The sequence below is a fragment of the Pteronotus mesoamericanus genome, unplaced genomic scaffold (genome assembly GCF_021234165.1).
Source record: "Pteronotus mesoamericanus isolate MK-2021 breed Mesoamerican mustached bat unplaced genomic scaffold, CSHL_Meso_final scaffold_371, whole genome shotgun sequence".
In the NCBI taxonomy this organism is placed as follows: Eukaryota; Metazoa; Chordata; class Mammalia; order Chiroptera; family Mormoopidae; genus Pteronotus; species Pteronotus mesoamericanus.
In genome coordinates, this window is record NW_026555314.1 from 1 (window position 1) to 71,636 (window position 71,636).

Below are 71,636 nucleotides of genomic sequence, written 5' to 3' on the forward strand. Positions count from 1 at the left end.
GTGACACACCATAAGACAGTGAGATGGTGCAACTGGACACTACGTCATGGACTCACGGATGTTGTAGCCCAGGGTCCATAAAGTGCATCAGCGTGGTCCTTGGGAGGTGACCAGCACAGCCCAGAGGAAAGCTCCCACCAGGGTGAGGCAGCATCACTCGAGCGCCACCAGGGGGCGCTGCGGCCTAGTCCTTCCTGCCTTGGGATGGGCCCCTGGGCCCTGGGTTCTTCTCCCCCACGCATCTGAGCAACCCTCCCTTCAACACTCCCTGCCAATGGCAGCCCAGATCCCGCCCCCGGCAGAGAACTGCTGGGAACCCTCGTGCCCTGAGAATACCTCAGACGATTTTCCAAGGGGGCTCAGGGCTCCTTCCAGTGGTCCGGCATCCTGCTGGCCGCGGTGAGGGCCTCGTTGATTCCTGATGACACTTACAATAAATGCTTCAGTTCCTACACTGTCATATATTTGGTTTATACGTCTTGCTGGTCCAGTCCTCACTTATTTCGGTGACATTAATTTCTCACAACATCTGGGGAAACTGATGTTTGTACTTTGAGATATTTCAATTATTTTTGAATGATTTATTTTTACCTTACGTTTTAGATCCTTCTCATGTCAAGATATAATGTATATAATTATACGTAATTGTCTCTACTGCACCAAATGTACCTTTGGTTACTATACGCACCCAATGCTTGCGTAGGAATCATTCTGTCTGAAGAAAGTTGGGTGTCACAACCACAATGATGAGAATAAAAATCTGTGCCAATTTCATCAATCCAGTTACCGGCAATTTAGAAATGAATATTTCATCATATTTTCATTTCACAGAGTGCTGAAAAGAACTGGGGGCTTTTCTCCACCGCATCCTGGCTGCGTTTTGTCTCCTCTCCCTCCCCTCCGTCCCCTCCCAGTCTCCCCACTTCCCTCCGCTCCTCCTGCCCCACAGGAGAGGGGTCAGGAAACAGGCGGTAAAATGCCCCGGGCGCTCACCCCACTAGGCTAGGTGCCAGGTGACTGTCTTGATCTGATTCTAATTATGAGGCATATTTTTTCTTATTTTGTTGTATCTCTTGTTGGGATAAATCTGATCATTTCAGGGGGTGCTGTGGCCTTTCTCCTCAAAATCTGCAGTGACATGGAAGGTGCTCCGTGTATTTAATGACAATGGAGAGCAAGGGCAGTTGGCCCCCAGGCCTGGCCGCCAGCTCCAGCCTTGGTCCCCCGACTGCTGCACCCGGAGAGTTGACAGGGCTGTGTCCATGGGAGAGTCCTGACCCTTGGCACCGCTGACACCGGCTCTGCGATCCCCTAGTGGTCTCAGTGCCGGAGGGAGGAGGCCCGGTAAGGTCTCCTAGGGAGGCAGGACGGGATTTCACTGGAGAGGTCGGAAACAGTTCGGAAGGACGCGTTTAGGTTCGGGAAATACAAGACCATTGGGGCAGGAGGGCGGGACCTCGCACGGGTCGCCCACCATTCCGATCCCAGCTCCCAGGGGAAGAAATCAGGACTGAGGTCACCTCAGCCCCCTCGCTGTCAGGTGGCTGTGCAGTCAGGGGTCTGTGTGAGGTCACAGCATCTGCCTCATTCCAGACCTCCCCCCAGGGCACACCAGGGTGGCACCCAATCAGGAAGACAGAGGAAGCTGATTTGCATGAAGCACCTTTACATCCTCAAAGGTCTGAGAGGCATGAAAAGGCCCCAAGGTCACCACCCCCAGCCCAGGAGACAGAGGAGGCCGCGTCCTGCAAGGGTCCCCACCATGGCCTGGACGGTGCTTCTGCTCGGGCTCCTCGCTCACAGCTCAGGTCCGACGAGGGGACTCTGCATCCTTGGGGGACACAGAAAAGCAGCACCTCAGGGTGACCTTTTCTATCAAAACAAAACCTGTGTCTTTCCTGTTTATTTCAGGGGTGGATTCCCAGACCGTGGTGACCCAGGAGCCATCACTCTCAGTGCCTTCAGGAGGGACGGTCACACTCACCTGTGGCCTTGGCTCTGGCTCAGTCACTACTAGTAACTACCCCGACTGGTTCCAGCAGACCCCAGGCAAGGCTCCCCGCCTGCTCATCTACAGCACAAACAGCAGGCCCTCTGGGGTCCCTGAGCGCTTCTCCGGGTCCATCTCTGGGAACAAGGCCGCCCTCACCATCTCGGGGGCCCAGCCTGAGGACGAGGCCGACTATTACTGTTCTCTGTATACGGGTAGTGGTACTTACACAGTGATGGGAACCCACGGGGAAGTGCAACCAAAACCTCTTCATGTGCTCAGAAGGGCTCAGCTCTAGTGACCCAAGGAAACAGACAGGGTGGGAATGGTCAACACACCAAGGGGAGGGGCCCCATGGCCTCATCGCCATGTCCGGTGGCTCCATGTCACAGGCCTCCTCCAGTCGCCCCCAGGGTGTGCCCGTCTCTCCCATGTGACACTGGCACAATGGGCTTCCCTTCGTCCCCTCCCTAGAATAGTGATGGGTGAAGGCTCAGCTGCAAACACGTTAACCATCAGGGAGACTCAGAGCCCCCACTGCTCGCTGTGAGACTGTCTGTGTTCCAGGGGCTCTAATAAGATACACGCTCATCTATGGATTTCAGCCTGGGACCCCAGGAATGTTATATTTGGCATGTAATGACAGTGTTACTGGGAGGTTGCAGGTAATGTCGATCCCCTGAGGAGGCCTCCTGAGTCAGGACTGTGTGTCTGTGCGCAAATCCTGAGTTTTAACACGCTCTCTCCTGATGGACTTTAGGAACACTGAACGGTGAAATATACCTCTAGTCTTATTATTATAAAATTATTCCTGAACACTTCTGCTTAAAATTAATCACGTTAACATTCCATTACACAATCTCTCCTCCATCAACTTTCATCAATCCAGGAACATGCAAAACAGATTTCAAGTCTCGGGCCATGGCTGAGAAGTGTGACTTCATTTCTTTTTTACCCTTGTTTTTAAATGAACAAGTGCAACCCTAGGCTGAGAGGATTCCCGTGGCTTCTGTGAATGTTTTGCTCTGAGAGGACATCTGTTTAGAAGTGGCTTCCAGAAACAGGCCGACCGCCCCTGGGCCGACTCCCTGGGGCAGGGACCGGTGAGGGGCTGGGGGCAGCGACCCTACCCCGGCCTCCCTGAGGCGTCCGGCCCTGGGCAGTGAGCAGGGGAAGCAGAGAGTCAAATTTTCCTTTGTCCGCTTTTCTCAACTTTGTTAAAAAATCTTCTTAAAAAACTTTTCCTTCAAGGCCACACAAAATAAATTTAAAAGAAAAAAGCTTTATTTCTAGTGTATTGGAAACATATGTATGTACCTGTGTGCGCTTGTTTTCTGTAATGTGTACTGCAGTATTGGATTCCTGGTTTGGTTTTAGGAGCAGAAAAAGGATCTATTTGGAATTTTATGAAATTTATCTCAAACCTGCAGTTGAGTGAATATTATTTTACCAAAGTTAGACTCCTCGTTTTTAAAGTTAACCCTAGTTTTGTAAGGTTGTAATGTTTGAATTAATGTGGGTGAAAGTCATGGAAAATTTTCTATACTAACTTCTTTTCTGAAAGTACAAAATTATTACAGAATGAAAAGTCTGGTGTCACTCACCCAGGAACCAGCACAAGCCCTCTTCGCTCCTCGGAGGGGCCAGCCCGCGGCCCATCCCTCCCCCGTGCTGTGCGAGGCGCCAGAGACGAGGGTCAGCCTTTCCCACACAAGCCTTGGCCGCGGGCTCGGCATTCAGTGTCATCCACTCTGAAGAGGAAAATACAAGAAAATGTGGATCACATTTACCAGCTACTTATTTAGGTATACATAATCTCTGCAGAACCAGAATAGCAGTCTCATTCATTGAATGGCTGAAATAAACCACCAAGATTGTATTCCAGGAGAATTTCAGGTCTCAGTCCATATGAAGAGTCCCATTGTTCCCAGAATCCCTTTGAAGTAAAAACTCCTGGATGGGCTGACAGTGTGACTCCACCTGGAAGGGAATCTGCCACTCTGACTCCTGTGCCCACCCACTACACACAAAGACTTCCGGCTCCTCCCTTGACTTTATCTGTCTCTTCCTCTGCTTTAAGATTAAAGACACAGTCCTTTCCCAGCAAGTAGTCTCACAGGTTAGGAGATACAGCAGATAGTCCAGGGCGTTGGGGAGGGGGAGGGCACAAAGGAAACTCAAGTGGCCTTTTCCCTGCCCAGGGCGCACCTTGCGTGTGACTTCCCTTAATGAACTCCTAATCAAATCATGGAGTCGACACTGTCCTTCTCTGGTCTCTTGGGCCAAGGAAACTTTACCTGCCGCTGGTCCTAATACAATCAAAGAAAAATTAGCGTTAAATTTGTTAAAAGAAGGAGGCGGACTTCCTGCACACTCAAACTGGAGGAGCTCAGGAGTTTGGAGTCCTCAGGTCCTCATGACCTCCCTGCAGACAGAGCACGTAATACAGAGACATCGAGATTTGAAATAGCTAAGACACAGACAGAATGATAGATAGATAGATAGAGAGATAGATAGATAGATAGATAGAGGCTCCTAGAAAGCCGTTTCTCCTGAGACAAAGAACCTGGGAATCAGATGTCTAAGCAGAGAAAATCTTACCCACCTCCGGGCCTCCTTACCCACATCCACATCCTCTGCCTCCCCTGCTGCCTCCTTCCCAGGCCAGGTTTCCCAGGTGGTGGCATCTCTGCCGTGCAAATGGCCTGAGGAGGCCACACTGTCTGCAGGTCCCAAGACACCATGCTCACGTTCCCCCGTTAGGTTTGTAGAAATCTGCTGGGTGTATCCTGCTCCTAACTCACTACTTACTTGCCTCCCTGTTGTACCAGAGCAGTCTGTCTGCAGGATGGAGCAGAGCAGCCTGGGGCACAGAGAAGGAGGAGACATGCGTGGTGCCCACATCCCTCAGGGATCCTCGGAACAGAGTGTCACAGGGGTGCGGAGCACAGCACAGGGAATATGGACAGTAGTGCAGCCACAGCTACGTATGGGGCCCCAGGGGAACTGGAAATATCACAAGAAACAGATAGGAAAGGATATGATGGTCCGACCACTACGCCGTGCACCTGAAATCATACAAAATAAAATTGAAAGTTACTTGATGAGGGCTAGTGAAGGATGGAGAATACTAAACGAGGGTCTCTAAATCCCCTAATGGAGAAAGAACCTCTAAACAGTGGGGGGGGGGGGATTCTAAATAATGTTCTTTTTATCTCAATTCTTGTACGGAAAAGAAATACAAAAAGAGACAATAATGATCTTAAATAGCGCAAGAGTTAAAAAAAAAAAAAGTATTGTCAGCATTACAGTCAAGGTTCAACGAGAAATTACACAAGAGCCCAAGACGTTTGTCCCCTGACAGGGTTGTGTCCTCAGGGCAAAGGCCGGAACAAAAAGCCAAGGCCTGTCCCTGGGGAGGGGAACCTAACAGGAAACCCTCGTGACAAGAAGAGTAGCAAAGACAGCGACCAAATATATCAACATGTAAGGGCCACCCGAATGGACTTATGACAAGCTATGAGCTAACGGGGCTCTCTGAGGATCTTTAAGAAGTCATAATTGACTCAGAATGGTCATGTACCAGGAATAAACCCTAGGGCCAGGCAGAAGGCAGCTCAACTCTCAAGTTATCCTACAGCATCTGGGAACACAGCATTCCATGTAGCTGCCTGGACATCATTAATAATGGAAAAAGTTAATGGCTCGACCCAGAGTTACAGAGACTGCCTGCTCCTTCTCCTGTCCTGGTAGTGACATGAGAAAGACCCAAAGGCAAAAACCAGAGCCCTTCCTAGAGTTGGGGGTGTGAGGTGAGCTGGAACATGTGCCTTCCCTGACCAGCAGGGGGCGATGGTGGACTGGGCCTGAGACTCAGGGCTCTGGGAAAGGCAGGCTGGGCAAAAAACTCCCCTGGTCCTTGCACAATGGGGCAGACAGTGTCTCCACTGAAGTGTGAGGGTCCTGTGCTGGCCCCCAGGAGCACTCAGCTGTGACTCTCACACAAGTCTCATGCCTCACTCTCCTCCCCTCACCTAATCATTCCCCGTGCCTGATTCAAGAGAAAGGAAAACGAATAATTTCACAACACAAATAAAGTTGCGTGATAAATATGTGCCCTACACTTCTCCCTGGGCGTAGGGTAGGAGATGCCTAGGCAGGGAGAGTCTCGACGTCAACAATGAGGCCTCGGCCAGCAGACTCTGGGGCTTCTCCGCCATGGGCTGGGTTCTCCTGTCACATCCTCACTCATCGCACAAGTGTTTGCTCCGGTCACATCCATGTCTTAAAGGGAACAATTGTCCTTGACACACAGGGAGGATTTGGGCTGAGGCTGGCAGCCTCTGAATGACGACGGACCTGGCATTCTGCGGGGAGCAGATGTGAGGAGGCCGCCGCCAGCCCGCGGCCCTGTGTGTTCTCTCTGACAAAGCTCCCCCGGGGCCCACCCGGCTCCCAAACGCCCGCCTCCAGACATGCGTGGTACTCAGGACCCACCGGGGCGCTGCGCTGTGGCCCTCATGTGTGGGAGCGGCTCCTGGGCCCTGGGCGCGTCTCCCATACCCAGCCTATCAGTCCCTCCACCCCACACGGGCTCCCAGTCCCCACCCAGATCTGCTCCACGGGAAACATTTCTATGACCCGTGGGCCCGGAGAAGCTGAGGCAGGCTGTATGGGTGGCCACCTCAGGGGTCCCCGCTGCTAATATGGCTCCCCACGTGTCCCTGAGGGAGTACACGCCGCCGGCGCAGTGGTCCCTCATCTGCCATCAGGCCAGCGGCTGGTCCACTCCTCTGTCAGTTCTCATTTCTTTCAACCTTTTATACTGACTTATGGAAACACACTTTCAGCTTTCTCGTTCTTTCTTCTTCTTGAGTGTTAATATTCCTCATCTCAAATTTGAGAGATATTCAGTATCTACATTTCTGTACACTCTGTTACATGTTTGTATGATAGAAAAATGTTTACTATGAATCTTTCTGTGACATGAAATCTCAAACACGTATGAGAAGAAAAAATTAATCACATGAGTTATAAAACATAGATGATTTGCTAGTGCTTCCAAAATAAATACCAAACACCACAGTTTTATTTCCCACTCTGAGGAACACCCTGTGTGTGTGTTTACCTTCCCCGATTCCGGGAGCCATTTCATGTCCCTGCTCATCCCCTTACACCCCAACCCTGGCCCCCCTTCCCATTCCTTAGCCCCACGGCAGGATGAGGAGGGAAGGGGAGACTTAAAATCTTCTTTCATGTTCACACCAATGGAGTCACATGCAGTGTTGTTCTCATTTCTGATACCGCGATACATGTTCCCACCTTCTTCTCAGACATTAATAGATATCTCATAAACTCATGGGGACACTTTATACCATAGATAGTGACTGAGAGCAAAGCAGAGCTGCCATCCCTGCCTGACAGGCCGACGTCCCTCTGAGCACCCCCAGCACAGACCCCCCAACACTGCTCTTGGTGGGGGGCGGGTCCAGGCCCGAGTCAGGGCGGCCCCAGTCCCTGCAACACCTCAGACACAGTCTGTGACATCCCAGGTGACTCGCTGCTGAGGGAGGAGCGACTGCTAAGATCCTGTGAGGAAGACAAGGAAGGGTGATTCTGAGGAAGGAAGAAACGTTCCCAGGGATGGGGTTGGATGTGGGATGACGTAGAACAGGTCGCGGGGGCCAGGGGTTGGAGAACACAGCGTTTCATCTTTGAACCCTCGGACTCTCCAGAGAGAAATCTAGGATTAAGGTCACCAGGGACGTGGGGGAAAGGATTTGTGACACACGTCCATCCTCCTCACTCGACATCTCAGTCACTGTGCAGCCTGGCCAATGTGAGATGCCAGCATCTGTCACTTTGAAGATCTCCCCCAGGGCACATCAGGGGGACACAGGGCAGCAAGAGAGGAAGCTGATTTGCATGAAGCAGCTCCTCCTTCTCTCGGGCCTGGGAAGCATGAAAAGGCCCCAAGGTCACCACCCCCAGCCCAGGAGACAGAGGAGGCCGCGTCCTGGGAGCGTCCCCACCATGGCCTGGACGGTGCTTCTGCTCGGGCTCCTCGCCCACAGCTCAGGTCAGACGAGGGGACTCTGCATCCTTGGGGGACACAGAAAACAAGCATCTCAGTGTGACCTGTCGCTCATAACAAAACCTGTGTCTTTCCTGTTTATTTCAGGTGTGGATTCCCAGACCGTGGTGACCCAGGAGCCGTCACTCTCAGTGTCTTCAGGAGGGACGGTCACACTCACCTGTGGCCTTAGCTCTGGCTCAGTCACTAGTAGTTACTACCCCAGCTGGTTCCAGCAGACCCCAGGCAAGGCTCCCCGCACGCTCATCTACAGCACAAACAGCAGGCCCTCTGGGGTCCCTGAGCGCTTCTCGGGGTCCATCTCTGGGAACAAGGCCGCCCTCACCATCTCGGGGGCCCAGCCTGAGGACGAGGCCGACTATTACTGTGCTCTGTATACGGGTAGTTATACTTACACAGTGATGGGAACCCACGGGGAAGTGCAACCAAAACCTCTTCATGTGCTCAGAAGGGCTCAGCTCTAGTGACCCAAGGAAACAGACAGGGTGGGAATGGTCAACACACCAAGGGGAGGGGCCCCATGGCCTCATCGCCATGTCCGGTGGCTCCATGTCACAGGCCTCCTCCAGTCGCCCCCAGGGTGTGCCCATCTCTCCCATGTGACGCTGGCACATGGGCTTCCCCTCATCCCCTCTCCCTAGAATAGTGACGGATGAAGGCTCAGCTGCAAACACATTACCCATCAGGGAGACTCAGAGCCCCCACTGCCCGCTGTGAGACTGTCTGTGTTCCAGGGGCTCTAACAAGATACACGCTCATCTATGGATTTCAGCCTGGGACCCCAGGAATGTTATATTTGGCATGTAATGGCAGTGTTACTGGGAGGTTGCAGGTAAAGCCGTTCCCCTGAGGAGGCCTCCTGAGTCAGGACTGTGTTTGTGCACAAAACCTGAGTTTTAACACTCTCTCTCCTGAAGGACTTTAGGAACAGTAAAGGGTGAAATACACCTCTACGTCTATTATTATAAAATTATTCCTGAACACTTCTGCTTAAAATGTAATCAGGTTAACATTCCAGGGTGCAATTTCTCTTATATCAACACTCATAAGTCGAGAAACATTAGAATCAGCTTAAAACCTCAGGCCATCGCTGAAAACTAATGATTTCTTTTTTCCCTTGTTTTTAAATTGAAAACTGCAACCCCAGGTTGAGCGGATTCCCATGGCTTCTGTGAATGTTTGTGCTCTGAGAAGACAGCTGTTTAGCTGTGGCTCCAGGAACACGCCGACCGCCCCCGGGCCGACACCCGGGGGCAGGGGCCTGCGAGGGGCTGGGGCCAGTTTCCCTCCCCGGCCTCCCTGAGGCGTCTGGCCCTGGGCTGAGAGCTGGGGAAGCAGAGAGTGAAACTGTCCTTTTCTTACACTTTTCTCATCTTTGGTAAAAAATCTTCTTACACAACCTTTCCTTCTAGCCCCACACACAATACATTTAAAAGAAAAAAGCATTGTGTCTAGTATGTGAGAAATATATATGTTTGTGTGTGCTTGTTTTCTATAATGTTTATTGCATTGTAGGATTTGTGGTTGCTTTTATGAAGAGAAAAAGGATATATTGTGAATTTGATGAAATTTATCTCAAACCTGCAGTTGAATGAATTTTATTTACCAAAGTTAGCTTCTGTGTTTTTACAATTGAGCCTAGTTTGCAAGGTTGATATGTTTGAATTAATGTGAGTGAAAGTCATGGGAAAGCTTTCTATACTAAGTTCTTTTCTGAAAGTATGAAATTATTCTAAATTTAAAAGTTTGGTGTCACTCACACAGCAATGAACACACTCGCTCTCCTTCCTGGGAGGGGGAGCCCCCGCCGACCCCCCTGCGCTGCGAGGCACCGGAGCAGCCGGTCGCCTTTCACACGCAGCCCCCGTCACGCGCTCTCTTTCAGGTTCATGCACACGGATGAAAAAAATACATAAAAATATGAATCACGTTCACCAGCCTCCTATTTATGTAGAAATAATCTCTGCAGAACCAGATAAGCACACTCTCTCATTATGCCAATAGCTGAAATAAACCACATGATTCTATTCCACAAGAATGTCAGGTCTGAGTCCATATGAAGAGTCCCATTATTCCCAGAATCCCTTTCAAGTAAAAACTCCTGGGTCAGCCGACAATGTGACTCCACCTAAAAGGGAATCCGCCATTCTGAGCCCTGTCCCCACCCAGTCTGCACAAAGACTGCTGCTCCGTTTAGTTTCTGTGTCTCTGCCCAGCTCTGGTGACAGAGCCTCGGGGCAACTGGGGGCCCCCTACCCTTAGATTAAGACACATTCCTGTCCCAGCAAAGAGGCTCGTTGGTTAGGAGATGCAGCAGATAGTCCGGAGGGTTGGGGAGGGGGAACCCACCTTGTGACTGATTTCCCTTAGGAACCCTAATGTGATGATGGAGTCGTGAGTGTCCTTCTCTGGTCTCTTGGACCAAGAAAGCTTTACCTACCACTGGTCCTAATTCCATCAAAGCATAATGAGCATTAAATTTGTTAAAAGAAGGAGGTGGACTTCCTACACACTCAAACTGGAGGCGCGCAGGAGTGTGGAGTCCTCCGGTCCTCATTACCTCCCCGCAGACAGAGCCGGTAACGCAGAGGCCTCAGGGTTTGAAACAACTAAAGATAGATAGATAGATAGATAGATAGATAGATAGATAGATAGATAGATAGATAGATAGATAGAAGCTCCTAGAAAACACTTTCTCTAGACCAAGAACCTGGGCATTAGATGTCTAACCAGAGAAAATCTTTTGGACTAGACCCGCCCCCCGTCCTCCCTGCGCTGCACCCCCATCAAGTCCTTTCTGCTATAAGGAGCAGGACACTGGTCTCCCTTCTCCCCCAGGACAAGCTGGCAGGGCCCCACTGCCCACCTGGGGCAGCGCCAGTGATTCAGGGAAAAGCTGACTCCGTCCGGGAGTCTCCAGGAGTCTTAGCCGGGTCGGGCCGGGGAGGCTGGTCAGCGCTCCAGTCCTCCCGTCCGGGACGCTGGCTGCCCAGTGGGGACCTGCACTGCAACCTCGCCTTCAGCAATGAGACCGATTGACGGGGTCCACGGAGAGCTAGTCTGCGATCCTGTGTCCTAGGTGGTAACTGTGGGATCCAGGGAGGAGCTAAGCCTGGAACCCCTGAGGCACTGAGGGCTCTGGGTAAAGGGTGGGAGGCAGGGGAGTTGGCCATGCAGGTGCCCTCATGCCCTTTGCTTTCAGTGATGCCGTTGAAACCCAGAGGGGAGCTGGGCACCCAGCCCCCTGAGCACAGCAACTCCCCTCAGCCCTGTGCTTCCCTCCCTGGCTCAGCGGGGCCCAGCAGTGGCCTCGTCTCACTCCCTAACTTGATGGGAACCAGCTGGTGACAATCACTGCCCCCCTGTCCCCAGGAAGGAGTCAGAATCACCAGGCAAGGGAACCAGAGCTCCGCCCTCGATGGAGCCCGTGGGAGCCAAACATACACCCCTGACCTCCGGCTGCAGCCCAGCAGGAAGGGGCCTGGTTAAGACAGGGAAAATGGGACACAGGGGCTCCTAATGTGGTCCCCAAATGTCCAGGGTCCAGTAAAAAGTAACACTTGTATATCGGAACCAGGGAAAAGAAAACTTGAAGAAACCAAGAAATTAACTGAAACCAAAGCAGAGAAGACTGAGATCATTAAATTCTCGGAAGGATGTTTAAGGCACAGTCATAAAATCCATGTAACAAGCAACTACAGACATTTCTCGGAGAAATGAAAAAAGGAGAGAAACTCAAACACAAATAGATGTGATAAAAGACACCGAATGAAAAAGACACCGAATGGAAGTGAAGAGCAAATAAATACCACAGATGAAATTTTAGAAACCTATGGTTAGTTCAAGAATACAAAAGGTCTATTGATTCTTTTCTTTGTTCATATGTGTTTATAGATTGATTGGTTGATTGTTAAAATGAAAGCAGGGCTACCATTCCTACTGCAGACACCTACCAGCCCAAACAGTCTGTGGAGGACGTCACCAGGGGGCGCTGTGCCTCTTCTCACTGCTGCAAGGACTGACACTCACCCACAGGGTTCTAATTCAATGGGCACCTTGTCCCGCTTCATGGCCTGAGTTAGCGGTGACAGCAGGTGCTTCCTCTCAAGGCACAGGCTCAGAGCTCCCAACCAACCCAGCCTCCTCCTGAGAGGAGAACTATAACCTGGGCCCAGGATCCAGAATTCGATGGTCCTGTGGGCTCACTCCAGAAAATAGCCTTTGGAGGGGTCCCTCTGCCTTTATTCTCCATTCCTGACATGCGTCTGTTTTTACATCAGGGTCCGTCTCTCAGGCTGTGATGACTCGGGAGCCCTCACTGACTGTTTTCCCTGGAGGGACAGTCACTCTCCCCTGTGGCTCCAGCCCAGGAGCCGAACCAGCAATAACTATCGACACTGATTCCAGCAGAGGCCTGACCAAGAACCCAGGACACCGACTTATACCACAGACAATACACTCTCCTGGACCCCAGCCCGGTTCTCAGGCTCCATCCACGGGGACAAAGCTGCCCTGACCCTTCGGGGGCCCAGCCCAAGGACCAGTCCGTGCGCTACTGCTGGCTGGGGGACAGCGGGGCACGGCCCAAGGAGACACCCGGACGGGGACCAGACAGAACCCGGGCTGCACCGAGTGGGCCAACTCACACGCCCCCTGTGATGTTGGTGTTAAGTAACCGGGCTCATAGGGAGAGTAAGGGAGGCGTCCGAATGGATTCCAATGCTGTTTGAACCCTAAAGTGGAAGGGATCTATGAGCAGCCAGGTGGTCCACATAAAGCACAATGCACTCCCTTTATTTTACACCAGAAGAATAAAGTCAATCAAGCACAAAGCTGGTTTTCTGGAAAGATCAGTAAACTCCTGGCCAGGCTGACCCAGATTAATGGAGAGAAGGCAGAATGATCAACAGCAGAAATTGCAGAGGGGACATCAGCGCCGATCCCTCAGATATTTAAAGGGAAATAAGGAGGTACTACGTACAATCCAATGGCCATAAATGGGACAACTGAGGTGTAATGTATTAAATCCTCAAAAGTGCAAACTAGAAGAACAAACGCTAAACTGGCTGGAACTTTGATTGAGATCTCGCTGAATACACAGAGGAAGCTGGTCGTCATGGATACCTTAGCAACGCTGCGTCTTTCAGCCCATTACACTCACCTGTCTCCCCTTGCTACCTCTTTGATTTCTTTGATCAGTACTTGTAGATTTCAGCATATGATTCTTGCACATATTTTTGTTAGATTTATGTCTAAGGCCTTCATTTTGGTTGTATTAACAAAGATATTTATTTCTTTACATTTTCTATTACCGACACCAAATTGTTTATTGTCATATGGGTTTTGTAGTTATCAACAACGTAACAGCAAGATTTTATATATATACTTTGTATGATGTAATCGCATGAATCTCATATAAATTCTAAGAATTCTTGCTCCAGATCTGAAGGATTTTTGGGGGAAGCATGTCCCCTTCTAATGCTGATAGGTACTTTTTATTTCTTTCCTGTGCCTTATATCACTAGCCACACTCCCAATGTTGAGTAGGACAGTTGAGAAGGCACATCCTTTCAACTCATTCTCCACCTCAGGGGAAAACACTCAGCGTCTCACCTTAATGCAAGATGCCACCTGTAAGATTAAACGATATCCTTTATTTTATTGAGGAAGTTCCCTTTATTTCTGTGAACTGTGACATTTTTATCATAAATGGATGTTGAATTTTCTAAATTTTTTAATCTAGTGAGATGACCATATGTTTACAAAATGATCTATTAGTCTCATGAATTAGCTGATTTGTTTTTGAATAGTAAATATTATACTGCTCAATAAATGCCAGTTTCTTCGGATGTGTTCAGTTTCATATTATTTCTGTATTTCACTTGGGAATGTTTTGCTTAGAATTTTAGTGTGTATGTTCCTGAAAGGCATTGGTCAGTAGCTTCCTTCACACAATGTCTTTGTCTGCTGCTGTTATTAAACGCTGACTGGGAGACTGTCTCCTCCTTCATTGTCTGCGAGGCATTTTGTAGAATTCCAATCCCCTCTTAAAAAGTCTGGTTGAATTCACCAATAAAACCATCTTAGCATGCAGTTTCCATTTCTGGAAACTTTTGAACTCCAAACTCAGTTTCCTTAATAACGATAAGAATAATGAGATTATCAATTTTTAAGACAGTTTTGAGAATTGTAATATTTACCCTGGGTAAGGAAGTTGTTAATATTAGGGGGAGACTGGGTGAAGGACATAGGCACTTTCTTTGCCACATTTCTGTACCTCTAAAATTATTCTTAAAAAAATTGAAATAAACCTATCTCATTTCCTTCCCCGGACCTCGTTCGTTAACCCCAGTGCTGCACGGGACGCGCCCCGTAGGGACTGTGGGGGCCCCAGGGCTGGTCTTGTCCGTGGGGAGAGGGTGGTCATGCCGGTTTGCAGGGTGTGTTCAGCAATCGGCCTCCATGTGGCTAAAAATAATCTCATTCGTGTGCCGTTGACCTCAACAGGATGTGTAAAAAAATGAACTTACACTCAGAATCCCAGCCTGCTCTGAAGCAGCGATAAGGGCCAACAGGCAGAGATCATGAAATATACAGACACACACTGATGCTGACTCTGGCCCTGACACTGTGCCAAAGGAAACCAGAAGGATGACAGCTCAGTATTGTCAAGGGGTGCGGGGTGGAGAGATGAAGCAAAAATGAAAAAAAAATAGAAGTCAGGGACACCAGGAAGAGTGAGGTGACTGCGGGGGCAGGTGGGGTGGAGGGAGAAGAGGGTGTAGGGTGGATCAATGGTACTGGAAAAAGTGCAATAAAATGAAATTTTGAAGTAGGAGGACTTGGAGGGTATTCAGGGCTTTAGCCCAGGACAAGCTGTCACTGCTCCGTGTGCCCACACTCGGAAGTTCCAGGGGACCCTAGAGATTAGGAGAAAGAGACGAAATGCAAGGTGCCCTCGTGCTCTGGCTCTGGGGATGAGGAAACCGGGGGTCCCTGTCCTGAGGCTCTTCTCCCAGCAGCGGCTCTGCCCAGGACACGCAGTAGCTCTCCAGGTGATTCTTCAATATGTTGATCCCTCAGAATGGGTGACGAGAGGGCTCAGGGTTATTTTCTGGTGAGGTTCATTTTTAAGAACATAATGAAGAAGGACCAGGGCCAAGGCCGGTGTGTCCCCAGAAGGTCGGGAATGGGTCACTCTCTTGCTCCTAAGTGGCCCTGGTGAGGGAAGATAAAACCTGGTGACCCATTTGCTGGCTGTAATTGCTCAAAACGTTTCACCTTGCGTAATGATGTTGTCTCAGTTTCCCTTATTACACTTGTCAAGCAATTTCCCAGCTCCTTGCCATCCTCCCTCAGCACCAACCACCACGCGACACCACCACGGCCGGTGACCCACACCTGCGATGCGTACACGCCTCACCCGTGACCATGACGTGCTGCTCTGTCTGGAACGGGGACACCGTCGGATCCCAGGACCAGGAGGGCGCGTGGGAGAGGCCCCCTTTCCATCACTGCAGGGGAAGCTCCTGGGGCGTCTCTGCCTCCACTTCCCACAATGCTGGTCTCTCTGGATTTGCAGGTTGTTGCAGGTAGTGAGAAGTATTTATTCCAGGGGACACAACAAAAATTCTCACATTCCCCAGGTCAGCTCCACTGGGTCCCTGGACATTTATCATAACAAGAGAACCACATGGCCCATGAAATTCTAATACCCAGCAGCCCTTCCCATCCTGCAGAAATCACAGTGGGACAAGTCTTGAAAGAAACGAAGGTGGGTCTGTGCGCTCTGCACCCACCGTGGAGATGCTTCTGCAAATGGAACTGAGGGCAAGGAAGCCACGTGTGAGGAGGAGAGAATTTATGTCACAGCCAGGACTTTATTCCACTCCATACGTCTTTCCATGGCCCTCCAAGCAGCAACACGTGGACCCAGTGTCCTTCCTTCACTTTTCAAGAAGTACAACAATTAAATTCTCTAAAACATTGAGAAAATGAAAACAAAAGTCAACTGATGTGACACTTGTTGGTTACTGCTTTAACGCACAAGAGTTTGGGAACATTAAAATGTATGCATATACTAAAGAGTATATATATGTAATGTATACATGACTAGGACAATCCTGAAAACTAATATGTCAGAATATTCAGAATACTACAAAGGACAATAGAATCACTTCCAGAAATAAAAGAGTACATATGCTATACACTGGTGAATGTGAAGCACACCAATGTATCAGTTTTCACAAATCACTGGATCTTCTCTGATTCCTATCAAAATTGTAAACCTTTGCCCTGATTGAATTTCCACCGAGCTGAATTTCTGGAAAATTCCCTTCACAATAGCTCAACTGCCCTCCTCTTCTGTGGCACTTGACTTCATGAGATACAAGGGTTGTTAACATTTTCTAAAAATCATTCTGGGGCCGCTCACATCCTAAATAGTTACGTGTACACACTTTTGCTTCCCATACACCAGATCACTTTCTGGAGGTGAAAAGAAATGGGGTTTTTACGCATCACCTGATTGGTCCACGATATCTAAACATCAGACCCTGGATGTGGGAATACAGACCCTCACCTGGAGAGCTGCAGACACCAGCTGGGCACTCAGGACTGCGGGCCATGAGCAGCAGGGGGCGCTGGTGCACCACCCTGGAGCCACTACACAGTTGCTCAGTGAGGATCATTCACTGAAAGGATCTGGGGCTGGGGCTGGGCACTGATGAAGACTCTGCAGCTGTGTCCTGTTGAACAGAGAAGAGTCCCCTGAGCAGGGACCTTTGAGGGGCCTCAGCAGGTGCTTCCCCACAGGACTCTCCCCAGGGAGGAGGCCAGCCTCCACCCCCCAACCCCCGCCCCGCATGTCAGGGGTTTGAGCTGACTTTCAGAACCAGGGAGCAGAAAGAGGCTGGGCAGCCTCTGGATGGACACACATTTGCAAGGTCAGCCCCCACCCTGGCAGAGGGTGGGGAAGAAAAGGAAGCCTGGGCAGCCCAGCCCCACTCTGGCTCAGGGGCTGCGGGCACCGTGGCCTGGACCCCTCTCACCTCAAGCTCCTCCTTTACTGCACAGCTAGGGACAGGCTCAGGGTCCCACGACAGCCACTGAGCTTGCGTCTTTCTTTACTTGCCCAGAGCCTTGAGAAACTTTACCCTGAGGACCTGCTCCATCAGCCACGAGAGTCTGTGTTCACAGCTTCCCTCTCCCAGCCTCTGCTGACTCACCACCTCCCTCTCTGCATTTCTGGGAACATCATTGACATTCACACAGACTCTGAAAGGAGAGCCTAACGGTGGCAGCCAGGACACAGGCCGGTACCAGCAGAAGTCAGGGGGCCCTTCCCGCATCTCCTGTCCTACTGCTCAGGCTCAGGTGAGCGCCCGGGCTCCGGGCTCCCCAGTGTCCTCGGCGTCCATGAGGCCTCGGCCGGCGCAGGGCTGCTGCTCCTCTCTGGGCTGCCGCTGAGGGCCAGGCTGGCCCGTCCTGCTGGAAACCTTGCAGCAGCCCCGCCGCTTGCACAGCTCAGGAGTCACAGGTCAGTGAGACGGAGCCCCCCAGGCTCCCCCTGCCAGGGCACCTCCGCCCTGCTCGGCCCGGGGTCAAGTCCACTCAGGGCTGACACCTGTTGTCACTTCCCAGAAGGACATGAGTTCCCTCCTAACAGCACACCTGACCTTTCCCTCATCTCCCCTTTACACTCACCGTGGCCCCGGTGTCCCACCTGTTCCCGTTCTCAGAGGCAGAGAGCTCTGCTCAGGGAGGACAGTCCCACGGTGGGGACGCTGGAGGTGGGGACAGTGGCCGGTACTGGCCGTGCCCGGCTCTGAGTCCGCGGGGGGCTCAGTGACGCTTCTTCTCTAAATGATTCAGTCAGGTCATTGCGATACAAAAGCAACATGCAGAAATGAACAGCAATGTACACACTAGCAATAAACCATCTATAATTAACTGGAAAACTTAAAAATTAACAGTATATAAAAAAAGTATAATGGCATCAAAAGTAAGAAATACTTAAAGATAAATCTAATAACGGACAGTGCTATAAAATGAGAGGTCCAGTCTATTCCTGAGGTGCACGGCGGACACCGCAGTGCGTGAGCACGTGTCTACTTCAGGGCAGAACGCTCCGTCTCAATCATCCCCAAACTTCCAAGGCTTTTCCCTCGCCAGAGGTTTGGGTGGAAGGATGTCATATAAATCTCAATTCATTTGGGCACGGATCCCATAAACTCAAAACCATATTCCAGAGAGGAACTTGTTTCTCTGTTTTATATTATCCTTAGCACTGAGGAAAAAATTATTTACACTCTAATTTCTTCAACTCACGAGACAATCTGTAGAAAATAAGGCATTACCGAGCTGACAAGAAGGGCAAATGAGAACCCAGAGGGGTAACGAAGAACAGAAGACACCATCCCAGACAACGATGTGTCTCATGGACTGACAGGGACCAAAGCCACAGCCTCTGCAGTGGGGACGGGAGACCTCAAGGAGACCCTCCGCACACCACCAGCAGCAACACAGATAACCTGTAAGAAGGAACAGTGCAGAACTCCTTCCAGCCCTGAAATATCTAGGAACATTCTCTGTGCTACACGTCCTGTATTTAACTCTTTAGAGGTTAAGAGTGATGTGGAAAAATCAGTGTATCTGCCCTAATCCACACAGCAGGGACCTGCATAAAGCACTGTCTCAGTGAGTGACATCAGAAAAGATAAACATGCAAAGTCCTCCCCCCGCCCCAGCAGGAGAGCTGATGGGTGTCAGGGGGACAGCAGGGTGTGGGCTCTGAAGACAGAAGGGGGCGCTGTGGCCTGGTCCTGGGAGGACTCGGTTCTGGGACAGGACGGAAATACTTTACTGACACTTGCCCACAGGGACAAGCAGCGTCCTGTGTGTGACTTGCCATCACCAGGGTCCCCAGGAGCTACACGAGCCCTGAGGTCTGACTCACACCCTTGCTTCATATCTGCCCTTCCCCCTTCAAGGAGCTGTTCCTGCCTGATGTGCGGACAGACAGGGTCAGGGGGACCGTCACACCGCGGGAGAAAGTCCGTCTCAGAAACAGGGCCCACGAGCCTGGCTGCCCACAGGACTAAGGCCACTTGGAGACGGGACAGAATCAGTTCCAACGACTGGGCCTGAGCAGGCAGAGCGCAGGGGCCTCCCCATTGTGACCCAGGTCCCTCAGCTCTTCACCCTCCTCACTCACTGATGTGGGGACAGAAGTAGACTCTCCTCATTCAGTGCCTCAGTCCCTCTGTCCCCACTGGACTGTGTGAGGTGCCAGCATCGGCCTCTTTCAAGGTCTCCCCCAGGGGACATCCGGGGGACACAGGGCAGCAAGAGAGGAAGCTGATTTGCATGAAGCAGCTCCTCCTCCTCATGGGCCTGGGAGGCATGAAAAGGCCCCAAGGTCACCACCCCCAGCCCAGGAGACAGAGGAGGCCGCGTCCTGGGAGCGTCCCCACCATGGCCTGGACGGTGCTTCTGCTCGGGCTCCTCGCCCACAGCTCAGGTCCGACGAGGGGACTCTGCATCCTTGGGGGACGCTGCAAAGCAGGATTTGGATGTGATCGTGTTGCTCATAATAACACTTGTGTCTTTCCTGTTGGTTTTAGGTGTGGATTCCCAGACCGTGGTGACCCAGGAGCCGTCACTCTCAGTGTCTTCAGGAGGGACGGTCACACTCACCTGTGGCCTTAGCTCTGGCTCAGTCACTACTAGTAACTACCCCAACTGGTTCCAGCAGACCCCAGGCAAGGCTCCCCGCATGCTCATCTACAGCACAAACAGCAGGCCCTCTGGGGTCCCTGAGCGCTTCTCCGGGTCCATCTCTGGGAACAAGGCCGCCCTCACCATCTCGGGGGCCCAGCCTGAGGACGAGGCCGACTATTACTGTGCTCTGTATATGGGTAGTGGTACTTACACAGTGATGGGAACCCACGGGGAAGTGCAACCAAAACCTCTTCATGTGCTCAGAAGGGCTCAGCTCTAGTGACCCAAGGAAACAGACAGGGTGGGAATGGTCAACACACCAAGGGGAGGGGCCCCATGGCCCCATCGCCATGTCCGGTGGCTCCATGTCACAGGCCTCCTCCAGTGGCCCCCAGGGTGTGCCCGTCTCTCCCATGTGACACTGGCACATGGGCTTCCCCAAGTCCCCTCTCCCTAGAATAGTGATGGGTGAAGGCTCAGCTGCAAACACATTACCCATCAGGGAGACTCAGAGCCCCCACTGCCCCCTGTGAGACTCTCTGTGTCCAGGAGCTCTAACAAGATACACCCTCATCTATGGATTTCAGCCTGGGACCCCAGGAATGTTTTATTTGGCATGTAATGGCAGTGTTACTGGGAGGTTGCAGGTAATGCCGTTCCCCTGAGGAGGCCTCCTGAGTCAGGACTGTGTGTCTGTGCGCAAATCCTGAGTTTTAACACGCTCTCTCCTGAAGGACTTTAGGAACAGTAAAGGGGAAAATACACCTCTACGTCTATTATTATAAAATTATTCCTAAACACTTCTGCTTAAAATGTAATCAGGTTAACATTCTAGGATGCAATCTCACCTATATCAACATTCATAAACCCAGAAACGTCAGAAGCAGGTTAAAAACCTCAGGCCATAGCTGAAAACTGTGACAATTTCTTTTTTCCCTTCTTTTAAATTGAAAACTGCCACCCCAGGTTGAGCGGATTCCCATGGCTTCTTGAATGTTTATGCTCTGAGAAGACAGCTGTTTAGCTGTGGCTCCAGGAACACGCCGACCGCCCCCGGGCCGACACCTGGGGGCAGGGGCCTTTGAGGGGCTGGGGTCAGTGTCCCTCCCCTACTCCCTGAGGCGTCCGGCCCTGGGCTGAGAGCGGGGGAAGCAGAGAGTGAAACTGTCCTTTTTTTCATTTTCTCAACTTTGTTAAGAAATCTTTTTAAAAAACGTTTCCTTCAAGACAACACAAAATAAATTCAAAACAAAAAAGCATTGTGTCTAGTATGTGAGAAATATATATGTTTGTGTGGGCTTGTTTTCTATAATGTTTATATAGGATTTGCGGTTTGCTTTTACAGAGAAAAAGGATATATTGTGAATTTGATGAAATTTATCTCAAACCTGCCGTTGAATGAATATTATTTACCAAAGTTAGCTCCTGCAATTTTACAATTGGGCTGAGTTTTGCAAGGTTGGTACGTTTGAATTAATGTGGGTTAAAGTCATGGAGCCCCGGCTGGTGTGGCTCAGCGGATAGAGCATTGGTCTGTGACCAAGAGATTGCTGGTTCGATTCCACGTCAGGGCACAGGCCTGAGTTGCAGGCCAGTCCCCAGTTGGGGTGCAAGTGAGAGGCAACTGATTGATGTTTCTCTCCCTGTCTTTGTCCTTCTCTACCCCTCTCTCTATCTCTGTCTTAAAAAAAAAAAAAAAAAAAAAAAAAAAAGGCATGGACAAGTTTTCTATGCTAACTTCTTTTCTGAAAGTATGAAATTATTACAAAATTAAAAGTTTGGTGTCACTCACACAGGAATGTACACACTCTCTCTCACACCTGGGACGGGACCCCCGCCGACCCCCGTGCACTGCGAGGCGCCAGGGCAGCCGGTCACCTTTTACATGCAGCCACGGTCACGTGCTCTGCGTTGAGGTTCATCCACGCTGAAGAGAAAAATACATGAAATCATGAATCACGTTCACCAGCCACTTTTTTATGAATAAATAATCTCTGTCGAACCAGATAAGCACAGTCTCTTTAATCCAATAGCTGAAATAAACCCCAAATATTGTGTTCTACAAGAATATCAGGTTTGAGTCTATATGAAGAGTCCCATTGTTCCCAGAATCCCTTTCAAGTAAAAACTCCTGGGTGGGCTGACAAAGCAACTCCACCAGGAAGGAAATCTGCCATTCTACCCCTGTCCCCACCCAGTACACACAAAGACTCTGCTCCTCCCTTGACTTTATCTGTCTCTGACCAGCTCTGGGGATGCAGCCTCAGGGCAACTGAGGGGCCCCCTACCCTTAGATCAAGACACATTCCTATCCCAGCACAGAGGCTCATTGGTTAGGAGATGATGCAGATAATCCCAGGGGTTGGGGAGGGGGAAGACACAGAGGAAATCCACCTTGTCTTATCCCTGCCCAAGATGCACCTTGTGACTGACTTCCCTTAGGAACCCTAATGTGATGACTGAGTCGTGAGTATCCTTCTCTGGTCCCTTGGGCCCAGAAAATTTACCTACCACTGGTCCTAATACCATCAAAGCATAATGAGCACTAAATTTGTTAAAAGAAGGAGGCGGACTTCCTACACACTCAAACTGGAGGCGCGCAGGAGTTTGGAGTCCTCGGGTCCTCATTACCTCCCTGCAGGCAGAGCAGGTAACGCAGAGGCCTCAGGATTTGAAACAACTAATGATTGAGAGAGAGAGAGAGAGAGAGACATAGATATAGATAAATATAAGCTCCTAGAAAACACTTTGTCTAGACAAAGAACCTGGACAAAGATACCTAACCAGAGAAAACCTTTTGGACTATAACCACCCCTCGCTCCCCCACGTGGTAGAATCCCTGCGCTGCCCCCCCATCCAGTCCTTTCTGCTATAAGGAGCAGGGTGCTGGTTCCCATTCCATTGCAGCACAAGCTGGCAGGGCCCCACTGCCCCCCTGGGACAGCACCAGTGATTCAGGGGAAAGCTGACTCCCTCCCATTAGAGTCTGCAGGAGCCTTAGCCGGGTAGGGCTGGGGAGGCTGGTCAGCGCTCCAGTCCGCCCGTCCATGGCTCTGGCTGCCCTTGGGGACCTGCACTGCAACCTCACCCATCAGGAATGAGACCGAATGAGGGGGTCCAGGGCAGAGGGGGTCTGCCCGCCTGTGTCTCCAACTGGTAACTGTGGGATCCAGGGAAGAAATAAGGCTTGACCCCTGAGGCACTGAGGGCTCTGGGTAAAGGGTGGGAGGCAAGGGAGTTGGCCATGCAGGTGCCCCCACCCCCTTGTTGTCAGTGACGCCCTAGGGACCCAGAGGGGAGCTGGGCACCCAGCCCACTGAGCTCAGCAACTCCCCTCAGCCCTGTGCTTCCCTCCCTGGCTCAGCGGGGCCCAGCAGTGGCCTCGTCTCACTCCCTAACTTGAAGGGAACCAGCTGGTGACAATCACTGCCCCCCTGTCCCCAGGAAGGAGTCAGAAGCACACACCATGGGAACCAGAGCTCCACCCTTGATGGAGCCCGTGGGAGCCGAACATACACCCCTGACCTCCGGCTGCAGCCCAGCAGGAAGGGGCCTGGTTAAGACAGAGAAAATGGGACACAGGGGCTCCTAATGTGGTCCCCAAATGTCCAGGGTCCGGTAAAAAGTAACACTTGTATATCGGAACCAGGGAAAATGAAAACATGAAGAAACCAAGAAATTTACTGAAACCAACGCAGAGAAGCCTGAGATCATTAAATTCAATGAAGGATGTTTAAGGAAAAATCATAAAATCCATGTAACAAGCAACTACAGACATTTCTTGGAGGAATTGAAAAAGGAGAGAAACTCAAACACAAATAGATGTGATAAAAGACACTGAATGGAAGTGAAGGGCTAACAAATACCTTAGATGAAATTTTATAAACTTAAGGAGGGATCAAGAATACATAAGGTTTATGGATTATTTTGTTCATTTGTTGTTATATGTTTATAGATTGTTTGGTTCTTTGTTGAAATGAAGGAAGGGCTATGATTCCTACTGCAGAGCTCCCACTGCCAGGAAGTGTCCGTGGAGGACGCTGGCTTTTCTCACAGCTGCAAGGCCGGAAACTATCCCAGAGGGTTCTAATTCAATGGTCCCCGCACCCCTGTTCATGGCCTGAGTTAGGGGTGACAGCAGGTGCTTCCTCTCAAGGGACAGGCTCAGAGCTCACAACCAGCCCAGGCTTCTCCTGAGAAGAGAACTATAAACTGGGCCCAGGATCCTGCATTCGATGGTCGTGCGGGCTCACGTTTCCATAATACCCCAGCAAACACACCCTCCACTCAGGGAGCTGAGGAAGAGAAAAAGGGGCAACCCAGAGACCTGCACCAGCCTGAGGCCTGGGGATCGTGGAAAGTCTCCGCCATGACCTGGACTCCGCTCTGCCTTTGCCCCCCTCCTCACCCTCTGCCCAGGTCCATGGACACTCCAGAGACCAGCCTTTGGAGGGGTCCCTCTGCCTTTATTCTTCCTTCCTGACATGTGTCTGTTATTATTTCAGGGTCCAGCTCTCAGACTGTGGTGACTCAGGAGCCCTCACTGACAGTGTGCCCAGGCGGGACAGTCACTCTCACCTGCGGCTCCAGCCCAGGAGCCGTGACCAGCAATAACGATCCACACTGGTTCCAGGAGAAACCTGACCAAGTCCCATGACATGGATTTATAACACAGACAATACACTCTCCTGGACCCCAGCCCATTCTCAGGCTACACTCACGGGGACAAAGCTGCCTTGACCCTTCGGGGGCCCAGCCCGAGGACGAGGCCGTGCGCTACTGCTGGCTGGGGCGCAGCGGTGCACGGCCCAGGGAGACACCCGGACGGGGACCAGACAGAACCCGGGCTGCACCGAGTGGGCCAACTCACACGCCCCCTGTGATGTTGGCGTCACGTAACCGGGCTCATAGGGAGAGTAAGGGAGGCGTCCGAATGGATTCCATTATGTTTGATCCCTAACATGGTGGGGATCTATGAGCAGCTGGTCCACATAAAGCACAATCGACTCACTTTATTTCACAGAAGAAAGAAAAAAGTCAATGAGGCTCAAAGCTGGTTTTCTGGAAAGATCAGTAAACCCCTGGCCAGGCTGACCCAGATCAATAGAGAGAAGGCAGAATGATCAACAGCAGAAATTGCAGAGGGGACATCAGCACCGATCCCTCCCACGTTAAAGGGAAATAAGGAAATTCTACCTACAACCCTATGGCCATAAATGGGACAACTGAGATGTAATGTATGAAATCCTCAATGGTGCAAACTACAAAACAAAAGCTAAACTTGGTTGGAATTTTGATGGAAATTTCACTGATTATCAGTGACTGAGTCTTTCGGCCCACTAACACTGCATCTCTCTCCCCTTACTTAGCTTTTTGAATTCTCTGATCAGTATTTGTAGATTTGAGCATATGATTCTTCCACCTATTTTAGTTAGATTTATGTCTAAGGATTTCATTTTGGTGGTATTAGCAAAAGTATTTATTTACTTTACATTTTCTATTATTGACACTTAGTTGTTCATTACCATCATATAGGCTTTGTAGTTTTCATCTACAAAGGTTTCATCAATGGGCCTCTATATAGTTACGTTGTACTCTGTAATTACAAATATCTCATTTATTCTAAGAATTCTTAATCCAGAGTTGAAGGATTTTTTTTTTTTTTTTTTTTTGCAGTACATGTCCCCTTCCAATGCAGATAGGTACTTTTTATTTCTTTCCTTTGCTTATGGCACTAGCCACACTCCCATTACAATGTTGCGCAGGAGAGATGAGAGGGGACATTCATTCATATTATCTCCGTCTCAGGGGAAAACACTCAGTGTCCCAGGGCAGTGCAAGATGCCACCTGTAAGATTTGTAATGATATCCTTTCTTTTATAATGGAAGTTCCCTTTATTTTTGAAAGCTCTGAGGTTTTTATCATACATGGATGTTGAATTTTCTTAATTTGTTAATCTTATGAGACGATTATATGATTACAAAGCAATCTATTAATGTCATAATTACATTGATTTATTTTTGAATTTTAAATATTGCACTGCTGAAAAAATGCCACTTTGCTCTGATGTATCAGCAGTTTCATATATTTCTGCATTTGACTTGGAAATGTTTTGCTTAGAATTTTAATGTGTACACTCATGAAAGGTATTGGTAAGTAGCTTCCTTCACACAATGTCTTTGTCTGCTACTATTATTAAACAGGGGGGTGTGGGCTGCCTTAGCCAGGAGGACTCAGTGGACCCTTCGCCTGCCTGACTTTAATCTCCACCAAACTGGCCAAAAAACATTTAACCCTCCGTCCTCGTTCATTTTCTTTTTTTACCTCCTCTAGGTAACTTACGAAAACGACTCTGACTTAAACCAGCTCAAAGTAAGTCTCAAAATAAACTATTACAATAGAGTCAGTGGGTCCTGACAAAATTCCTTAGTCATTCAAAACCCTCAGATAAGAAACGAGGGCCGTGTGGATTTTACGAAGTCAGGGGAGCTGCCTGCCATTTCCACGGGGAACCCTCAGGCACACTGTCCCTGACGTTAATCTGTGCAGAGCAGGAAAATAGGAAGAGCAGATGCACGTACTCCCTGGAGGTGTAATAGATCATTGAAGGGGACCATTCATTTCCTAACTCCCGCCAGCGCCCTTGAACAAGCACCAGGCTGGCGGCTCTCAAACTCTGATGTGCACACTAACCACCAATGGATCTTGCAAATGTGGCTTCTGATTCAGTGAGTCTGGAGTGAGGGCAGAGATTCTGTACTTCTAAATGCACCCAGCCACACAAAGTCCAAAGTCTCTATGTGCTTGTTTGCGTGTGTGTGTATATATAGATACATATATATGCACATATATATTAATAGCCAATGCATGAAAATAATGTAAAATAAAAAGCAGAATCACTGGCAGACAAGAGCCCAAGAGAAACCTATGACAAGAGAACTAATGAGTTTGGATAGAGAAAAATCTCCCCTGAGCTCCAATGGGGAGCTAACCTGGGAGGACAGATGCACAGCAGGGAGAGGCTCCCTTTGACTAAGAAAAGCAAACAAAAGAACTCCAACATCTCTCCTGGCCCTGAGCTCCCCTATAGTTCTTGCCCCATTTCGCTGATGGTGGCTCCGCCAGTCTTCTCTGAGGGGCGGGCCCTACCTTCTCACTCAGACTTCCCTAAGGAACTCCTGGGTCCGTCTCCCTTTCCCACCTTGCTCCTTCTCCCTTGTCCCTTCCTCAGATAGCTGTTGACATTTTCCCAGGCTTTTACTACTTGGAGTGGACAAATATTTCCTTTCCCTTCCTTGAACTTCCCGAACCCCTTCGCTCTGAAGTCTCCGAAACCCGCTGATTCTCTCTTTGTTTTTGTCCACATCCGAACCTACTTTGTCCACTCCCCGGGTTCTGCCTCATTTCCAGTCAGTCCAGAGAACCACACGAGTGTGCTAATTCATGGTCCCAAACGTGCACCCCTCTGCCCTGCTGCTGTCTAGTGTGGAATAAAACGGAAAGAGGGAAAACTGGGTAGAGAGCAGCCAACAGGGGTTCAAGGCTGACCGCGTAACTGGGAAACCACACACCCATTTCCCCGTGTCTGTTTTGTCCTCCCAAACAGCTGAATCCTACTCCTCTCCCGACTGCTTCTCATCAGTGGCCCTAGACAGGCTCCCATAGAGTCACAGCCGGAGGGGAAGTCAGACACGAACTTGTGGGACCAACCAGCACTGTGACCCTGCAGCCACACCTGACGCCCACGCTGGGGACAGCGTCTATTCACTCGTGTGCTAGGGTGAGCCCTACCTAGGGCCTAGGACTCGAGTCAGCACGGACGTCTCAAGAACGCAGCCTCGTCTTCCCAGGTTGGACCAAAGGGCGCCCTTGTCAGACGGCCTCAAAGGCAGCTCCCGGGTGCCGGGCGCAGCCTGTCCCGGAAACAGAGTCTGTGATGGGCTGGTTCGAACTGGGACACAGCCCACGCGGGTCTGACCTGGGGAAACAATGGATGCAGTGGTCAGCCCATCCTTAATGTTCTCTTGTACGCTTTCTATGTGCCCGTCTTGGGTGTAGAGCGCAGGGTACAATAGTGATGAGACAGACAAGGCCCCATCCTCAGCACAGTGTATAGGGAGGTGAGGGTCAACACGTGGTAAGAGCAAAGCATATCATGGGGTATGACAAGAGGGGACATGAACTAGAAAGGGTGCATAATAGGAAGCAGTTAGAGGTTTCGAAGGAAGGAAGAGACAGAATCTGACTTCCGCTTTAGGTGAAGTCCAGCTTCCCCAAAAAGGTGGAAGGGGAGGCACAGAGGGAAGGCAGGGGCCCAGGTAGGGGACGGTGCCATGTCGCACATCAGAGCACCCTGAGGAACGTTAAGCCTCCAAACTGCCTCGAAAGGGCCATGTACCAGCAATAAAACCAGCGGCCAGACTGAAGGAAACTCAACTCTCACGTAACCTTTAACATCTGGGAACATGGCATCTCGTGTGCTGCCTGGAGGTCATTCAGGAGAAGAAAAAATTAGGGGCTTAATCCGGAGTTTCAGAGGGGACCTGCTCATTCTTCTGCCCTGACTAGTGACATCAGACACACCCAGCTGCAAAAATCAGAGTCCTTCCGGGAGATTGGGGGTGTGGGATGAGCTGGTAGATATGCCTTCGCAGACCAGCGGGGGGCGATAGTGGGCTGGACCTCAGCGCTCAGGGCTCTGGGCCTCACAGGCTGGGACAGACTCTGCTGGCCCTTGCACATGTGGGCATGCGCTGTTCTCAGTGACGTGTGACTGCCCTCACCTGGGGCCCCAGGAGCCACACGAGCACTCAGCTCTGACCCACGCATTGGCCTCTTTTCTCCCCTCCTCCCCTCATGTCGTCATTCTCCGGGAAAGGTTCACAGGCAAATGTACCTGGACAATCACACCACAAAAATAAATTTGCTTGAAAACGAATGCGCCCTACAGTTCTCCCTGGACATAGGGTAGGAGACGCCTAGGCAGGGAAAGTCTCCGTGTCAAAAATTAGGCCTCAGCTGGCAGAGCTCTGCGGCTTCTCCACCGCGGCCGGGATTCTCCCGTCACGTCCTCAGCCACTGCTCAAGAAGTGCGTTCCAGGGGACCACGAAACGAAACGTGGCGGGAGGCATTGGCTCTGCCTTTTCCCCCTGCCCTCTGGGCACAGCTGGGAGGTCTTCCCATTTATTGTGCCACAATCTAGCCCTGCTTACAGTCCCGGATTACGAGGCGCTGTCTCTGCTTGAGACAGAGAGGGAACAAGGGAGGGAGAGAGAGAAAGTAGCCTAGATTAATGTCTTCATTCTAGCAGATGACGGAGCATAATACTAAGGACCTACTGGACAAAGACCAAAAAAATCTCACACTTGATTACAGCTGATAGTTTCCCAAACAGCTGAACATACGAGCAAGAAATATCAATGTCAGAGAGAAAACTTCTTGACCCGCAGAAAGGATGCGGGCAAAGACCAGAATCTGTCAGAGTCTGGGTGGTGATGGACCTGGAATCTGGGGACAGCAGAAGGAAAGAGGCCAAGGTCAACCTGCAGGAGCCTGTTCTCTCGGAGGTACCAGCACTTCCCAGAGAAGCTCCTCCCTGAGTCAGGCCGAGTCCCTCAGGACCCACAGGGGGCGCTGCTGGGTCTCCTTCCTGCAGGGGAGGGGCTCCCGGGGCCCTGGGTCTTTCTCCCATATCCAGCCTATCGACTCCTCCACCCCACACGGACTCCTGATCCTTAATGGGACCCGTGGTGTCAGGGAATTGCCCGAGACAGTCTGCACGAGTCGCAAACTCAGGGTTCCTTGCTGCTGCACTTGCAAATGTGCAATGATGTATTTTGTTGTAAATGCATTCACCCTTTTCTGTCATCATTTCAGTTGGTGTTTCTGACTACTCTGTTCTTCTCATTCATTTCAGTATAAGTAATGATTTATGGAACTGATACTAATTGCACATTCTACTTCCTACTTATTCTTCTTGTGTGTTAACGGTCTTAATCTCAAAAGATAATGGATGTAAACCACTAATTTTTCTGCACTATAATAGACACAGGTGTATAATGGGAAACATAATTTGGTAGGAATATTTGGTCTCATGTGAGTTTGGTTCTCAAACACATGTAAACGGAAAGGAAAAATAATCACTCAAGTTTTCTTCAACATACAATTTACTATTGACCCCAATTTCAAAATGACCCCAAAGCATTTCATTTCACACTAATGCACCCACTGTGCGTGTCATCGTCCCCAATGAGTGCAGATGCTCTGCATCCTGCTCGTCCCCTTCTGTCCGGATCCTGTGTCTGTCCATCCCTCCCTCTGCTCCGTATCGCAATATAAAGGAAGAGCTTTTAAATGTTCCTCCATATTCACACAAACATCTTTACACGGTTATTTTTTTAGTTCTGATGATGGGACACAGTGACCGACTTTCTATTCCAGATGTTGTAAAGTCCCTCAGAATGTCATGGAGACTCTGTGACTTTTCCTACTCAAAACCTTCAGTTAAAATGAAGCTGCTCCCTGAGATCGCCAGCTCCTGAGCACAAAGGGGAGCCGCCCCCGCCTGGCGGTGCGGCCCTGTGTCCCGCTCAGCCCAGCCGTGGTCGGCTCCTCCGCTGGGGCTGCTGGGTCAGGGCTGCGTCGGGGACACCCCGTCCCTTCACTCCCCAGACACGAGCTCCATGGACTCCCCGTAAGAGGAAGGAGGGCCTGTTACGCTCCCACAAATAAGACAAAGAATGGTTGTCCCTGAGGAAGGAAGAAGGTGTCCTCATCTACCAAACGGGTGAGATTTTGTGATGGACTAGATCGCTGGGCCAGGAGGTGAACACAAGTGTCTCATCGCTCAGGCCACAGCCGTTTCACAGAAGACATTTAGGGTTAAGGTCACCAGGGACCTGGGGAAACTCATCCAGTGAGAGATGGACAGAGGTCTAAACCCCTCATTCAGGGCCTCAGTCACCAGGCAGTCATTGGTGTAAGTGAGGTGCCAGCATCGGCCTCTTTCCAGATCTCCCCCAGGGGACATCAGGGGGACAGGGGCCAGCAAGAGAGGAAGCTGATTTGCATGAAGCAGCTCCTCCCCATCACGGGCCTGGGAGGCATGAAAAGGCCCCAAGGGCACCACCCCCAGCCCAGGAGACAGAGGAGGCCGCGTCCTGGGAGCGTCCCCACCATGGCCTGGACGGTGCTTCTGCTCGGGCTCCTCGCTCACAGCTCAGGTCAGACGAGGGGACTCTGCATCCTTGGGGGACACAGCAAAGCAACGTCTCAGGGTGACCTTGTCTCTTATAACAACACCCGTGTCTTTCCTGTTGATTTTAGGTGTGGATTCCCAGACTGCGGTGACCCAGGAGCCATCACTCTCAGTGTCTTCAGGAGGGACAGTCACACTCACCTGTGGGCTTAGCTCTGGCTCAGTCACTAGTAGTAACTACCCCAGATGGTTCCAGCAGACCCCAGGCAAGGCTCCCCGCCTGCTCATCTACAGCACAAACAGCAGGCCCTCTGGGGTCCCTGAGCGCTTCTCGGGGTCCATCTCTGGGAACAAGGCCGCCCTCACCATCTCGGGGGCCCAGCCTGAGGACGAGGCCGACTATTACTGTTTTCTGTATACGGGTAGTTATACTTACACAGTGATGGGAACCCACGGGGAAGTGCAACCAAAACCTCTTCATGTGCTCCGAAGGGCTCGGCTCTAGTGACCCAAGGAAACAGACAGGGTGGGAAAGGTCAACACATCAAGGGGAGGGGCCCCGCGGCCCCATTTCCTTGTCCAGTGACTCCTGTCACAGGCCTCGTACAGATACCCCGAGGGTATGCCCGTCTCTCCATGTGACACTGGCACATGGGCTTCCCCTCGACCCCTCTCCCGAGAATAGTGACGGGTGAAGGCTGAGCTGCAAACACATTACCCATCAGGGAGCCTCAGAGCCCCCACTGCCCCCTGTGAGACTGTCTGTGTTCCAGGGGCTCTAAGAAGATACAGACTCATCTATGGATTTCAGCCTGGGACCCCAGGAATGTTTTATTTGGCATGTAATGACAGTGTTACTGGGAGGTTGCAGGTAATGCCGTTCCCCTGAGGAGGCCTCCTGAGGCAGGACTGTGTGTCTGTGCGCAAAACCTGAATTTCAACGCGCTCTCTCCTGAAGTATTTTAGGAACACTAAAGCTTGAAATGTACACCTACTCCTATTGTATAAAATTATGTGTGTAAAATTTTGTTTGAAGTTTAATCACATTAACATTCCAGGATGCAATGTTTCCTAGATCAACATTCATAAATCCAGGGACATCAGCATCAGAGTTAAAACCCCAGGCCATCGCTAAAAACTGATGACTTCCCTTTTTCCCTTGTTTTTAAATGGAACACTACAGCCACAAGTTGAGAGGATTCCCATGACTTCTGCGAATCTTTATGCTCTGAAAAGACATCTCTTTAGAAGTGGCTTCCGGAAACACACCGACCACCCTCTGGACCGACTCCTTGGGCAGGGATGGGTGGGGGGTGCGGGGCTGGGGCGGAGCCCCTGCATTGGCCTCCCATAGGCGTCCAGCCCTGGGCCGTGATCGGGGAAGCAGAGAGTAAAATTGTCCTTTTTTTCACTTTCCTCAACTTTGTGAAAAAAATCTTAGAAAACCTTTCCTTCAAGGCAACACCAAATAAATTTAAAAGAAAAAAGCATTCTTTCCAGTAGGTGAGAAATATATATTTACATCTCGTTTCTCTAATGTTTATTGCATTATTGGATTCCTGGTTTGGTTTCATGAACAGAAAGAGGATATATTAGGAATTTTATGAAATTGATCTCAAACCTGCAGTTGAATGGATATTATTTTACCAATGTTAGACTCTTCCTTTTCAAAATTGACCCCGGTTTTGTAAGATCGACATGTTTAAAAAATGTGGGTGAAAGTCAGGGAAAACTTTTCTCTAATAACTTCTTTTCTGAAAGTAGAAAATTATTACAAATTGAAAGTTAATGTCACTGACACAGCAATGAACACACTCTGGCTCGCGAGGGGGAGCCCCCGCCGACCCGCGTGCACTGCGAGGCACCAGGCAGCCGGTCGCCTTTCACACGAGCCACGGTCACGTGCTCTGCCTTCAGGTTCATCCGCGCTGAAGAGAAGAACACGTGAACATATGAATCACGTGTACCAGCCACTTATTTATATATAAATGAACTCTGCAGAGCGAGAGGAGCACAGCCTCTCATTAATCCAATAGCGAAATACACCACAAAGATTCTGCTCCTTGAGAATTTCAGGTTAGAGTCCGTGCCAAGAGTCCCATTGTTCCCAGAATCCCTTTCAAGTAAAAACTCCTGGATGGGCTGACAACGGGACTCCACCTAAAAGGGAATCTGCCATTCTGACCCTTGTCCCCACCCAGTCTGCACACACTCTGTGCTCCTCCCTTGACATCATCTGTCCTGGAGCAGTTCTGGGGACAGAGCCCCAGGGAGACTGGGGCCCCCCCACCCTTGGATTAAAGACACATTCCTTTCCCAGAACAGAGGCCTGCTGGTTAAGAGATTCAGCAGAAATTGGTGGGGCGGCGTGTGAGGAGGGGGAAGGCACAAAGGAAATGCACATGGTCTTGTCCCTGCCCGAGACGCACCTTGGGTCTGACTCCCTTATGAACCCTAATGTGGTCATGGAGTTGTCAGTCTCCTTCCCTGGTCTCTTGTGTCAGGGAAACTTTACCTACATCTGGACTTATACAACAGAAGCATATTGAGAATTAAATTTCTTAAAAGACGGAGGTGGACTTCCTAACACTCAAACTGGAGGAACGCAGCCCTCTGGAGTCCTCGGGTCCTTGTGACCTCCCTGCAGACAGAGCAGGTAATACAGAGACCTCGAGACTGAAAACAACTAAGACACAGACAGAATACCAGAGATGATAGATAGATAGATAGATAGATAGATAGATGATAGATAGATAGATGCATGCTCCTAGAAAACACTTTCTCTAGACAAAAACCTGGGCATCAGATGTCTAACCAGAGAAAATCTTTTGGACTACCCCCGCCCCCGCCCTCCCACACGGTAGAATCCCTGCGCTGCACCCCCGTCCAGGGGTTTCCGCAGGAAGAGCACACTGCTGGCCTCCGTTCCCTCCCAGCACAAGCCGGCAGGGCCCCACTTCCCACCTGGGACAGCGCCAGTGATTCAGGGGAAAGCTGACTCCCTCCCATTAGAGTCTCAAAAGCCTTAGGTAGGGCCAGGGAGACTGGTCAGCACTTCAGTCCTCCCGTCCGGGACGCTGGCTGCCCAGTGGGGACCTGCACTGCAACCTCGCCTTCAGCAAAAGACCGAATGAGGGGGTCCAGGGCAGAGCGGGTCTGCCCGCCTGTGTCCCAGGTGGTAACTGTGGGAATGAGTGAGGAGCTAAGCCTTGAACCTCCCTGAGGCACTCAGGGCTCTGAGTAAAGGGTGGGAGGCAGGGGAAGTGGCCATGAAGGTGCCCCCACCCCCTTGCTGTCAGTGAAGCGCCAGGGACCCAGAGGGGAGCTGGGCACCAGCCCACTGAGCTCAGCAACTCCCCTCAGCCCTGTGCTTCCCTCCCTGGCTCCGCGGGGCCCAGCAGTGGCCTCCTCTCACTCCCTAACTTGAAGGGAACCAGCTGGTGACAATCACTGCCCCCCTGTCCCCAGGAAGGAGTCAGAAGCACACACCATGGGAACCAGAGCTCCACCCTTGATGGAGCCCGTGGGAGCCAAACATACACCCCTGACCTCCGGCTGCAGCCCAGCAGGAAGGGGCCTGGTTAAGACAGGGAAAATGGGACACAGGGGCTCCTAATGTGGTCCCCAAATGTCCAGGGTCCAGTAAAAAATAACACTTGTATATTTGAACCAGGGAAAATGAAAACTGAAGACACCAAGACATTTACTGAAACCAACGCGGAGTAGACTGAGATCATTAAAATCTCAGAAGGATGTTTAAGGCACAATCATAAAATCCATGTAACGAGCAACCACAGACATTTCTTGGAAGAAAGGTAAAAGGAGAGAACCTCAAACACAAATAGATGTGATAAAAAGGCACGAAATGGAAATGAAGAGCTAAAAAATACCACACAGAAAATTGTATAAACCCATTGTGAGATCAAGAATACATAAGGTTTATGAATCTTTTTGTTTGTGTGTTCGTTATATGTTTATAGATCGATTGGTTGATTGTTGAAATGAAAAAATGAAAATGCATTCTTACTGCAGAGCCTCCATCCCCATGAAGAGTCTGTGGAGGAAGCCACCAGGGGGCGCTGTGACTCTTCTCAGACCTACAAGGCCTGACTCTCACCAAGAGGATTCTACTTCAATGGGCTCAGTGTCCCTCTTCATGGCCTGAGTTAGGGGTAAGAGCAGGTGCTTCCTCTCAAGGGACAGGCTCAGAGCTCCCAACCAAACCAGCCTCCTCCTGAGAGGAGCAATATAAACTGGGCCCAGGACCCAGAATTCGATGGTCCTGTGGGCTCACATTGGCATATTTCTCTGGCAAACACACCCTCCACCCAGGGAGCTGAGGGGGAGATAAAGGGCCAACCCCGAGACTTGCACGAGCCTGAGACCAGGGGATCTTGGGAAGTCTCTGCCATGACTGGGACAGCTCTCCTCCTCCTCCTGCCCCCACTCCTCACTCTCGGCCCAAGTCCATGGATACTCCAGACACCAATCTTTGGAGGGGTCCCTTTCCCTTTATTCTTTCTTCCTGACATGTGTCTGTTTTTAGTTCAGGATCCAGCTCCCAGGCTGTGATGACTCAGGAGCCCTCACTGACTGTGTGCCCAGGAGGGACACTCACTCTCCCCTGTGGCTCCAGAATGGGAGCCGTCACCAGCAATAACTATCCAGACTGATTCCAGCAGAAGGCAGGCCAAGAACCCAGGACACTGATTTATAGCACAGACAATACACTCTCCGGGACCCCTGCCCGGTTCCTAGGCTCCATCCACGGGGACAAAGCTGCCCTGACCCTTCGGGGGCCCAGCCCGAGGACGAGGCCGTGCGCTACTACTGGCTGGGGGCAGCGGGGCACGGCCCAGGGAACGACCCGGACGGGGACCAGACAGAACCCGGGCTGCACTGAGTGGGCCAACTCACACGCCCCCTGTGATGTTGGCGTCACGTAACCGGGCTCATAGGGAGAGTAAGGGAGGCGTCCGAATGGATTCCGTTGCTGTTTGAACCCTAAAGTGGAAGGGATCTATGAGCAGCTGGTCCACATAAAGCACAATTCACTCACTTTATTTTACACAAGAAAGAGAAATGTCAATGAGGCACAAAGCTGATTTTCTGGAAAGATCAGTAAACCCCTGGCCAGGCTGACCCAGATCAATAGAGAGAAGGCAGAATAATCAACAGCAGAAATTGCAGAGGGGACATCAGTACCGATTCCTCCCATATTTACAGGGAATTAAGGAAGCACTACCCACAGTCCCATGGCCATGAATGGGAGAACTGAGATGTAATGTCTTAAATCCTCAAAGGTGCAAACTAGAAGAACAAACGCTAAACTGGCTGGAACTTTGATTGGGATCTCGCTGAATACACAGAGGAAGCTGGTCGTCATGGATACCTTAGCAACGCTGTGTCTTTCAGCCCATGAACACTAGTTGGTCTCCCCTCGCTTAGCTCTTGGATTTCTTTGATCAGTATTTGTAGATTTGAGCATAGGATTCCTCCACATGTTTTCCTTAGATTTATGTCTAAGGCCTTCATTTTGGTGGTATTAGCAAAGGTAGTTCTTTACTTCCATTTTCTATTATCAACTATGAATTCTCTATTGTTATCCTATGGGTTTTGTAGTGACCAACAACACAACAGCAAGCTTTTATGTACATACTTTGTGCGCTGTAATCGCATGAATCTCATATAAATTCTAGGAATTCTTGCTCCAGACTTGAAGGAGTTTTTGGAAGCGTGTCCCCTTCCAATGCTGATAGGTACTTCTTCTTTCTTTCCTGTGCTTACGGCACTAACCACACTTCCGATGTTGAGCAGGAGGGATGAGAGGGGACATGTGTTCAACTGATTCTCCATCTCAGGGGAAAACATGCAGTGTCCCATCGTTCTGCAAGATGCCACCTGCAGGATTTGTAATGATATCCTTTATTTTATTACGGATGTTTCCTTATTTATGTGAGCTGTGAAATTTCTATCACACATGGGTGTTGAATTTTCTTAATTTATTAATTTATAACCATCATATGATTACAAAGTGATCTCTTAATGCCATGAATTACATTGATTTGTTTTTGAATAGTGAATATTGCACTGCTCAATAAATGCCAGTTTGTTCGGATGTGTCTTCAGTTTCATGTATTTCTGCATGTCACTTGGGAATGTTTTGCTTAGAATTTTAATGTGTATGTTCCTGAAGGGCATTGGTCAGTAGCTTCCTTCACACAATGTCTTTGTCTGCTACTGTTTTTAAACACTCTGGAATATCGCCTCTTCCACGGCAGAATTCCTATCCCTTCTTGAATAGCTGGTACAATTCACCGATAAAACCATCTTAGCATGCAGTGTCCATTTCTGGAAGTTGTGAACTGCAAACTCAGTTTACTTAATAACGATAAAACTAATCACATTCTCTTTTTAAGAGAGTTTTGAGAATTGTAATATTTCCCCTGGGTAAGGAAGTTGTTAATATTAGGGGGAGGCAGGGTGAAGGATATAGACGCTTTCTTGGCAACATTTCTGTACCTCTAAATTACTCTTAAAAAACTTGAAATAAAACTATGTCATTTCCTTCGCCGGAACTCGTTAATTCACACCATGCTGCACGGGATGCGCCCCGTAGGGACGGTGGGGGCCCCAGGGCTGGTCTTGTCCGTGGGCAGTGGGTGGTGAGGCCGGTTGGCAGGGTGTTCACAGACATCGGCCTCCACGTGGCTAAGAATAATCTCATTCAGGTGGCATGGACCTCAACGGAAAGTGTAAAAAAAATGAATTTCCACTCAGAATCCCAGCCGGAAGTGAAGCGGCGATAAGGACCAGCAGGCAGCGGTCCTCAATACACAGACACTTTATACCATAGATAAGGACTGGGAGCAAAGCAGAGCTGACACCCCTGCCTGACAGGCCGACGTCCCTCTGAGCACCCCAAGCACGGATCCCCCAGCCACTGCTCCTGGTGGGGGGCGGGCCCCAGTCCCGGCAACACCTCAGACACAACTCTGTGACATCCCAGGTGACTCGTTGCTGAGGGAGGAGCGACTGCTAAGATCCTGTGAGGAAGACAAGGAAGGGTGATTCTGAGGAAGGAAGAAACGTTCCCAGGGATGGGGTTGGATGTGGGATGACGTAGAACAGGTCGCGGGGGCCAGGGGTTGGAGAACACAGCGTTTCATCTTTGAACCCTCGGACTCTCCAGAGAGAAATCTAGGACTAAGGTCACCAGGGACGTGGGGGAACGGATTTGTGACACACGTCCATCCTCCTCACTCGACATCTCAGTTACTGTGCAGCCTGTCCAGTGTGAGATGCCAGCATCTGCCTCTTTCAAGGTCTCCCCCAGGGGACATCAGGGGGACACTGTGGTGGCAAGAGAGGAAGCTGATTTGCATGAAGCAGCTCCTCCTCCTCATGGGCCTGGGAGGCATGAAAAGGCCCCAAGGTCACCACCCCCAGCCCAGGAGACAGAGGAGGCCGCGTCCTGGGAGCGTCCCCACCATGGCCTGGACGGTGCTTCTGCTCGGGCTCCTCGCTCACAGCTCAGGTCAGACGAGGGGACTCTGCATCCTTGGGGGACACAGCAAAGCAATGTCTCAGGGTGACCTTGTCTCTTATAACAACACCCGTGTCTTTCCTGTTGATTTCAGGTGTGGATTCCCAGACTGCGGTGACCCAGGAGCCATCACTCTCAGTGTCTTCAGGAGGGACAGTCACACTCACTTGTGGCCTTAGCTCTGGCTCAGTCACTAGTGGTAACTACCCCAGCTGGTACCAGCAGACCCCAGGCAAGGCTCCCCGCCAGCTCATCTACAACACAAACAGCAGGCCCTCTGGGGTCCCTGAGCGCTTCTCCGGGTCCATCTCTGGGAACAAGGCCGCCCTCACCATCTCGGGGGCTCAGCCTGAGGACGAGGCCGACTATTACTGTGCTCTGAATACGGGTAGTAATACTTACACAGTGATGGGAACCGACGGGGAAGTGCAACCAAAACCTCTTCATGTGCTCAGAAGGGCTCAGCTCTAGTGACCCAAGGAAACAGACAGGGTGGGAATGGTCAACACACCAAGGGGAGGGGCTCCATGGCCTCATCGCCATATCCGGTGGCTCCATGTCACAGGCCTCCTCCAGTCGCCCCCAGGGTGTGCCCATCTCTCCCATGTGACGCTGGCACAAGGGCTTCTCCTCATCCCCTCTCCCTAGAATAGCGATGGGTGAAGACTGAGCTGCAAACACATTACCCATCAGCGAGGCTCAGCCCCCACCGCCCCCTGTGAGACTGTTTGTGCTCCAGGGGCTCTAACAAGATGCACGTTCATGTCTGGATTTCAGCCTGGGACCCCAGGAATGTTTGATTTGGCACGTAATGGCAGTGTTACTAGGAGGGTGCAGATAATGCAGTTCCCCTGAGCCTGAGGAGGCCTCCTGAGTCAGGACTCTGTGTGTGTGTGTGTGTGTGCGCGCGCGCGTGCACGCGCACACTCTTGTGTAAAACCTGAGTTTCAATAAGATCTTTCGTAAAGTATATTAGGAACACTAACGTGTGAAATACACCTCTACTCCTATTATTATAAAAGTATTCCTGAACACCTCTGCTTAAAATTAATCACATTAACATTGCAGGACACCATCACTCCGACTTCAACATTCATAAATCCAGGAGCATTAGAATCAGGTTTAAAACCTCAGGCTATCGCTGAAAACTCTAATGATTTTTACCTCCTTTTTAATTGAAAACTGCAGCCTGTCCGGCACCTGGAACCCAGGAGCCACACGAGCACTCAGCTCCGACACACACACTGGCCGCATGTTTCACCTTCGTCCCCCCACGTAGTCATTCTCGGGGCCCGATTCACAGGCACAGGTAGACGGACAAGCACACAACAAAAATTACTTTGCTTCAAAAAATGTGCCCTACAGTTCTCCCTCGGCATAAGGTAGGAGACACCTAGGCAGGGAGAGCCTCCATGTCCACTCTTAGGCCTCAGCTAGCAGAGCTCTGCGGCTTCTCCACCACGGCCTGGATTCACCCAGACAGGAGCCATCCTGCTCTTTCCTCCTCTCTCTCCTCCAATATATCATTTCTAGGACTTTCCCTCCTTAACCAGTGCTTTCCACGCCCTGGCTCTGACCTTGATTGGGACCCGACTCCACAGAACACCCAGGAAGAAGGTAAGAAAGACCCCCGCTGCGTAGCACCCCGTGGTCCTGAGAGCAGCTCCGGGGACCCCTGGGGCTCGGGCAGAGGCAGTGAGGAAGCCCTCACGGCTGCTCTGCCCTGGACCCATTTGCGTGCATAGGGCTTGACCGACACTTTAGCCTCCCTCTCTGCTTGGGAAATTCACTTTCCCCGTTTTCCCCCAGCACCTGTCTATGAGAATTGTGTGTCTCTCTGTGCCCTACCTGGTCTTGGTGCACAGCTAACATCTTCCTGCGTTACAAAACATTTCCTCGGTGACTTCCTGAAATATGAGAGTTTCTACATTGACACATGGTAGCAGAGATTCATGTGGACTTTAATCTCCAGGTTGTTCAGCATCACAGGTGCACTCGTAGTACGAACGGCATCTTCAGCTCCTCTGTCCCCACCCATCTCCTAACTCAGTCAGCTAGTTCTTGGTAGGCTGGGGCTCAGAGTAGGATATTCCATTGATGAAATGTTCTCTCTGATATCAATGGAAATACTAGCATCTCCATAGTTAGGGGCAGAGAAGCCTCTTATTATTAGAGAAAAGGTGAATAAAAGTATGGCCAGGAGTAGCAATCAGAGAGGACTGACACACGAAGTGCTGTGGGCATGGCTCCTAGAGCACAGTGTTCCAGGCCACAAGGCAGACGGTAGCCACCAAAGAGACTGTCAATCTATGCAGCCAAACTATAACCGCTGGGCGAGCAGAGGACTGAGTGTAGCCAGACTAATAAAGTGTCATTTTCTGTTGCTCAGTTTATGGACTTCACCCATTTTTCAAACCCAGAAACTTCTGGAATTTATGGTGGAACCTGTAAGGTAGTCATCACTGGACTAAAGTAAACGGTAACGATTCTTTCGTTGCTGCCCTGACGTGGCCTATGGTCGTATTATTGAATGTACCAGGTGGCGGGGAGGGCGGGCGGGGAAGGAAATATCCAAATATGTTGAGTGTTGTTGACCACATGATCCAATTAATACTCTGGAACGTGAGATCGTATCATGGCTGCAATGACTGCAGGGATGCTGGGTTCTGGTCTGGCAGACGCACAGCCTATAGCACATTCTTGAGCCCATCGGCTCACCCAGTGGATATATTCCCACAATGGATGGTTGAATCTCTACAGTTCTTTATTGGCCTGGAGAAAAGGCCAGGAAGTCACAGTGCTGGTCATCGTGAGGGCCAAGGAAAGCCTACGGAACTTTGCCTCGCTCCATTTTCTTCCAGATAGAAATTTTTAAAATAATACTATTATGGGGAAACAGCAGAGGTAGTGCTACACTCAATACTGCAGTGTGTCTGTCCCTGACATGTGCTCATTTCATCCACCAGTCTGGCTACTAAGCAACAGCAACCAACAACGAGTCCTTGGCTGCGCTTGGCGTGGCGAGCTCGCTGGCGCACACGGGCACTGTTTCAGGTCCACGCTGCCCAGCCTCAAACCTGGCAAGTGCAGGCTCTCCATGCCGTTCCGTTGTCAGCAAGGGGTACCAGGCGCTATTCTCACTCACAGGGAATGGACAGCAGGACACTCGAAAGTTCCCCCCACACTACTTGTACTCTGCCTTTTGGCCAACGTTTCCCCATCAAGACTGGACTCTCTGCCTTTGTGGCAGAACCTCACAGCGATACAGTACATTGCTGGCATCGACTCATTTGAACAAGATGAGCAAGAGCTAGGAGTACATCAACGTCCTTGGTAAGACATAGGTCTCCCGGGCCCAGTGGACACGCCCTGCGAGTATTCAGCCCCCTCGCACCACTGAGCCCACTAGTCCACTGAGGATTCCCCAGTCTATGGCATTGTTCGATGCCTTCAAAAATAAAAAAGTTAAATTTTACCACAATAAAAATATCATCCATGTTGTAGCACAGGGCAGTATCTGCTCTTGTTTCCTGAATCCTCGCCCGAGGATACACTCATCCACCTTAGAGAGAAGGGACGGGTGGGAGAGAGTGAGGAAGAGAAACATCAACGCGAGAGAGAAACACTGATCAGCCGCCTCTCGCACACGCCCCGACCAGGCACCGAACCCGGAACCCATGCTTGAGTCCTGACCGGGGCGGGGCAGGGTCTCCTTTTTCAAGACTGAATTCTATTCCATTGCGTATGTATACTATACTTTCTTTCCATTAATTTCGTAATGGACAGTCAGGTTGTTTCCCTATCACGGTGATTGTGAATAATGCTGCAATGAATATGGGAGCATAGATATCCCTTGAAGGTACTTACTTCATTTTCTCTGTATATATACCCAGGTATACCAAAAGCAGAGCTATCCCGTCTTTCTAACAAGCCTTCCACAAGGTCTACACTACAGTTTAGATTATATTTCACTTACTAGGATTTTGTCACATAGGAGACAAACCCTGGGAAATTTTAGAAGCCCATCCCATCCCTGTGGTCCAAGGGGGGCGTTAGTCTATGACATGACAGGACACGCCCTCCAGAGTGAGAAAAATTATTGCATCTCACGATGCCCACCCTTAATAAAGACATATGCACTTTGTTGGCCTCTTCAGTTTCCAGAAGCCCACACGCCACTGTTGGATATGCTGCGCCACCAGATTACCAGGCGACGCGGGGGCTACTAGGTCTAAGGGGGCCCAGAGCAGACAAGTGTCTGCAGCTGTGGTGCACGCAGCCGTGCCGTTTGAGTCCTGCCACCCCGCTGACAGAGGGGCGCGCACAAACCCCCACTCAAGTATTTGGCAAGACCTGGGAGAAAAGCCACAATGCAGTCTTCTCGTTTTCCAGAGCAGTAGTGAAGTAAACGTCGTTAAGAAAGAAAAAGAAAAAAGAAATACATTCTGAAATGCTACTAGGCTCCGGCAGAGGTCGTGCGCCTGAACCATGGGACAGTCAGCTACCTCTGTGACAAGCCATCCACATTGTTGGGTGCTTTCCTGAGGAACCTGAGCTAAGGCAGCACAAGAACCCAAGACCTAGCCTCTCTGCTCAACGTACACGCCTACTATGTGTGCATTGGAATAAAAGAGAGGCAGTCATTCATTCATGCTCCCCTCCCCCAAATTCCTCCATCCAAGTCCTCCCTGAGGAATCACAGGCATTTAGTCTGACCCACTGAGAGAGCCTGAAACTCCAGACCAGAGCAAAGAGGGGCTGCGCTAGGGAAAGCCCTGCAGGAGTGCATCTGTGTATCGGTGGTATTTTCACTAGGGACACTAGAGGGGGCTGTGGGCCAGTGCCTGGGAAGGCAAGCTCAGCTGGGAACTGGCCCTACATGCCCTGGGTCCCTCTACCACGTGGCCGCGTATGCCGGGCAGCTGAGAGGCTGTGACCAGATCGCACAGCTAAACAGGGCGCATTTGCACGGCAGCCCCACCCCCACACGGGGAGGCGATATAAGGAGAGCTGTGCGGGCTGACCCTGTGCCGCGGGGTCTTGAGGAGCACAGCGGGGAGGCATCTACACCATGGCCTGGGCTCCTGTCCTGCTCACACTTCTGGCTCACTGTGCAGGTCAGGGTGACTCTCTGGGCTGGGGAGGCCACACGGCCCCTTCGTGACGCCTGTCCCCATTCCTGACCTTTGGTCTCTCACCTGTTTCAGGGGCCACGTCCCAGGCTGTGGTGACTCAGGAAGCTTCACTGTCCACGACTCCTGGAGGGACGGTCACACTCACCTGTGGCTCCAGTGCTGGGGCCGTCACCACCAGTAACTATGCCAGCTGGGTCCAGCAGAAGCCCTCCCAGACGCCCAAGGCTCTAGTAGGTGGTACCAGCAGTCGCGTACCCGGGGTTCCGGCCAGGTTCTCCGGCAGCCTGCTTGGAAACAAGGCCGCCCTCACCATCACGGGGGCCCAGCCCGAGGACGAGGCCGAGTACTACTGTGCTCTGTGGCACAGCAACTATTTCCACAGTGACAGATGCAGGCGGGGAAGTGAGACATCAACCCCTGGGTTCGGCCACACCTCTGCCCCTTTCTGTGTATGCAAAGTGAATACAAGGCCTAGGAAATGTGTGTTCTATGTGAGAGGTATGTGAATCTTTGGGGACCATAGGACAGGCTATTGTTAAAGACATCCCCCAAAGACCCCACCTCCTGGTGTTCATGCTCTTGTGTTAGCCCATCCCTTGAGTGTGGACTGCACTGCATGAAGTGGTGGTGAGTTTGGGGATTTCAAGATGGAGGAAAAAGGCAAAAAGTAGTTATGAGATGACAGTAACACAAAGGGAGCTTTATTGGGTGGCACTTAGAAAGATAAGATGAGAAGTAAAGTGCCTCACAGCTATAAATAATCCTCTGGATACAGTGGCACAGGGCCAGCACACAGAGAAGAGGGCGAAGATCTCCCAGGTAGGAAGGGAATTGGTGAAGGGCTCACGTGTCTTCTACATGCCTCTCAGCTGCACAGCCAGGCACCTCTGGATCAGACAGCTACAAAGGGCAGCAGCAGATCGTGGCCCACCAAAGCCCAACCAAGCATTTTCTCATCTACAGTTAGTCCACACTGAGTGCAGTTTCATGGGGTATGCAAAGCAGACAGGCTCTAAATGGATACTCATATGTTCATTTGGTCTATATTTTAAAAATTGGATGGGTAAAAGTGATGTTAGTTGCAGGCAGGCTTAAGCTAATGGTCATAGCATGCTGTGAAGCAGTGAACAACATAGTGGCCAAGATATAGAGGCATCTGTAGCCTGTTATCTAACAACTGAGTTCTAACAAATGGGACACAGGACTGAGATGGAATGTCACCTCTGATACTAGGTTATAGAATGAGAATGGCCTGTCTTGGTTGTTTTCTCTTCATTTCTCTTGGATTGCTTGTCCTGGGAGGGGCAAGATACCCTGCCTAAGGTGACCTAGGGGAGAAGCCCACCTTGTGAGGAACCAAGGCCTGCAATTGCCACGTGAGAAAGCAAATCCAACTGCTCCTGTTGAGCCTTTGCTGTGTGTGGCCCCTTACTGACAAAAGTAAACACTAAGCACTTTAGCAAGCTCTTACCCCTTTTTGGTTCTGCTCCCCATGTCCAACCTAGAGCATCCTCATTCCACAGGTATCATTTGTTATTTTAGGTACAGGTTGGTATGAATGTGCTTTTTAATTCTTCCTTTCTTTCCTCCTTTCCTTCTTCCCCTGTTCTCTCTCCCCCTTTGTACCGTCATTCCTTTTTACTTTTTACCCTAGTTTCTGTTGATAAGAAATCTGTTAATTCCATATTCTTAATTCCCATATCTTTTATACGTCTTCATTTATTGATCAAGTTCAATGAGTATTTATTGAATGCCCACTATGAGTCAGGCCGTGATCTAGGTGCTGAGGACACAGACAAATGACCTCATGGAGAATACGTGCTAAGAGGGAGACACAGACCAGAACGATAAATTCTGTAGAAGGTGGTACGTGCTGTGAATAAATAGAGGATGGAAATAAGGACTGACATAGGATACAATTTTAAATAATCTAGTTGATACGATGCTCATGCAAAAAGGGGGGGGGGGGGGATCAGCGTCTCCTTCCGTGCAGCAAATGCTGTCAATGCTTTGTTACCACTATTATTCTTACTTATATCTCTGAGAACATTGCACTTATTTTAAATGTCAGTATTCTATTTCATTAGATTTGTGTTGTTAAAATGTTGAATCAATACCTCTTTTTATAGTGTGTGTGTATTACTATAGGTGGCTGATTACTTTTGTGACCATTCCATGGGGATTTCACCTATCCAGATTAAAAAGGTACAAAGAGAAGACACTAAAGCCCAAGACTTAGCCTGTGTTACTGCCAGGGACAGAGCCCAGGTTTTCAGGACAGTAAAGTCTTCCTTCTTCTGTTGCTTTACCCCATCTGACTATAGGCCCCAACCCCATCTCCCTTTATGTCCTTCTGATATTAGTATTTACAGCTTGCTTATTTTTTTAAAGATTTTATTTATTTATTTTTAGAGAGAGGGGAGGGGAAGGAGAAAGGAGAGAAAAAACAGTGTGTGGTTGCCTCTCAGGCACCCCCAAAACTGGGGACCTGGCCCACAATCCAGGAATGTGCCCTAACTGGGAATCAAACCAGCAACCCTTTGGTTCACAGGCCAGTGCTCAATCCACTGAACCACACCAGCTAGGGCTACAGATTGCTTATCTTTATTGTCTTGTAAATTTAGGGCCTAGAGGAGGATGAGGAATGAAGGAAGAAATACTCAAATGTTGCCTGCTGTGCTGTTGATCTCTGATGCCCTGTTGTTAGGCTGCAAATTCAGTGTGGCCTGAGCTGGAGATAGACTGGCATGCAAAGGACAAGCAGCTGTGGAAAGGCTGCTGATGCCCCTGGAGATGAGAGATCAAGGGTGTGGAGCCATGGAGGAAAGACGTGGGCACCACTGACTTGTTCATAATCAGGAACGAATTGCTTTTCTTGACTGTTAGTCTGTACTCTCCCAAACATTCCTTTGAAGTTAAATACCATTGAAAAGGATAAGTATAACAAAAGTAATAAATGGCCAATGTAAAAATTATTTCATAATCTCACCATTTAGAAGTAACCTTTGCGCATATTTTGACAACATATACTATTGTCGGTAGAAATCAGGCTCTTCCACAGGATCACAAGAAAAGCATTTCACAGACCTATGCATGGGAGATTGTGATGTGGCAAGATTCAGGTAGAAATCTGCTTGTGTCCCATTTTTCTCCATCACACCACAGAAAAATCAGGGCGAAAGCAAAGGCCAGTTAAAGTTTCTTCTTGTTAAAAGTTCTTTGGAGCCCATGCAGCCTGCTGTGGGCCCCGGCAGCTGCTAGACCCACATGGTTACATGTTCCCAGGCGAGATAGAGTGCACGAACACACACACAAACGGGGTGAGTGTAGGTCACCGAGCGAGATAGAACTTTTTTGTTCTTTTGGGATTATATTATCTTGGTCTTGGGGAAAGACCAGGAGTTTTTTCAAATTAACAACCAATTTCCCAAGATTTTGCAGGCTTAGGATGGGTCCACCCCCTACTTAGACTAAGCCACTATGGTCAAGCACCTCCACCTTTGCCGTTTTGACTTCTGTTGCGCATGTGCTTACCTCTCTCTGCTCTCCCCAACAATCTGGTACTGGAGGGAGAGCAGTGCTCCTGGGGAGACTTCCTGTGTCCCTATGTTCCTAGGAATAAGTCTCCTCAACAGCTGTTCCCTGGAAAGTGTGAATGAGTCTGTAAAGGCTACAGCTTCCCGGGAGGCAAGCAGGCTAATGCTCCTTAGTTTCCCTGTACTCTTTTTCTTAGTAATCTCCAGAAACACTTTTTAAATATTTTAATTATTCCTTTCATCACTTCAGGCACTGATTTTTGCCAGTTTGTATGCCATAAAACATTGTAAACGTGTTTTATGGTCCAAAAAGAGGAGACAAAAACTGTAATAGAAATCAGTTATCTACAAAAAGAAGATAAATTATCTGGAAGGCTAAAAAAGAATCTAAGTTGTTACACTTTTTTGATGTTTGAACAATGTGAGTATATTATGTATTCAAAGTTTTTAAGTGTATGTACTTAATTCTACAAGAATCTCATTTCAAACTGGTCAGTGTCAACCACAATGGCAAACTAGAGCGTGGGAAGGTCACCACGACCTTTAACCAGGTTTTATTTCAATTCCTTGTGGAATATCATAAAGTTTCTAATGTTCCATTCTCCCTGTGATGGCCTCCCAGATGGCCCCCAAGGATTCCCTGCCCCCTGGTATTCCTGTGGTCCTCTCCTATATTACATCAAGGTTGGTCTATGTGACCAACAGTACACAACAGTAGTGATGGTATTTCATCTCTGAAGCTAGGCTGCAGCTTCTTCCTTGCTCTTTCTTAGATCATTAACTGCCAGAAGCCACATGACATGTCATGAGCACACAACAAGGAATTTGAGGCCTCCTGCCAGTGACCAATCAAGCTTAGAAGTTGATTGTGTTAGTCCATTCAAGCTGCTCTAACAAAATACCAAAGGTTGGGTAGCTTATAAACAATAGAAAGGTATTGTTTACAGTTCAGGAGGCTGGAAGTCTAAGGTCAGAGTGCCAACATGACCAGGTTAGGGCCCTCTTCCAGGCCATAGACTTCTCATTGTATCCTCACGTCGAAAAGGGGCAAGGGAGCTCTGTGACATCTCTTCTCTGAGAGTAGTAATCCCACTCATAAGGTTCTACCCTCATGACCTAATCACCTCCCAAAGGCCCCACCTACAAATAGCATCACATCTGGGGGTTAGAATTTCAACATGAATTTTGGGGGGATATGAACAGACCATAGCTCTAATCCTCCAGCCTATCAAGCCTTCAGATGATTGTAGCTCCAGCCAATGTCTTAACTGCAACCTCAGGAAAGCAGTAAAGCCAGAAACACTGAGTTAAGCCAAGTCCAAACTCCTGGCTCTTAAAAAATCACAAGATAAATAAAATTTTGTTGTTTTAAACTGGTAAGTTTGGGGTATTATTTTATACAGTAATAGGTAACTAATACAGATTTTCATACCTGGAGGGGAATGCTGCGGTAACACTGTACCTAAAACATGGAAGTGGTTTTGGAACTGGATGCAAACACTGGAAGGACTCTGAAGAGAGTTAGTACAAGCTTTAGTGGGGGGGAAAAACCCAAAAACAAAAAACTGGACTTTGAGACAGCTCCAATGTGGCTTAAAAAAAAGTGAAGAACACGTTGTTAGAAAATTGAGAAAGGAGTTATGTAGTGGCAAAAAGTTTAGTAACAGCACCTGTAGTGATATGGAAAGTAGAAAATGTACCTAATTAACTGAGTCACCTTCGAAGGTGAAACTGAATTACCTTTACCTTGATATGTGGACTGAACTTAGTGTCTCCCTTCTAATGAATAGAGTATCATAGAAATGATGAGTGAAACTGCCAAGACTAACTAGGTCATAAAGGCCTTGCAGACCCCTTGCTCACTCTCTTGGATCACTCGCTCTAGAAGCCAGCTAGCCATGTCTTGAGAACACTCAGGTAGCCCAGTGGAGAGGCTCATCTGGAGAAACTGAGGCTCCCTCCCAACAGCCAGCAAGGAGCTAGAGTTTCCTCTCATTAGCCATGTGAGTGAGCCATCTTGGAAGCAAATCCTTCAGCCCCAGTCAAGACTTCAGGTGACTGCAAGTTCATGAAACCCTGAAGCAGAACAATTCAGCTAAGCTACTCCTGGGTTCCCAGCTCTGAGGCACAGTGAGAGATAATAAATGTTTCTTTTAGCTGTTAGTTCTGTGGTAATTCATTATAAATCAATAGAAAACTAATACACTCCCAACTTTGAGCTCTGTCTTTAACCAGTGGCTCTTCCTGGTTAGTTTGGTTTTATAGCAAGATTCCTGCTGGGTCAGTTTAGGGATTCCTTATCACCCCGGTCTGTCTTCAGCAATAATCCAGTCAAGTTGGTTTGGCCAGAATCTATCTTACCCCTGAAGTTTCCTCTTTGTAATTTCCCATCCACTGACACCCACCCATTTCCTGGCTATAAATCCCCACTTTGCACTTCCTGGAGTCAGAGTTAAGTTCAGCATCTCTCATAAAACCCCGTAGAATAAAGTTTTCCTTACCATCTTTAACAGTGTCAAGAATAATTTTTCTTTAACATTTCCAAGTTTTGTTACTAGGAACTACTCCCAAATGAGTATTTTCATACCTTTACCTTTTATACTATATTCATTTTGAGAGACAGATTTTTAGATTAATACATTTCATATTTTTACCGTAGAACCAAAAGTCCTTTTAAAATAATTCATGCAGTAATTTGAAAAGGATGTGTATATAAGTAGACATGTCAGTGTATAACAAACACACACCCTCAAAGCTCCAAGAAAAACTTCATTCTCAGTAAAACTACAAATTAAGGCTAAAACTTTTAGCCTGCAAATGTTAATGGAATTAACTTACCAAAAAAATATGGAGAATTAGAACTTCAATAAAAATGAAAATATGCATCAAAATATTTGGAATTCAGACAAAGCTGTAAACAAAGTCAGGCAGTTTTAAATTCTTTTTAAATTTTTAAAAAGATTTTATTTATTTTTAGAGAGAAGGGAATGTAGGGAGGAAGAGAGGAAGAAACATCGATGTGTGGATATGTGGTTGCCTCTTGCACGCCCCCAGTTGGGGACCCTGCCTACAACCCAGGAATGTGCCCTGACTGGGAACTGAATCAGCCACCCCCTGGGTTCTCAGGCTAGCCCTCAATCCACTAAGCCACACCAGCCAGGGTTTAAATCCCTTAATACAGGGGCCAGCGGGGGGGGGGGGGGGGGGCTTTTAAAGTAAAAAGCCATAAAAAAAGAACAATCCACTAAAAAGTAGGTGTATAATGAATCAAGACAAAAATACAGAATAAAATCAAAACTACTTGGGATAATAAATCAAGAGTTGATACTTGGTAAAAGTAAACCAGAAACATTGATAAAATGGTGGTAAATCTAATGAGGGGAAAAGAAAATACATTCCAATAAGAGTAATGAAAAAGGGAATAATATGCTGAGTAGAGAGGATAATACTCAACCCCAAGTGGAACTATTTTTGCTTTAATAGAAAAGTTGTGAATCCAGCCAAGCAAAACCCTGGGTCAGTAAAGGAAAAGTAAATGATTATCTCAATAGATGTTGTAAACTATCTAATAAAACTAAATAACAATTCTCTTTCAATATTCTAAACAAAAATTCATTAAACAACGTACTTACTACCTTTAATAGTAAAGCATTTCTCATTAAAACCAACAACAAGAAAGTCTATTTTCATACCATCATTTAGATATCCTGGCTCAATGCAATAAGGTCCAAAGAGTTTACATGGTAGTACTAGAAATAAATAAATAAACTAAAACATGTCATGTTATTGATGAAAAGACAAACCCTAAAAAACATTTTTTTCAAAAGAACATTTTATTACTATAATTGCTATATTACTTACAATTTTTGGCAACAATAATAAAATTTATCTGAAAGAAAAAGCAAGCAAAATAGACAGGAAAATTCACAAGGGGTAATTACAAAATAGTAATCTTGACTGTTATTCAATATATTTGTAAATGAAACAAAGTGACATTGCCTTAAAAAATATAGAGGTATCAATAGAAAAACAGAGAAAGCTCCTGAAGGAACTCAACTCACTATATTTTCTTTTGGTTGCAGGCACAGAAATGGACTCAAGCTAGCTCAATTCTTAGAGAGAAGCAAAGTCCTTAATGATTATCCCTTCCCAGTTTTTGGTGAAAACCTAGGAACTTTAGATCAGAGAGAGAAGAAAGGAGAAGGGAGGCATAAAGTGTCTTTAGGGGGAGAAAAGGGACGAGGGCCGAATTTCATTGTCAGTGCCATTTCAAGAACATTGATAAAACTCAATGAATCAAAGAAAATGTCCAACAATTAGCTGAGGTAGCAAACCATGCAGGTCTAGAGGAAGAACATTCTAAGACAAAGAACAGCGAAGTCTTTGGATTGGAAAGAAATGTGATTTGCTTGAGGAAAAGCAAGGCCAGTGTGTCAAAAATAGTGCATCATTGGGGAAAACGGTAGAGCATGGTAGAGAAGGAAAGAGAGAAGAGGCAGGCAAGAGGCCATACCACTGAAACCTTGGCAATAAATAACAATTTGCACTCCTTAAGGGCATATTTTAGTAAAAAAGCATACAGTAGTTAACAGTTGATAAAACTAAGCAACCACAAACACATAGAACTAAAACATTTCATATTTTTACCATCAAAACAGAATAAGGGAGGTAAGTATGCAAAGTCTGAAGCTAGGTATACAGAGAAGTTTCCACCTGACACTGGAACGCACACATATTCTCTACACCAAAACAAAGGGGTTCAGGCTAAAATTTTAGCAAAGTGCCTCGGTCCAAGCAAACTAATTGAAAAGACCTAGTTAAATGTTCAAAGTGCAAATCAGTCAGTCAAGCACTGAGCAAATTATTACAACAGAATCTACACTAAGGATATTACCTAAATCATGGAGGATATACTCACAGCTACATTGTTTCTGTAGTTCTTCCTCCCTGCTTCTAAGAGGGATGCTAAACCCTCCATGATTTCACCTCCCAGCTCTTTGTGAAAGCTTAAGGAATTTAACTATATTAAGGAGGGAAGAAAGGAGTGGGGAGAGATAACGTGAAGGAGAAAGCAGGGGAAAAAAAGATCTCTCTTGGCTTAGATTTACCACCAGGATCCCAGATCCCTTGAGTGGTGCACAGAAGCTGCTGGTGTGTGGGTCGGGGGTGGAGGAAGGATGGCACCAGAATATGGCGAGGGAGGCCCAACCCTGGGAACCCACAGAAGCAGCCAAGGCTGCTGCTGTTCAGAAATCAATGCTCAGAGGGTACTCCACAGTTCTGCGGAAGAGCCCTTGGAAATGGCAAGGAAAAAAGGCCTCCCACATATGAGAAAAGTGGACAAATTAGACAAAGAACAGCAACTCTACAACCTAATACTTACTGAAATAAAAGGGTAATTTCTTGCACATTGGAATGGGTCAAGTAAGACCCAAACAGTATTAATTTCATAGAGTGAAAAATTGTACACACAGGAGAATAATAACTATTAATTGTAATACATTCATGTCCAACAAGGCAAGATATAAAACTACAAAATTCACATGTTCAATTAGGGTAAGATATACGAACAGAAAAAAAAAAATACATGAAAAAGCCCTACAACCAGCTTAAGTTTAGTGAGTCACTTGGGCTATTTTTATCCACTATACCTGCTGTTCTTGGATAAACCCCACTCCAGCTTAACAGAACTAAATTGAGCTCAGTCCATGAACTGGACAGATAAAATATGACCCTTTTCAGTTAAAATTATGGGTTCAGTGCAGTTCCAACTATAGATGCCAGTGCTTCTTTCCCTTCGGAAACTTTACTTTTTTACTGCAGTGGCTGTGAGGGACGTAGTTCACTCTGACTAAAGGCCAGCAGGAAAGGAGAAGGTAGGGAACATACCGAATTCCCCTGTGGATCACTGTAGGTCCACCGGCATCAGGCACCATTCTATTAACTCTGTTTCTCCAGCTGAAGCCAACGATACACTAGTTGTTTGATGTGTGCAGGGACCCTTCATCAAACATGGGCATTCCACTGAAATGGTTTTGCTTTCTCGGATGTACATGGGCTAGGTAAAGACACTCTGACACAGAATTCCTTATGCCTTAGCTCCAAGATAAGTGAATGCGTGCCTCTCTCAACTGGGCAAAAGAGCCACCGTTCTCCATTCGACTATCCTCCCACTTTCTGGTCCAATTCATGCCACAGCTTCTCCCTCAACTTCTCCACATTCAGGCTTTCGGAGCCACGTTATTTTAGGCCAGCACAACAGAGGCACTTCTGGGAGTTCAGCAGCAAAAAGGACCATGCCATAATAAAGCCATTCCAGTTTGACTAGAGTTAATATTAAAGTCTTCAAAATATGGAAAAGGTAGAAAATAAAATTAAATACTTAAACTCTCTCTATATGGGCAGAGTTTACACACTCACAAGTGACATGAAATAGCAAAATAATAAATAGGTTTCCAACTTTTTTCTTTCACATACATACATACACACACACACAAGCACCTTTTATGTGTTAAGCTACTTACAGTCACATAAAAACCAGATAATACATTTTTAAATAACATCTCAAAATTCACATCAAATAACTTTCATTAATTTAAAAAAACTCATAAATGATCCATTGGTTTCAGTATTTTTTAAGCTATTAAATAGTGTATGATTTGTATTTTTTGTTTATGGAGTTTTTGACTTTGATTAAAATACTTGCTTTAAATTTCCTGAAACTGGGATTCACGAGGTTGTTTTTTGTTTTTGTTTTTGTTTTTTAATTCTACTTTTAGGCCCTGGGGGGTGATGATTCAGAATCAGATGTGCTCACAGTAATGGATGCTACTTCCACTGACCCTGGTTGAAGAGGTCCCAGTGATACCTGAATAACAACTTTAGTTTCAGGAGGCAATCCTTCTAGTTGCTTAGGCTTCTTAAACATTTGATGACACCGGGTCTTGTGCTCCATTTTCTCTTTGAAAGTTAAAAACTGTAGCCGGCATTTGGAACAGGGGTGAAAACTCTTTTCCCAGTGACCTCTGTAATGACACATGTAGGGTGTTGCCGTTTTGAAAATTTTGAGACAAAATGGACAAAGCAAATTCTTAGTGTTTTCATGGCATGTTCTGAAATGTGTTTCCACATCAGCAAAGGCTGACGACCTGTAATTGCAAACCTGGCACACATAGGGCATTTCACCAGGCTTATGATTGTCCTTCATGTGCTGTAAGAGAAACTGATCTGTTTCAAATGACAATTCACAAATTCTACAGACAGCAGAGGGCTCCTGGGCAGTATGCACACTTCCAATGTGACAATGCAGCTGGAAGAGAGTGGGAAACTGTCGGTGGCAGTGCTGGCAGGTGGTGTGGATTTCCCAATTGTCACCCCTCTGCTTCTCAAGTTCCAAATGATGCTTCACATGATTCATAAACTTGACATTTTTTAGAACTTTCAAGCAGCTGAGGCATTTAAAGGTTGTGTGGGTCTTTTTTTCTGGCTGCCCATCTCCTTTATGCTGTCCATAGTAAAAGTCATTAAGTAACATGATCAGATTTCCTTTCGTGGAATCAACAGTCTTGTTTTGACTTGCTAGACTTGAAAAGTCTTTTTTTGTCTGTCTATTTTCCCTAACAGGATTTATAGTCTTTAAAGGGACACTGTCCTTTGGATAAGCTGTTGGTAAAGGTGCTCCATTCTGAATAGGGCTTAATGAGGTATGAACACCATTTGAGGGTGTTGTTTGTTGAGGAGTAATTGTATGAAAGATTCCTGAAGAGGACAAAGCTGAAGAAAGTCCCCCTGTGATTCCATCACTCAGTTTAGGCCTTTTGGGATTTATGCTGTTTATTTCAGAAGTGGGAAGTTGCTTTGATGCACAACCGCCTACAGAAAGTGCTGCTCCTACTGGAGGCTGCAATGAACTTGTGAATGTAATCAAAGGAGTACATAACTCTGAAGAGCTATTAGGCACAACATGTGATGAGTTACTTTTATAATCGGGTTTAGACAAAGGCTCAATAATAATAATAGGACTATCGGTTAATCTTGACTCAGATTCAGAAACTGGCAAGACAGTCACTGCATCTGACATAGGGGTCACATGACTTACAGGCTGCAATTCACGAGCATTATCTTTTCTGAGGTGACCATACTTTTTTCTCCTTGAACATGAACCCGGGGTGACTCTGTTCAAAATGTTTGAAACGACTGGTTTTGAAGCTGAAGTCACCCCAACAAAGATCAGCTCAGCATCTTCATTTACATGTTCCACTCCAACAAAGATCAGCTCAGCATCTTCTTCATCTACTTGTTTTCTTTCTTCTATGCTCTTCTGTGGTTCTGGCTCTTGTTTTTCCTCACATAATATACATGTTGGTTCCATCTTCTAATTTTTTTTTTATTCTTAAAGGGTGCAGGCACAAGTCCCAGTGCTTCCTTTATATAAACTGCCACCTAAGTAAAAACAACACTACACATCAGTAAGTATAGAAAAAAAAAGTATCTCATTTAATTCTCTCCAAAACTCTAAGATAGTTATAAACATCCTTATTTTACAGAGAACACTGTAAACTCAAAGAGGATAAATGATAGCTTAAAACTATGATTACAAGTCTGTAAGACTAGAATCATAGCCTTGTCCTATGCTAATTATGATCTCTTCTATTAAAAAAAAAACTTCTAACAACTAATCACTAGGCAAAATCATAAGTAAAGGACCAGTATTTCTGACAAAAGGTACCACTGCATAGTGTTTAAAAACACAAGTTTTGGAATCAGAGAAGAAACAGCTGGAATTCTAAGTCAGCCACACAGCAGCTGTAGGTTCTTTGGCTAGATTATAACTTTTAAACATGTTTCTGTATCTCAAAGGCAAAAATTCTTATTTCTTAGACTTAAGGTAACAGTTCTTTTTAAAAAGCACCAACTATTCAATGGTAGTTTGTTTTGTAGTAGAATTGAGGAAAATTTATATTAAATGCACATATTTCAATGGATTCACATCTTCTGATTTCATAAATATTAACATAGAAAATTGTCAAATTCAAAGAATAAACTAAGAGCACCTATACGTAGTTAACACACAGTGTACTTCAATGTTAAGTGCTTAGCAAATAAAACTCTCTTGATGATCTCATCCCAACTCAAGGCCTTAATTATAATCCATTTGCTGATGTCTCCTAAATTTCTCCCTCCAGTCCTGACTTCCCCACTTAACTTAAATCCAACAGTGCTTCCTCCCTCCCTCAACCCACCTCAGTGTCTTCTCCACAAGGCAGGCAAAGAGATTCTATTAAATCAGGTTCTATCACTGCTCAGCTCAAAACTCTCTAATGGCTTTCTGGTTTATTCAGTAAAAGACCAAATCTTTACAATGCCTACAAGACCATTCTTCCAACCCTGCGTGTCACCCTGCAGCTAACTCGTACTCCTCACATCCACTTCATTCTAACCACACTGACCTCCTTGTTACTTCTTAAACACACAGAACACTTCACCTTGCTTAGGGCCTTTGTATTTGCTGCCCCACTAATATGAATGCTCATCATCCAGATATCTGCATGACTGGCTCCTCCTAACTGCAGGGCTCTGTGCCAAGTCTTGCAGAGAGTTCTCAAATACTCTAACCGACTTCTAACTCATATTCCTGATACTTCTTCCCTTATTCTACCTTCAATCCCTTATTACCACCTAAGGTATTATAAATTGTTTATTTATCTTGATTCTTTTCTATTGTCTATCCAATAAAATATAAACTCCAAAGGGCTATATCCCCAGCACAGAAGCTCAACAAATAAATTATTTGTTAAATAAATTAATAATGCTATTTAATGTGGAGCAGATTGTGCTCCATTAATTCAATGTTTTCCATGAATTTACTCTGAGAACCTTGTCTACAACAGAATTTCTGTAGGCCAGTAAGGATTTAAAGGTGTTACCTTGTTACATAAATTTTTTTTTGCTACAATCTATAGTAAAAATAAAATTTATATGGCATCCAGCTACACAAACACATATAAATAATAATTGCCTTTACTACATGGGATGCTTATTCTAATATTTTCTATTTCATTTTTCCTAAATTGATCATGACCCACAAATTCAATTATGATTCATCAGCGGGTACACTACCAGTGGTCTGAAAACCACTGGTTTTAGGCTGGCAAATGCAGGCACTTTCAACCACAGTTCAAAACTCACCAACTTCTGAAAACAATTTCAAATTCATTGTAGCCCAACATGGATATCTTCAAACCAGCTTAGTCCAATCTATAAAAATCAAACTGCATCCACTATGTGCCATGCACCTCTCATTAATTTAATTAGCTTATTAGTATATAATTTTTGAACATATAGATATTTAATCCTGCAAATGTGTGTACCAACTTGGGAGTTTAAAAAGATAAGATTATGTAATATAAGAAAACACATACTGTAGATTTGAAAACACTGCTCTTTGGAATCAACAAAAATGGGTTTGATCTGTCTATACACAACTTCAGTTATTTAACACTAGAGCGATGCCACATAGTCCAGTGTTTCTCAATCTAAGTTGACATTTCGGACCAGGTAATTCGTTGTTGTGGGGGACTGTCGGGTGCATTTAGGACATTTGGCAGCATCTGGCAGCATCTCTCGCTTCTACCTGATAATGCCAGTAGCAATCCCCTAGCTGTGGCAATCAGAAATGTTCTGTGGGAGAACTTCATCCTTAATCTAACCTTCTTTGCATGATCACTTCCATATTTCTTGTAACCACCTTCTAGGTAATTCTACATTTATGCTCTAATATCTTCTCTAAAAAGACATAAATCTAAATCAAAATTATTAATATTCTTCCTGATACCATAAAAATCAGAAAACAATATGACAGATAATATGGCCGTCAGAATTATGAGGATGGGCTTCTAAAGCCTAGAAAAGTTTAAGATTCACCTAAAGGTATATATGTAGGGTTTGGGAACAGACCTAGCACTAAAATGTGTGATTCCTGAATTTTGGTTCAGTGTTCTCTTCAACAGAACTCTAATTTAATGCATGTCTATTTCTGATGATAGTGTTATTAACTGCTTAGTCTCTAAGGATCAAAGAGCTTCATTGGATTCACTTTTACTCTCCTTCTGTTAGGTAGCAGCTAGGAATGAGTGGCCAGCAGGGAAATAATGGCAGGGCCCTCACCATTACAATTTAACAAAGAACTTAATACAGAAGTCTAGAAGCAAAGAAAGACTTGTCTCACCCATTAGGCTAGCAGTCCTGAGCCTAGTCTGATAGGATTGCCAGGCATTCCTAACAACACAAGCAAGACTATGATAGCACAGGGAAGGGGAGAGTCCTTGAGACTGGGCTTCTGTAACAGTCTTACTAAGATTGACAGTTGTCCTGAACATCCCAAGGCCTAGAAGGTGGGATGGAAGTCCTCGAAATTCTATGTACTGTTTCCACTCACTGGGAAAGAACCTCCACATATTCCTACGTTTGGGTAGTCACATCACCCTGGGGGAAGCTGACATCACCTTTACCCACCAATCAATATGTCACTCTGTCACCCCCATCTTGCCAACTATGTAAGTCCTCAGAACAAAGGACCTGATGCCTCTGACCACCCAGTCTCTTGCTACCCTTGCTCTTGCCACCCCTGCCCTTGCCACCCAATGCTGTTACCTTTCCTTCCCATGTTAAAATGTGTCACTAATAAACCCTGCTTGTTCACTAGTAGTCTTGTTGATCTGTAATTCTTTACCGCATCAGCAAGAACCAGGTTTCTCCAGTAAACACTTCTATGTTATAAAACTTAATTCTATCACCCCCCACCCAGTTCCCATCAAATTAATCACAGAAAGTTGTGATTCTAAATAACTTTTTAGAGCCTTGGTCATTCTAACTACTTTTCATTTCCATTCCTATTAGAGCACCTCCCCCCAGCTTCTAGGTTTAGGTCCACTAATTACTTCATGTTTGTATACTTGCAATAGGCTCCAAATTGTTCTGTCTTATTTGTCTGTCCTTCAAATTATTTAACACATCACCACTATCTGAATATTAGAGCATCTAAATGTCAAATGATTCCTTCAATTCTTGGCAATATATTTTAGGTTTTGCTATGGACTGAATTATAACCCCCACCCCCGCACGCCCCCCACCAATTCCGTGTGTTGAAGCCCTACCCCTCAGTGTGATGGTACTGGAGATAGGGTCTTCGACAGGTAATTAGGTTTAGATGAGGTCATGAGGGTGGGACCCTCATAATGGGGTTAGTGACCTTAAAGATACTGGAGAGCTTGCTCCTTCTCTATCCCACCCCCTTGTAAGGACACAGGGAGAAGGTAGCTGTCTTAAAACCAGGAAGAGAGCACACTGGCTGGGAACAAAATCAGCTGAAACCTTGATCTTCGACTTCCCAGGCTCCCAAATTATGACAATTTCCTGTGTAAAAAAAATATGAAATAAACAAGTTCTAGTAACATTGCTGCACTTTCACTCAGCTCATCTTGGGTGGATTTCTAGCTATTATCCATAGTGATTCCCCTTCCATCCAACCAAGGGGGAAAGTTAAGGGTACACAAAGAATCAGACAAAGTGAATAAATTAATGAATTCATTTAGAACAAGCATAACATTAGAACATGGGAATTTTCTTACCACTTCTCTAGTGTCCTTATTTTCTACCATTTATCAGAATCTTGAGATACTAGGTTGTGAGGCAGAACTGTAAAGATCAACTAGATCTAAGGGGTCAGTTCTAAGAAATCACTTCATATCCCTCCAGCCAGGAAGTTGCCAAGATCTATAGGAGGAGCCAAAGTAAAGGTTTCATTCCAAAGACAGCTGACAGGTCTGTTGGTGATAATCCATCTCCCAGATTATTCCTGTGCATTTAAACAATGGATTTTGCAGTGGGTCTTTGTTATTGTTATCAACAGCTCTTCTCAGCATCTGTCTTTCTTGAGTAACTTCCTAAAATTAGGCCACTAGGGCTCCTCTGGTACCTATCCTCACTATCTTCCCTTGCCCAAGACTCTTTTCATCCCAGAACTACTCCTCCAAGTTCCTGTTCCAAATCCCTCACTTTCTCCCCACCCATAGCACTTGTGTCCCTTCCCCACCACTATTTCTCTCCCTTCCTCCTCCATTAACCCCCACATATTTGCTGCTTTAGAATTTAATGCCAATTAAACACAGATCCTTGGGGGAAATGGGAAAATCCTCCTTAAAACAAGAGTTAATGTTTGCATTCCACCCTAGGGTAACTAAGTAAAACAAAGATATTTTTTTCACAAATATTTTTGATACTTTTTTCCATAAATAAGATTAGAATGGTACAGGAGTACACAAATATGGTCTAATCTAGCTAGGAGTGTAGGATGAGAACAACTACTAAACTAAGGTCGTTCTCTGTCAAAAGATGTGACTATTTCTAACAAATCAACTGAGAGAAAAGTCAAGGATTTACAGACCCTCACCACCATTTCCACTCTTCATATTTCTCTAATATTCATTCACTCTAATCCAGCCACAGTGGCTTTCTTATTGCTTCTTAAACATCCCCCTCAGGCTTTCTAACTGAAACTCTTGTCTCTCAGATATCCCAGTGGTTAACATTTCTATCTCCTTCAAGTCCATGTCCAAATTTACCTCTCCATGAGACTATACTCCTGTGTACCCAACATTCAATCCCATGGCCCAGCTGTTACAATTTTCCTAATTTCATAACACTACTTGCTATTTCACCAGAGAATGTATCAATTTATTATATTTATTATGCTTCTTCCTCTGCCAGATCCTTCCATTGGAGAAGTTCTGTTTTGTTTTTTAGTTTGTGTGGGGTTTTGGTTTTTTTTGTTTCTTTTTGTCAGTTTTGTTCAGATTTCCCCCTTCTGCCTAGAGCAGCCCTGGCACACAATAAACACTCAAGTATTCATTAAAGAAAAATGATTATCTAGAGTTAGAAATAAATTCAACAAAGGAAGGTGGGCTGAAGGAACAGGCAGGACATGTTCAAACCTGAGAAACACCCATTTCCTTCAAGTCTGGGTTTGATTTCATCATAGGGACCAAGAGTTTGGGGAAGAGTTTTCTCAAAACAGTATGGTTAGTCAAACATGGGATCTTCTCCCAGGCAGAGGAGAAATTCAGCTATTTTCCCTTTCCTTCCTTTCCTCCCAAAAACAGCCTCTTAGAAGGTATCACACAAAGAAGCTATGAGGACAGTGTCAGTTTGACCTAAAGTTGGCCTCTTAGATCAGAGGCCAGTTCTTTCACTAAAACTGAATGTTTGGAAAAAGTCTGGAAGTATCTGGTGAGTGGTAAACAATTTAAAGAGGGGCTGTGGAGGACAATTAAAAAGACAACTATGGAAACATTCCAATGTCAATTTATTAAGTGCCAGCAACAAGGTGAGTTCAGAGGAAATGGCAGAACGAAGAACTAAAAAAATTTGCTCCTTCATAAAAGCAAATTTTTAAAAATCAGGTTTCTCAAATCCTGGAAATAAACCAAAGGCTTGCAAAAGTCACAGGATTTTTGTGGGAAACAGTTTGGCAATTCCTCAAGAAGTTAAACACAGAATTATCATATGACCCCACAAGTCCACTTCTAAGTATATATCCCAAAAAACTGAAAACATTCAAACAAGTACATGTAACGTGCATACATGTTTATAGCAGCATTATTCAGAAGGTATAAAGGTATAATAAGTAACACAAATGTCCATCATGGAAGAATGGATAAAATAAATTGTGGTATCTACTACATACAGTGGAATAATATTATTTAATCATAAAAGTAATGAAGTACTGATTCATGCTACAACCTGGATAAACTCTGAAAACATACAAAATAAAAGATGCCAGACAAAAAAAGGTCACATATTATATGATTTCATATGTAGGAAATATCCAGAACAAATAAATCCATAGAATATAAATATAAAACAGGTGGCTGCCAGAGAATGGAGGAGGGAAAAAGAGAGGAAACACTATTGATGGCTGAAAGTTTTACTTTGGAATGATGGAGATGTTTTAGAACTAAACAGAGGAAGCACAAGTACATCATGAACACTCTATATGCCACTGAATTGTACAATGACTGATTTTGTGCTATATGAATTTCATCTAATTATTTTTTTTAAAATAAAGAGGGTATATTATTACCAACCAAAAAATAATAATAAAATAAAATGAAAAAAAAAAAAACTTAAGGGAATACTATGAGCAATTCTATTTCAACAAAAAGATAACCAAGATGAACAAATTCCTAGAAAGACACAAACGATCAAAATGACTCAAGAAAAAAAAAATATGAATAGACCCAAAACAAGAGATTGAATTTATAATCATAAACTTTCCAAAAAAGAAGCCCGAGATCTGATGGCTACCCTGGTGAATTCTATCAAAACAATTAAACAAGTGTTGGGAACCATCCTTCCTGGTTTCAGGGACTGTAGCCTCACCAACAGGCAAGAAGGCCCCAAGGCTGGAGCTAAGCAAGGAGGTCTTGGCAAAATAGGAAACTGAGGAGACAAAACATGTCCCCCTGGCAAGGGCACAGCCCCTGCCTCCCTCACATCACCCAGGTTGGCCAAAGAGGATGGCTGGTTAGTCAACGATGGGTAAGACCCCTCAAGGGCAGGGGCAACCGAAGACAGGCACAGTTTCATAGGGGTCATCAGAGGACTTGGGGGACAGGGAGAAGGGGAAAAAGACCCTCACCCCTTGGCTTTGATATAGCCGGGAGTCCTAATTCTATCGAAAATAAGTCTCCTTATCTTTTGGCGGCTCTGTCCTGCCTGCCTGGCTCAGGCTTGAAATAATACTTAAGGCAGGTACAGCCCTAAACTGGATTGGGTGGTTCCAGGGACAATTAGGCCTGGAAAAGGAATGCATTAAATCCTATGAAACTTACTTTGCTAAGAATGCCCTCAAGTTAATGAGTACTGATATTTGGGGTCAAGTACAGAATGGGATCAGGTTCCCCAGGTTTCAGGGCCAAATGGGCGCCATTCGGTCTACCAGACCCTGACCTGAGGCAAATCTCTGTGTTCCTTCAATTGTTATCTATGATCTCTGTTTTCTATAAGCATAGCTTTTTGACATTGATTGATGAGCTTTGCTGTATACGCCTGTGCATACTGTTCTCAATAAAAGCCACTTCAAGAAAAGGGCTAGGGGCCTTCTCCACTGGAGGGAAGTGCCACCCCCTTCCCTTGGCCAACCAAGAGAAAAGTGTCTGGGACGATTTATTTTATTTCCCCATCCATGGTGACCCAGAGCACATTCTTTGGGACAGAGTCCGCCTTCTGCTTCAGCTGGCACCCAAACAGGGACCTCCAGGACCCATGCCTCCTCAGCTGGCGCCCAACACTAGTCCCTCATCAACTCTGCTAAAAATTAACTTCCAAAGAAAACTTCTCAGGCCATTCTATGAGGCCAGTATTATCCTGATATGAAAATCAGACAAATATATTACACACATTCAAAAAGAAAACTGTAGACCAGCCAGTACCCCTTATGATATGGAAGCAAAAATCCTCAACAAAATTAGGAAACAAAATCCAACAACATATAAAAAGGACCATTCACCATGATCAAGGGGGATTTATGTAAGGTATGCAGAGCTGGTTCATTATACAAATATGAACCAACATTATACTATTTTAATAGAATAAAGGACAAAAGAACCCCACATCTGCCTGCAGAAAACGCGTTTGACAAAATCTAGCACCCTTTCACAGTAGGAAAAAATATTCAACAATTAGGATCAGAGGGAAACTTTCTAATTCACACAAAGGTGTTTTTAAAAGACCCACTGTTAGCATTATACTTAATCAAACTGAAATTTCAGTAAAAAACTGAAAGCTGGAAGAAGACAAGGATTGTTCACTTCCAATACTTTGATACAGCATTATATTGTATATTCTATAACCAGGGCAATCAGGCAAATAAAAGAAGACTCAGATTAGAAAGGAAGAAGTAAAATTATATTGGACGTGACATGACTTTGTATATAAAAAATCCTGAGTAATCTTAACTGTTTTAAGTATTAAGTATATTCACAGTGTTTTGAATCAGATCTCTAGAACTTTTTCACGTTGCAAAATTGAAACTCTATACTTATTGAATAACAGATTCCCCTTTTCCCTCTCTCCCTAGATCCTGGTATCCATCTACTATTCTACTTTTTGTTTCTTTTGTATTGCTGTGCTACTTTAGATAGTTCATATAGTGGAATCATATAGTATTGGTCTTTTTTGGGGGCTGGCTCATTTCATTTACCACATGTCCTCAAGTTCCTCAAAGTATTAGAACCAGCAAGTTCATCAAAAAACAAGGTTAATATTTAAAAAATCAATTATATTTCTATACACTAGAGTCTGAAAATGAAAGTAGGTACACAATTCCATTTACAATAACATTAAAGGAAATAAAATACTTAAAAATAAATTTAACAAAGTAAATGAAAAATGTTTATATTGAAAACACTGAATTATATTGAATACATTGTAGAAGCAATTAGAATAGACCTAAATAAATGTAAAGACATCTCATATCCATGGATCAGAAGATTTAATATTGGAAAGATGGCAAGGCTCCTAAAATTCATCAAAATTCCTGTCTTTTTCACAGAAATTGAAAATAATATGAAAATTCAAGGGACTCAGAATACCTAAAAACAATTTCGAAAAAGAAGAACAAAACTGGTAGATTCACACTTCCTGATTTCAAAAAGTAGCACAAAGTTAGTGGTATTGGCATTAAGAATAGAAACATAGATCAATGGAATGGAATTCAGAGTTCAGAAATAAGCCCATATAGTAATGGTCAACTGTTTTTAAGCAAGATTACCAAAATAATTCAATGGAGAACAGGTAAGTCTTTTCAACCAATGTTGCTGGGACAACATGCAAATGAATGAAACTGGACCCTTGCCACACTCCATATACAAAAAGTAACTTAAAATGGATCATAGAACTAAATGTAAGAGCTAAAACCACAATAACTCTTTAAAGAAAAAAAGGAGTAAATGATTTCTTAAACAAGGCACCAAAAGAATAAATTACAAAATAAACACCATCAAATTAAAAACTTTTGTCCTTCAAGGACACCATCATGAAAATAAAAAGACAGCCAACAGAATGTATTGTAAATCATGTAGGTGATAAGTGACTTGTATCCAGAATAAATAAACACCTCCTACATGTAAAGATAAAAGAATAAAAACATAACTCAATTATAAAATGAGCAAAGGACCTGAAAAGACATTTCTCCAAAGATGACATAAAAATGATTGGAAAGTATGTGAAATGATAGTCAACACACTAATCATCAGAGAAATGGGAATCAAAGCTGTGATAATGTGTCACCTTCATTAGAACAGCTACTATCAAAATAAACCGAAAATAACACTGTTAGCAAGGATGTGGAGAAACTGGAACCCTTGTGCACTAAGGTTGGACTATAAAATGGTACAGTTACTATGAAAACCAGTATAGAAGTTCCTCAAAAAATTAAAAATAGAACTATCATATGAAAGAGAAATCCTACTTCTGGATATATATCCAAAAGTGGAAGCAGGATCTTCAAGTTATTTGCACATACATGTTCACAGCAGCACTATTCACAATAATCAAGTGGTGGGAGCAGCCCAAATGTCCATCGCCTGATAAATAAATTTTTAAAATGTGATATATACATACAATGAAATATTAAGCCATAAAAAGGAAATTCTGTCACACACTGCAACATGCATGAACCTTGAGGACATGTGGTAAATGAAATGAGCCAGCCCCCAAAAAAGACCAATACTATATGATTCCACTTATATGAACTATCTAAAGTAGTCACAGCAATACAAAAGAAACAAAAAGTAGAGTAGTAGATGGATACCAGGATCTAGGGAGAGAGGGAAAAGGGGAATCTGTTATTCAATAAGTATTGAGTTTCAATTTTGCAACATGAAAAAGTTCTAGAGATCTGATTCAAAACACTGTGAATATACTTAAAACAGTTAAGATGGTAAATGTTATGTTATGGGTTTTTTAGCACAATAAAAAAGATTCATTAAAAATGGGCAAAGGATATAGACATTTCTCCAAAGAAGATATATACATGGCCAATAAGTATAAGAAATGCTGCTCAATGCAATTAGTCATTAGGGAAATGTAAATCAAAATCAAAATCAGATACTACTTCATATCCACTATTGGCTCTAATCAAAAAGAGGAACAGTAACAAGTGTTGGAGAAAATGTGGAAAATTTGAAATCCTCATATATTGCTGGTGTAATTGCTGTAAAATGGTACAGCCACTTTGGAAAACAGTTGGCAGTATCTCAACAATTAAATATAGAGTTACCATATAATCCAGCAATTTCACTCATAGGAATATACCAAAAAGAACTGAAAACACAAATCTGCACAAAAACTAGCACAGCAATGTTCAAGGAGCATTATTCATAATAGCCACAAAGTGCAAACAATCCAAATACCCATTAACTGATTAATTAATAAATTGTGGTAATACAATGGAATATTATTCAGCCATAAAAACAAATAAAGCATCAGGATACATGTATGATACAGATGAACCTTATAAACATGCTAAATGAATCAAACCAGATACAAAAGTCCACATAGTTTATAATCCCACTTACATAAAACTTTTAGAATTGGCAAATCCATGCAGGCAGAAATAAACTAGTGGGAGAAATAAACATAAATTTCTGGGAGGGGTGAAAAAGGAATGGGTTGCCAAAGTAGATTGAATTACAAATCCCCAAAATATCAGGTCCTAATCCCTGAAACATGTATGTTACCTGATTTGAGAAAAGGATCTTTGCAGATGTGATTAAATTACACGTTTTGAGAAAGAATATCCTGGATTACACAAATAGGCCCTCAATACCATCACAAGTATCCTTCAATTTTAAACTCTGAAGAGTGATTTTACACCCTGACCATTGTGGCTCAGTTGGCTGGAGCGTCGTCCCACAGACTGAAGGGTCACAGATTCCACTTAGTCAGAGTACATGCCTGGATTGCAGGTTCATCATGATCGGGGCATGTGGGAGAGGCAACTCGTTGATGTTTCTCTCCCTTTCTTTCTCTCCCTTCCCCTCTCTAAGCATGTCCTCGGGTGAGGATAAAAAATAACAATAATAATAAATAAAAATAAAGAGTGAACTTTATCATATATGAATTATATCTCAATTAAAGGGAAAAAATGCCTAGCACATCCCCCCACACATACACATCCCAGCAACTGATACTAAATTTTCAAAGCCCCAAAGCAGACTTCATTGACTTAACAAGAGTTAGGTAATTAGAATTACAGTAACTATGCAAACTAATCTAGCCAACAAAGAGAGTTAAACTCATATCAAATGGTCAATTTATAAATTGGTAGTGGAAGCATATATTCCCAGGGATGGAAGGATACTTCTTGCAGAAAGGACATTTTTCTGATACTAAGAACTTGGAAGATCAAATTAATTATAGTCATGTGCTGCATAACATTTCAGTCAACAGAGACCGAATATACAGTGACAGTCCTCTTAAGATTATAATGGAGCTAAACAATGCCTATTGCCTACCAAGGTCATAAGTGTTGTAATGTCACAGTACAACATATTACATAAATATTTATCACTGTGTTATAACTGTCTACAGTATTTGGCAGAGTAACAGGCTAGACAGGTTTGTAGCCTAGAAGCTATACGAAAACAGAATCTGTCACTCCAGTATATGTCTATTTGGCCTAAGGGTTATTTTAGGCTGGTTAATTTTAAGAAACAGAAGACTTTGGATAAACTCTGAAAACCAAGTAGAAGTTACCCTTTATAAAAGACATACACAATTGTAAGGGAAATCTCCAGTTGTAAGGCTGTCTCCTGGTTGTAACAGGAAGAGGTGGAAGACCATATCTCTAGAAACACTTACCAATGCAGAAAACAAAGACTTAACTCTGCTTAACAAGCTTACCCTTCTCTACTGTGCTTTTCCTGCAACCTCCTGTAACTGACTACCCAAGGTCGTCTTTTGTCTTCAGCCAGAGATGGTATTTAAGGTCATCTCTTCAGCCACTTTGGTGAGATACTCAATTTTCCTGGGTCTCTCCCACGTATACAGGAGGTATATACACTATTAAACATTTTTTTTTCTCCTTTTAACCTGTCTTTAATTACAGGGATGTTTCAGCCAAGAACCCAGAAGGGTAGAGGGAAAATTATTTTTTATCCCCTATAGAGCAACAAGCAATCCTTTATAGCCTAGGTGTGTAGTAGGATTTGCCATTTAGGTTTGTATGATGTTTGCACAACGACTAAATTGCCTAAGGATGCATTTTTCAAAACATATCCCCATTGTTAGGGGACATGCAGATTTTCAGTACACTTGCTCAATATCCTGCTTTGACCAGGATAATCCCAGTTTAACCTGCTGCCCTTGTGTATTTATTACCTGTGCCACTTTTCACTCTTAAAAATATCCCAGTATGAGTAATAAATTAGTCAGCCAAATTATAAGGAATCTGGAGGTTGCAAAAGTGGTCAGGTGGGCTCCGCGATGAATCTCTACATAACTAGTATCTCCCTGCTATTGGGAAGCTGCCAGAAGAAAAATTTTGGTACAACTTCTTCAGATCATTCATATCTTGGTTTTGAATGTATACAATATTAATGCTTAAAGCTATACTCTCAGAATTATATTATTCAGTGTTATTCAAATGACTGGCTGATTAATTTATACATTTAAGGAAAGAATGAGGAACAGACTTAGGTATACATGTAGTTTACAAGCATAAGGAGCCTACAAAGGATAATGTTAAAATAGCTTGCGCCCACATTTATTAAGTGTTAAGAAGCCAAAAGATTAAAATCACTATTTTTCAAATTGACTCTAAGATAGAAAATATTCCCTTGTAAGAACTCCTGGGTCCAAAAAAAAGGGTGGAGGAGTTTTGGGGTTTTTTTTTTTAGGAAATTAAGGAGAAACTTATCTATGGAAAGATCATCATAAGAGATTGTATTTGTGGTCATTTATACACGTTTGGTAATGTTTTGATGTCCACTACCTTGGGTGAACTGTAACTATAAAATGTATGAAATCAATAGAATTAGAACATATCCCTGTCCACAAAAGACTAAGAAACAGAGAAATGACACAGAAATGGAATGACAGAGTTTGCAGTTTTGACAGTCTCCTAATCACAGAGAAAGGGGAAGGAGGAGCATCAGGGTAGTGTTTGAGAGAAATTTCAGTTGAAGACTATTCACTCAATAGAAGTTTTTGGTGAGCTTACCACGTACCAGGTACTGGTCTATGTACTGGGGATACAGCAGTGATTCAAAGATCCCAGTCTTCAGTGAGCTGACATTCCAGTACAGGTAACTAGAAAATATATAATAATATATTTTGTTATAAAATATATAAAACATATTATATATTAAACACATATTTATATGTATACATACATAAAATTTCAAATGGTTATAAATGTAGAGAGAAAATGAAGCAGGAAATAATGAAGGACAAGTAATACAGAGGCAGGTTGATATTTGAATGGCTTGTTTATGGCTATCTGGGAAACAGTAATGCAGCAAGGGACACAGCAAATACAAAGGCTCTGAGACTGGAGCATGCTTAACATATTTAAAGATTGGTCCAGGGGTGTCCAACAATTTGGTGTCTCTGGGCCACATTGGAAGAAGAGTTGTCTTGGGCCACACATTAAATACACAAACACTAACAAGAACTGATAAGCAAAAAAAAAAAAAAAAGGTTTCAAGTAAATTTATGATTCTGTGTTGGGCTGCATTCATAGCCATCTTGTGCCCATGCAGCCATCGGCTGCAGGCTAGACACCCCTAGTAGAGGCTAACACAGGCAAGACAACGGGAAGGGAGGGAAGCTGGAGAAGAACCCAAAGAATGAGCTCACTGTAATGGAAGAGAGCCAAGGTCAGGTAGGTCAATGTAGGCCATCCTAAGTTCTTTGGTTATTACTCTAAGTGTGATGAGGGGTTGTTGGGTTTTAAGGGAGGGAGCAGTGATATGATCTGACTTTCCTTTCAGCAGTATCACTCTGGTTGCTGTGTAAAGAAATAGACTTCAGAGGATAATGCTGGAAACAGAAAGACAAGTTAAGAGGCTACTGAAATAATACAGACAAAAGATGGTGTTAGTAACAGACAGGATGGAAAAATAGAGGTACTAAGGAGATTCTAGATCATTATCTTGAAGGTCCACAAGATATGTTGATGGGTCGGATTTGGGATTTGAAGGAGAAGAGGCTGACATACAACAGGCGATGATGCTAAGCAGACAAATATGTAAAACCAGAGCTCAGGGAAAGGTGTGGGCAAAGTTATACAAGTGTTGAAGCCTTCAGCACATAGTCTTACTTAAAATACAAAATTGGATGAGATCACTTAAGGAAAAAGATCTGAGATCCAAGCCCTGGGACATTCCATTGGTTAGAGATCCAGTGGAATGAGAAGGAACCAGAAAAGAATGTGAAGAGATAAGAGTTACAGCCATGTCAGGGAGGGAGGGGAGATCAAGAAAGAGAAGCATCCTGTAATCCACATGAGGCGAGAATGAGTTACTCTGACAAATGCTACCAATATATCAAATTTTTAAAAAACTAAAAATTGACCATTGAATTAAGCATTATGGAATTCATTATTAACCTTGACAAGAATGGTTTTAAAGGAGAAAGAGAGAATGGGAGTCAGCAAATATGAACAACTCTGGAGGAATTTTCCTGTAATGACAAACAAATATGAAATAAAATAAGCAGAAGGGAGATGTGCAATCAAAAGATGAATTTTTAATGAAAGGTGACATTACAATTAGTCTGTTTGCTGATGGGAATGATCCATAAAAACAGACAACTTAATCCAGAACAAAGATGAGACGTGCTGGAGTAATATCCTCGAATAAACAAGAATTGCTTTGATCTAGAACACAAGTAAAGGTTTTGGCCTTAGCCCGGAGCCAGATAACTAACCCATGTTAAAAGGACAATATCTGAGATCATATGAGGAAAAGGTTGGAACAGTATAAAAATGGGCATGGTAGCCAGCCTCCAAGAACGCCCCAAATGAATCCCATCTCCTGGTATTCACTCTCTTGTGTAGCCCTCTCCCACACTATCACAGGGTTGGCCTGTGGGACTAAGCAAATATAGCGCACCTATCTTTTGAAAAGGAGTCTTTATTTCATCATGGGTGCAAGCTCTCTCTCAAATCACTTACTCTGGGGGATGTGAGCTGCCATGATATGAGCAGCCTCATGGAAAGGCCCACAGAGTGATGAACTGAAACATCTACATACAGTCAAGCAAGTGAGCTTAGATGAAGATCATCCAACAAAAAAGCCAAGTCTGCGGATATAGCCAAAAGCTTGACTACAACCTCATGAGAGACGGAGCC

At 46.0% G+C, this 71,636-nt stretch overlaps 2 protein-coding genes and 4 gene segments (V, D, J or C); 5 read left to right on the forward strand and 1 right to left on the reverse strand.

Moving 5' to 3' along the window:
- Positions 1–1,911: 1,911 nt before the first annotated feature.
- On the forward strand, positions 1,912–7,604 carry LOC129086255 (immunoglobulin lambda variable 8-61-like; the record flags this gene model as incomplete). The annotated part of the segment is given in 2 exon segments: positions 1,912–2,205; positions 7,543–7,604. Coding segments are annotated over 2 exon segments (356 nt in total), but the record flags the coding sequence as incomplete, so codon positions are not given.
- Positions 7,605–7,986: 382 nt separating this feature from the next.
- Positions 7,987–11,123, forward strand: LOC129086256 (immunoglobulin lambda variable 8-61-like). The segment is given in 3 exon segments: positions 7,987–8,069; positions 8,172–8,503; positions 10,923–11,123. Coding segments are annotated over 3 exon segments (579 nt in total).
- Positions 11,124–19,522: 8,399 nt separating this feature from the next.
- On the forward strand, positions 19,523–20,085 carry LOC129086257 (immunoglobulin lambda variable 8-61-like). The segment is given in 2 exon segments: positions 19,523–19,605; positions 19,709–20,085. Coding segments are annotated over 2 exon segments (423 nt in total).
- Positions 20,086–30,950: 10,865 nt separating this feature from the next.
- Positions 30,951–31,509, forward strand: LOC129086259 (immunoglobulin lambda variable 8-61-like). The segment is given in 2 exon segments: positions 30,951–31,029; positions 31,133–31,509. Coding segments are annotated over 2 exon segments (423 nt in total).
- Positions 31,510–38,462: 6,953 nt separating this feature from the next.
- LOC129086260 (immunoglobulin lambda-1 light chain-like) lies at positions 38,463–44,652 on the forward strand. Its single transcript, XM_054592743.1, has 4 exons — positions 38,463–38,541; positions 38,645–38,955; positions 43,772–44,087; positions 44,555–44,652. The coding sequence occupies exons 1-4, from the start codon at positions 38,496–38,498 to the stop codon at positions 44,650–44,652; spliced, it is 771 nt and encodes a 256-aa protein (XP_054448718.1). The 5' UTR covers positions 38,463–38,495.
- Positions 44,653–53,996: 9,344 nt separating this feature from the next.
- Positions 53,997–69,574, reverse strand: LOC129086233 (zinc finger protein 280B-like). The gene is made up of 2 exons (XM_054592715.1): positions 69,511–69,574; positions 53,997–55,663 (listed from the first exon to the last, which is right to left on the reverse strand). The coding sequence occupies exon 2, from the start codon at positions 55,590–55,592 to the stop codon at positions 53,997–53,999; it is 1,596 nt and encodes a 531-aa protein (XP_054448690.1). The 5' UTR covers positions 55,593–55,663; positions 69,511–69,574.
- Between the last annotated feature and the right edge of the window lie 2,062 nt (positions 69,575–71,636).

Coding starts and splice junctions, on each gene's coding strand:
- LOC129086233 (XM_054592715.1), bottom strand. CDS start 55,592: ATGGAACCAACATGTATATTATGTGAGGAAAAACAAGAGCCAGAACCA.
- LOC129086260 (XM_054592743.1), top strand. CDS start 38,496: ATGGCCTGGACGGTGCTTCTGCTCGGGCTCCTCGCTCACAGCTCAG. Junction 38,542..38,644: donor GCTCCTCGCTCACAGCTCAG/GTCAGACGAGGG, acceptor TGTTGATTTCAG/GTGTGGATTCCCAGACTGCG. Junction 38,956..43,771: donor CGGGTAGTAATACTTACACA/GTGATGGGAACC, acceptor GCCACGTCCCAG/GCTGTGGTGACTCAGGAAGC.